The sequence below is a fragment of the Sparus aurata genome, chromosome 4 (genome assembly GCF_900880675.1).
Source record: "Sparus aurata chromosome 4, fSpaAur1.1, whole genome shotgun sequence".
Classification (NCBI taxonomy): Eukaryota; Metazoa; Chordata; class Actinopteri; order Spariformes; family Sparidae; genus Sparus; species Sparus aurata.
Window position 1 is genome coordinate 39,779,237 of NC_044190.1, and position 63,673 is coordinate 39,842,909.

General features: G+C 45.5%; 4 protein-coding genes and 1 pseudogene across 6 annotated transcripts in view; all 5 read right to left on the minus strand.

Annotated features, from left to right (window-relative positions):
- The window catches only part of LOC115580676 (para-nitrobenzyl esterase-like), a 12,744-nt gene extending 9,294 nt beyond the window's left edge, over nt 1-3,450 (minus strand). The window contains exons 1-4 of one of the 2 annotated variants that reach the window (XM_030415255.1): nt 3,344-3,450; nt 2,746-2,925; nt 1,840-2,110; nt 1,302-1,722 (exon numbers count right to left, since the gene is read on the minus strand). In XM_030415255.1, coding sequence (XP_030271115.1) covers nt 1,302-1,722; nt 1,840-2,103 — 685 coding nt within the window. In that variant the 5' untranslated portion in view covers nt 2,104-2,110; nt 2,746-2,925; nt 3,344-3,450. Of the gene's footprint in view, nt 1-1,301; nt 1,723-1,839; nt 2,111-2,745; nt 2,926-3,241; nt 3,276-3,343 lie in introns of those variants that run through there. The other variant, XM_030415256.1, reaches the window with a different exon arrangement.
- A 27,793-nt stretch (nt 3,451-31,243) lies between these two features.
- Nucleotides 31,244-32,964, minus strand: LOC115580614 (tripartite motif-containing protein 16-like). Its single transcript, XM_030415151.1, has one exon. It carries the CDS (start codon nt 32,962-32,964, stop codon nt 31,273-31,275), a length of 1,692 nt encoding a protein of 563 aa, XP_030271011.1. The 3' UTR covers nt 31,244-31,272.
- A 5,529-nt stretch (nt 32,965-38,493) lies between these two features.
- Nucleotides 38,494-39,908, minus strand: LOC115580742 (tripartite motif-containing protein 16-like protein; annotated as a pseudogene).
- A 6,206-nt stretch (nt 39,909-46,114) lies between these two features.
- LOC115579677 (tripartite motif-containing protein 16-like protein) lies at nt 46,115-50,527 on the minus strand. The gene is made up of 4 exons (XM_030413257.1): nt 50,471-50,527; nt 48,613-49,672; nt 46,469-46,572; nt 46,115-46,225 (listed from the first exon to the last, which is right to left on the minus strand). The coding sequence occupies exons 1-4, from the start codon at nt 50,525-50,527 to the stop codon at nt 46,115-46,117; spliced, it is 1,332 nt and encodes a 443-aa protein (XP_030269117.1).
- Nucleotides 50,528-51,317: 790 nt separating this feature from the next.
- LOC115580518 (tripartite motif-containing protein 16-like) lies at nt 51,318-53,664 on the minus strand. 2 transcript variants are annotated; one of them, XM_030414998.1, is made up of 2 exons: nt 52,006-53,662; nt 51,338-51,395 (listed from the first exon to the last, which is right to left on the minus strand). In XM_030414998.1, exons 1-2 carry the CDS (start codon nt 53,659-53,661, stop codon nt 51,351-51,353), a joined length of 1,701 nt encoding a protein of 566 aa, XP_030270858.1. In that variant the 5' UTR covers nt 53,662; the 3' UTR covers nt 51,338-51,350. The 2 variants fall into 2 exon arrangements, with proteins under 2 accessions (XP_030270859.1, XP_030270858.1); XM_030414999.1 differs by having other exon boundaries at nt 51,318-53,664.
- Between the last annotated feature and the right edge of the window lie 10,009 nt (nt 53,665-63,673).

The window sequence follows — 63,673 nt, forward strand, 5'->3', positions numbered from 1 at the left end:
TAGAAATGTGAGAGCGGGCCGAGCTGAGCCCGGAAGATGAGAATGGCCATCGTGTCGCGGGAGGCTCGCTCATTTAACGGGTCGCTTCACATCAAGGTCACAGCAGCAGATCTGGATTATATAACAGAAATGATGCAGCTTGACTCACATTTTGAGTTTCACAGTGAAGGAAAAAACAAACTTTAAGAGACGGACACATTTATCAGACTCACATTAACATTCATCAAGTATTCACATCCTAATGGAAACCTATGGACTCGTACAGTTGGACTGGGAGCGCGATGTTAACACCATCAATATTTCAACAGCCTGTTTAAGTAACGGCCTCTTCGTCCATAACGACTTCTTAACCACAACACAATGAACTGAAACAATCACATTTAAGCTCTTAAAAGTTTTCTGGAGCTCGACAACGACTGGAACGACTTCCTAAACGTCTTAATCCTAATTTGTATCTGACGTGTAAAGAACTGGACCGCCTTCAACACCAAAGTACAGAGGACTGAAACCAACAAAATAAAAAATACAAACTGAGAGAAATGCTTCAATAAATAAATGCGTTTGCCATTAAAATGCACCAAAAAGAACTCTTCCCCACTGTTCTTACATCCCCGCGAGTTCTCAGTTAATCTGTACGACGGCATGAATGAAAACATGTGATCTATTTTCAAATGCCAGGTGCGGAGTTCATGTGCTGTATCGAAGGCAACTGGACGTGTTTCAGTTTCTTTAAGATGTTTCACCTCTCATCAATGAGGCTTCTTCAGTTCTAACTAACTGGAGTGGAGTCACAGGGTTTTAAACTGTGTGTTAAACAGAGTTGTTAAGGACACGTGTGAGCTCTGAGCTCCAGAGTCATCAGGACTACTTGTGAAACGTCTTCAAGAAACTGAAACACGTCCAGTTGCCTGCGATACAGCACTTAGAATAAATGGTAAACAGACTTGGAAATGGAAAAGCTCCTGGCAGCAAACTGTAGCATGAAATAGCTGCTAGCTACTTTAGCTTAAAAAGACCTGAAGTTGGTCTGTTTGTGTAGGAGGGCAGGAGTGGAATGTTGTTGCAGTTGTTCGGTAGATGAAGACAAACGTAATTTGGCTGTTCAAGGTTTAAAAACAGGCCTCATCATGTTGTTTCTTCAGGTGTATTTTGGCTCAAACAGAGGGATGTTTGTGTCTCAGGCATCAGTTTGTGATGTTTGCTCACCTCACTTCAACTTCACCTCACAGCAGTGTTTACATCATCCGTCTCCAGTACAACTGACCTGAGATCAACCCCAGCAGAGCTCCTCTCTGACTGACCTGAGGTGTTTTTCGGAGAACCTTCCCTCAGCAGCTCCAGCGCCAGGAAGCCGAAGGCGTTGAGTCTGTAGTTGAAGCTGACGTAAACCACTCCTGTGTCAGCTGCGAGCTGCTCTGTGGGCGCGTAGCCCTGCTCTCCTCCACTGAGCATGTGCAGGTATCCTCCGTGGATCCAGACCATGACGGGCAGTTTGGCATCGGGCTGCAGCGTGGGCGTCCACACGTTGATGAAGAGGCAGTCCTCCTGGCCCATCACCCTCCCCGTGCTCAACAGCGGACGCACCTGAGGGCACATGCTGCGGAAGCGGCCCGCGTCCATCACCACGCTCCTGCACACCGGCTCGGCCGGAGGGGCCCAACGCAGGGTACCAACGGGCGGAGCGGCGTAGGGCATGCCTTTAAAGGAGTAGGCCCCATTATTCTGTAAGAGAAGGATTCAACAGTGACGTTGGAGCTCCATCAGCTCCCTGCAGAGAAAGACGAAGTGACAGACAGCTCATGAAATAAACCTGGAGTCACGTTAACAGTCTGAACTCACGTGTCTTCCTCTGAACTCGCCGCAGTGAGTCGTCACCTGGGCGACGCCCGGCGGCAGCGTCTGGGCCACGTAGCCCAGGTAGGTGGCGAGAGAGAGCAGAGCGAGCACGCTGAGGCAGATGAGGAAGATGCAGCGTCTGGAGAGCACCAGGAGGGGGTTGATGTAGTGCCTGTGACGGACGTACTGCAGCTCCTCCTCGCCCTCCTCCTGCACCAGGTAGCGGTACTCCGTCCTCTCTGGGACCTCGAACGCATCCTCATTCATCTTCTCTCTGACACACAGGAACAGAAAACTCAAGTTCAACATCTGATCTGATTTGAATGCAAGGAAATTTTTCAACCCAGTGTGCTGGTAGATTTTCTATACAAGTTAAAAATGGTTGCCATATTTTGTAAAAAGTCTTACTTCTTTTCTGCATCCAATAAGTTATTTTGAATTAGTAAAGTTCCCTAGTAAACAGATTTTAGGGTCCAGTGCAGGAGGTTTAATAGTATCAGCCTACCTCGCATTCAAAGTAGCAACAACCTGACAAACAGGCTGAAAACACGTGATTGTTCTCACGTCTGTTTATCAGAAGTCTCTTTATGTTGATGTTGTGTCAACGTACAAAGAGTGATCCCTACAACACTGTCACAACACTGATATCCACAATTATATTGCAATATTTGATTTTACTATCCAGTCCTCGCATTTCTGAAGCTTCAGGTGAGACTTCAAATGTTCTGTTAAATATCATGCATCATAATGGAGTCAGAAAACACTGTCAAATCATAATAATCATAACAATATTGTAATATCCAAGTAGGAGTAATATATACAATTAGATATGTATATGTGTAAAACACATGCATATCATCAACAAAAGTATTGCAGTTAGATGAAACTCGAGTGAAAACACTTGTTTACTTCAGTGCTTCAGTCCAGACTCAGTCCAAGGATGTGAGTACTTCCTCCACCACTGGACAGAGTTGTGTTCTCACTGTTGTGTTCTCACTGTTGTGTTCACAGAGTTGTGTTGTGTAATTCTGGGCCAGGACACGCGCGCGCACATGCACGTTTCCCCCCCAAAAAAGGAAGCAGGAAAATCTGTGTGGAACAATCAGAGGAAACGATCAGAGGAGAGTCCGACTGCAGTTAAAGTGAATATTAATATCATAATACACGATTCTTCTTTGCACACAACGTGTTGTTATTACTATTCGTGTTATAGAAGATAACATCAGTCTGTTGACAGTCACACGGCCGACAGCGTCACTAACTGAAAACTGTCCGAATAAACTCAACACACCAGACTCCGTTCATAAAACACTCATTTTTACTGCTTTAACGAGCGTCGAGCATCTTTCATGGTTTCAGCCCCAAACAAAAACTTCTCCTGCAATTTTCTTTAAAAATACTAAACCTTCGTCCAGCTCACTTCAGCCTGCTGCAGAACCACACACACACACACACACACACACGCACACACACACACACACACACACACACACAGTCAGTTACTCACCATGTCCTGTAAAAACAACACATGGAAGAAGAAAGTGCCCAAAACTAAAGTTGACGCATTTAGTTTGCAGTCTGGGCGGAGCGCAGTGCGCATGCCCTCAATCTGATCTGCCACAATTAAAGGGACAGTACACTAATCTGCCAGCTGAGGAGGAACAACTCAGACCCGTTACTTCCGATAAAGCACAAAACTCCTGCAGTGAAATGTTACTTGAGTAAAATTATGTAATTATAAGCAGAAAAACGTCCCCTGTAATTGTTCAGATATTTTATCTGATCTCATTTGATGATTGTGCCTCATGTATTTATGTAAATGATCAACCAATAAGACTCGTAACCTCAGTATCACCAGATTCCCTTTGCAAATTGCACAATTATGAAAGTTGTTGAGTTTAGACAAACTTTATACACATTGTGAAACGTTATCTAGACAGATTGTAAGTCATTGTGTCCTTGTTGTAAATTCAGCATTAAATCTTTCAGCTGAAGTTGTTTGTCTCCTTGTAAAAAGTGTCAGTTTGTGGCAGCATGTCTGTACCAGCCTGTCTGCTTCTGTGTCTAAAGTGCTAAAGTCTTACCTGCCAACATTGATCAGCTGTTTGAACACACTGTTTACACTGATTTCACCATTTACACTCCATTTATGAAAGAAGAAACATGTTATTGATCTAAACATGTCACATGTTACAAAGACACTAAACAGTAACAATATAGGCTACTTCTTTGTCCCCGTGGAGAAAGTCCCCAGACTTCCTTTAAAAAACACTCAAATTAGTGAGTTGTTGAGTTGGAGACACTTTATAAACTTTGTGAAACTCTGTCTTTGACCAATTCCTCATTATTCATTCCTTCTTGTTAATTCAGCAGATGTTCTACATGAACTTCCTTCTGTCTTAGTGTAGAAACACAGAGTCTGTTTGTCCCAGTGACCTGTATATTTTCATATAAAGTGGGGAAGTGAGATCAAAAGTGGTCACTCAAGATTCATATTTTCAGTCTAGATGTGATCAGGGAAGAGGATATATCGGCTCTGATGTCGACGCTGGTTTGGTTTGTAAATTACATTTGTTGACATAAAGTAACATACAGTAGAACAACGACTTCTAATTTGATGGATTGTTTTAAATCAACTCACTGATTAATAACGTCTTCAGTTGAAACTATATGAGCGACAACACAAACTCTGCTCCGTCTGCTTTTCTAACAGCTTGAGGTGTTTTCACGTCTCATTTAACGACGGAGCAGAAAGCCTCACCTGGCTCATTGCTCAATTATCTACCTTTAGTCTGTTGTTTACCACAATCAATGAAAGCATCCATAATGAGCTCTGAGACCTTGGAAGTGGCTCTGTCACCGCCGGCCTTACAGAAACCACATTAGTTAAAGTCAATGAGGGTCGATGGCGAGGACGGCCCGCTGCTCACAGTTAAATGTTTCCACTAATTGTTTGATCAAAACGATTGACTGAGAGTCCTGCGGGGCTCAGTTTGTGCCCCGTCAGCCATTTTCCTCTTCAACCTGCATCGAATGAGAACAGAAGCAGCGATGTCTGTAAATATTTTAATCACAAAGGGAATTATTCTTCTGAGTTTAACGGCTAAGACCTCAGAGTGAAGTCAGTTTTCTTTTTGGTAATCAGGTGTTATTATGGTTCCCACTGCGTCTCTTGGCATCACCTGCCAAACTCTGCTTCTGATTGACTTATCCTGCTGTTGTCATCTGAATCAATCACACTCCTGATGTCCAAACCTGTGTTCAGACTGCTGGACCAAATCTGTTATACACAGACTGTATTCAGATTGATTTGAGGAAGTCTGGACGGAGAGAAAACCACAAGAAATGCAATTTTGCTAATCAAATCCAAACTACATTTTGATTTGAAATCTGATATAAATCGTATTTCTACACGTGTCACAGTTAGAACACTCTGGCTACTTGCATTGGATTTCAAATCGACCTTAGTTTGGCACAAAGTCCAATCCAGAGAGACAGAATTGCATTAAAGCTACGACTGGAACAGTTTGGAAGAAAAAAAACAGACCAACAGTTCTGGAGTCACACTGAAATATACTTCTCTTCATGACTTGACGAGCGATTGTGAACGAAATGATCGATCTTTCTTCCTTGCTGGAAAGCCGCATCGTCAATGTGTAGTTACTGACACCTACGTCGTTACCATAGCAACCAAGATATGGAAATGATGCCTCGACCCCAAAAATATAAGCCGATTACCTGAGTCCAAAAAGAGTTCCGGACACAACACTATCCTTACAGCTGTGGGTGTGTGTGCTTTGTGCTAACATTAGCCGCAGTTGCTGCCGCGGCTCAGTTCTTCAGCTCAGGGGTTGTGTGCTTTGTGCTAACATTAGCCGCAGTTGCTGCCACGGCTCAGTTCTTCAGCTCAGGGGTTGTGTGCTTTGTGCTAACATTAGCCGCTGTTGCTGCTGCGGCTCTGTTCTTCAGCTCAGGGGTTGTGTGCTTTGTGCTAACATTAGCTGCTGTTGCTGCCGCGGTTCTGTTCTTCAGCTCAGGGGTTGTGTGCTTTGTGCTAACATTAGCCGCTGTTGCTGCCGCGGCGCTGTTCTTAAACTCAGGGGTTGTGTGCTTTGTGCTAACATTAGCCGCTGTTTCTGCCGCAGCTCAGTTCTTCAGCTCAGGGGTTGCTTTGTGCTACTGAGTTAGCGGCAATTAGCATCCCTAACCATATCCAGCAGGATACCTCATGTCTCCCTCACATGTCAGAAGACATGGAACATTATCATGATGAACGTAAACAACCATTTTATTACAAGCTAGCATGTTAGCATTGGGGAAATGTTGACTGCACTTTCTCTGCCATTCTTGTGTGACAAGCTTGTAATAGCTTTAGCAATGCATCTGCCAGAACACAGGCAGGTTGGCAGGTTGGCAGGTAAACAACAACATCATCTGTCATTTAATCATTTAATACATGTTGAACTAGATGATATGATTGGCTTGTTCCTGTGACACCCACCAATACTGTATGTTTTTCTTTTATTTGTCAGAGCATTTAATGTATTAATTGGTCAAATATTGAGATGGTTTCAATAAATATCACAAACAATGCTTCAGGTATAATTTACCAACCATAGCTTTAGTTCTCACAGAGAGAGACAGATAGTGATGATGGTTCAGTTATTTTCAGTCTTATTGTTTAACTTTATTCCAAGCAGTGTGATGAGAATACAGTTGGTAGAATAAAGTGCAGCAGCTGGTGGTGTGTGGTACGGGTTGTTAAGGGAAACATATTGTTTGAAAAAATGAACAATAAAAGAATAAATCCAGCCTCAGTGTGACGTGTCCACATTTGTTTCTCTAAATACATTTTTTGCCTGGTTGCGAGCTGCTGACGTGACTACACAATCACGCAGTCGTGTTTTTAAAATTTCCCCCATTCCTCTTAAAACATCCATTTAGCAGCAGCAGCACTTCCGTCCACAGTGTGATGAGACGGGATTGGTGTGGAAGAGAAAAGAAACAAAGGGATGATTGGTTTCAGTTTCACCCAGCTGGATAATATTAACACAGATTCACAATCTTGTTTACTCTCCGGGTAGAAACATTCATCTACAGCAGCCAGCCAGGAGGCCAGAATTACACTGTGACTTATGAACGGCAGACATGTGTGTGTGTGTGTGTGTGTGTGTGTGTGTGGATGATTGCAGGTTGCCTCCACATAAATGCAGCACAGTCAGACCTCGTTTTGGTTTTTCGGTCTAAATTTATGGAGTCATCTTAGAAAACATCACAAGCTTGTTTCTTCTCCAAATATTTTCCTTCACGCTTTGAAAGTAATTTGAGGCGAAACTGGAAGCAGAATTCATCGGAACCCAATATAACTGAACCAATGTTGAACTGTAATCAGGGAAAAAAATACTCAAATGGTCTTTTAAATATCTCTTTTGCTGCAGTAAAGGATGGCGTGGTGTTCTCCAGGCTGAAGGAGACGTGGAGGGAAGTTTTCTGTCATGTTTACATTCCTCTTCCTTTATTTAATCTTTCCTCGCTTGGCCCGGACCTGACCCGCCATCATGATGACGCTCCGGTCCACTTATTAAGGGTTCAGACTGGACCAGCACACCTCTTCATCAGAGATCTGTGTGTGATTGGACGCTGCAGCTGATCGTATTGATCTGAAACAACATCACAGCAGTTTCATGAACATTTACTCCAGAACTTTACTTATTCGTTCTTATTCTCATCTGTGGATAAATGTACAGATGTAGATAAAACCTGAAATAATCGTATAACATGAGACTCATTGTTTTACAGTAAATTAAACTGCCTGATGAGCAACATTTGATTCATCTCTCTTCGTGGCTGTAGCCAGATATGAGATTGTATTTCTGCTGGCGCTCTGTGACTCTACAGATCAAAAAGACTAAAGGAAAATACAAAAACTAAGAACAAACTAGAGAGCCACGACGATAACAAGTAGAAATGCAGACGGCACACATGGCGTAATGCAGGAGGGGGGAACACGCACAAGAAGACAAACAAGTTTATAATTTACAGAATAAAACTGGAGATGACGAAAAAATTTTGTCAGGCGCACGAAACTGACATCAAAGAACCAGCAGAGGTCACGTCGCCTGTGTCTCGGCCACTCGAACGCACCACAAACACTTCAGCTCAAACCATCTGAGATATAACTCTCCGTACCAGCAGGTGGCGACACTCTGTCAACGTTCATCATTCAAAAGGGGAAACTGGAAGACTCAAGATCGCAGATACAACAACAAAAACACTCCCATGTTCTCTGATTGACAGGTGGATATGGGGGATGTCAGTTTGTGTGTGACACCAGAGATGAGCCCTAAAAAAAGATGTTAAAAAAGAACTTTTCAGAAACAGAACTTGCAAACCTCTGATGCAAACCACTGCAATCACTCTCAAATCCAACAAACAAAGCGAGACACGTCGACGCGCCGACAACAAAGTCTCTCTATTTTAGTCCTCTGCTCTGTTGTGAGGCTGAAAGCTAAAATACCGCCGAGCTTTCAGATTCATTAAGTTGATTTTTAAGGACCAAAACTCTCTTAACGGCAGCTTCAAATGAATCTGAGACGGGACGCTGTGCCGGCTGGGAGGACAACAAAGAAGAAGACGGCTTGTTAATAAGTGACAGCAACAGGATCCGAGCTCTGTGATCTGCCACTGTTGTTTAAAAATGGAAATATTTGCGCAGTCATTCTCAATTATTCAGAGTTTCTCTTTAGAAACAACGGACAGAACCGAGTGCAGGACTGCAGTCTTCTGCTGCAACACCAGGAAATATCTCTCTTCACACCGGACGTGTCAGCAGGGCATGTCGAGGTAAAGCTCATTTTAATGACGTCATCTGTTGTGATCCTCACATTTTTATCTTGAATGCACAACATGTCCTTCCTTTCACGAGGGGTCCATCGATCAAACAAAAGAAGATGTTTAGGAGTGTTGTTTGACGACAGCTCAGAGCCGACAGCTCTGGAGGAATAAACACCCGTCAGAGTCTCACACATCGCCTCTTTAATGTTTGACGACATGTCATCAGTTATTTACTGGATTTATTTTGTGTTTGCTGGATCTAAAATGACAAATCTGAATTTTTATTTTGTGTTTTGTGAATATTTCTAGTTTTAAAAAATAATGAGACATATTTCTTTTGACTTTTATTTATTATCAATGCAGACATGAACACATGAACACACATCCCAACATCACTAACTTATAATGGGTAACGTATAAATGAGCAGAACATGGAAAAACAACAAGCAAAGAGAAAAAACATCAAAATTTCACTCAATTACTTTCCACTGCTGCCAGACGAGCGACTGGAAGCCTCAGAAACCCGACATGCATTCATTCGTCTGATAATTAGTAAATTCATCATTGTAGATTTTGCTATTTTTGTGCTATTATAATTCATAAACTGCGTCTATAAAGTAGGAGAGATTTAAAGTTTGTCAGAACTGAATATATTCACAACATGCAAGGTGATATACTGCTAACAGGAAAGCAGCGGAGGGACATTTTTTTGTAGAAATCGAGTTCTTCAGACAACAAGGCTGCAGAACGACCGACTGCAGTTGAGTCACACCACTGGATATTTTAAAGACACCTGGAGAAGTCGGATCATCTTCACCCGTTATCATGGCGACCAAAACAGGTATTTCAATCCAAACCATGATGTTTTCTAACTCTAACAATTGTTTTTGTGCCTGAACTGAAGCAGAGCATCAGCACAACGCTGTGACAAGAGAGAAATAAACAGACGTAAAGTTTCAACATGCAGAAACTTTCTGGTTGAACTTGTTTGTGGTTTTGCAGAAACGTACTGCAACATTTATTCTGCAGATTAGGTTTTTAAAACTGTATTTTGTCCTTCAGCTTCAGTGACTCGTTACATTACATATTCAGATTTTTGCACACAAACAATATGAAGAGTTCATAAAAATGTGATGATGTTTTTTTTTTTTCTTATAAATTCAGCTGCTCAACACTTGTTCAAGTTCAGATAAAGTGTTGGATTAGTAGATTTATTGAGTCTGAGGTCGCAGCTTCTCAGATTTTCTTCTCGTCCTTTGAATGATTCGATGGTTCTGGAGTTTGGACTGTTGGTCGGACTGAACAACTCTGGTTCTTTCTATCAATCAATGGATTAAAGGTGATTCTGCAGAAAGAGAGCTGATGGGTGAGTGTCAGTCCCAGGTCATAAAGTACCGATGCTTTGGGTCGGTGTTATCAAACTATCTGAGAACGTTTGATCAAGTATAAATTTACCGTTTATTGATGATGATTATTATAAAGCGTCAGGACTTTTGGCTGAAGATCTCTGATGTTCGTTTCGTCTCCTGAGATCTTGACGATAGTGAAAACAGTGAAGTGTGTGAAACCTCTTCTCTGGGATGTATTGACATTTTCTTTGGTGGCATTTTGTCTTTTTAAACCTCGTGTTCAGAAGTAATAAAAGGACTGTAATCCCCACAGAGTGTATAATGATTAAAGTGATTATCCTGCCACAGACTGAGCGCTGGCTGCACTTTGATGGACACTTTAAAGTATATAAATAATATTAAATAATGTCGTCCCTCCTCTTTGTTGCTGCTCCCAGCTGGTTTCATTCATGTCGGCCTAAAACAAACCTGTCGCCGGGCTAAACACCGGGGACGCGCTGGCATTTGCTCTGCGGGCTGAAAAATGATGCTTTTTTATCATTTGGAGCAGAAACGTGTTTGCTGGAGGCTCTGTTTAGCATTCGAACACCACAGGGCACCGAGGGTTCGTTCCAAAACAAAGTCCAGGACAGAAAGTGAGTTCAGAGCGCCAGAAATCAGCAACCAGCAAGGTCATCGCCGCGATGCAGCCGCTGCCTCAGAGGAATATTACAGTCGGTGTGCTGCAGGATCATAAAAACTCTCTTATCTTTACGGTCGACATCTAGATGCTAACAGAGAGTGTGTCTCTGCAGGGGGCTCAGTGTGGTTGTGTGTGTCACAGCTGCTGCTCTGTTTTCTGCAGCCAGCTGATCGCTAAAAGACACAAAACTACAAAGTGTGTTGTTGGCCCGAGGGTGCACAGCAGTGCTGCTGTCACCCAGAAGTCAGACTCAGTGAAGCAGCATCAGAACAGCGAGTCAGCAGGACGACGGCGACATCAGCAGCACGTTTAAGACTCTCTGTTGTCTCGTGTCTTCACTCAAAACACACATTCACCACTTTTTAGACCTTCAGAGTTCGTTTGTGTTTTTCTCTCTCTTTTCTACCTCAAGTTTCCACTGAGGTGAAGAGTTAAACACCCTCTCTGCCCAACAGACCAGTGCTGTCAAATATATGCTGAATATCTGAAATGGTTTCACACATAATGTTATATTTATCTTTTGGTGAACATCTAAATGTGACGCCCTTCACGTTGTATCCCTGTGTGGATCATTTTTCAAGTTATTGCATCAAAGGTCAGATATGAATTAACAACAGTGAGCAAAACATGAAACACAGCGAGTCTCTCACTCTGCACGACTCTGACACTGACTTATTTAACGCACCAAGGTAGTTTTTTGTAGATAACAAGGAGTCGACCATCATAGCATGACCACATGAGGTCATGTGAAACCTGGGATCGATATGTTGCTATCCTGATTCAGTCAGCGTAATAAAACGACTAAAATTAACGTAACAAAAGGGTAAAATTATTGTACATTACGGCCTTTTATTACATCACTGACAGACATCATGCATTATTGCAAAGATACAAAAATGATTGTGTATCCTGCATCGCTGAAATGGATATAAATCATTAGCAGTTACTTTGAATACAACTCATTTCTCATTATGTTGATAAAACAGTCACACCAGACCTTCACTAAAAAGAAGGTTTTTGAACAACTCACGTTAGCAGTAGCTTGTTCCGCTCGCCGCCGTCCTGCCAGTGGAGAAGTGTCGATCTCAGAATGTGACGTAACCTGGAGGACAGTTAAGGTGGAACTACTGTCTTCCAGCAACAACTATCCACGCCAGATCTCACGTGACTTTTCCGGCTTTTTATTTTAGTATTGTTTCTTATATGAGGCTCCTTTTTCAACTTCAAGGTCAATATTGTTTTTCACTAATGACAAAACAACAAATTATCCTGCATTAATATGAAACTAAGCTTTAGGAGCGTTCCACCTTAACTGTCCTCCAGGTTACGTCACATTCTGAGATCGACACTTCTCCACTGGCAGGACGGCGGCGAGCGGAACAAGCTACTGCTAACGTGAGTTGTTCAAAAACCTTCTTTTTAGTAAACTCTGTGTACACAAACAATGTTCTCAATGCTCGTGTTCATGTGTAGAGACCCTGGTGATGCTACCAGCAAAGTTTCATGTTGTGTCGAGACTTCTTTTTGATGCTATCGTATTGAAAATGAGTTTGACCCAAAAATGACAATACGATAAATCTTTAAAGTGCCTCTTTCGTCATAATTATACTTTTATATGAAGGTTTTCAGGTACATTCACAAAAAAAGTCTCGGTTGCATTTTGGTGAGAGTTTCACTTTAATCTGACTTCCTCCTTTGCTGCCATAATTATAACTACGACCACTAGAGGTCGCCACATAACAAGAAATCTGAGCTGCTGCTTTCCCAGCTGACCTGTATGCTCATTAATGTGATGAAGGCAGGCTGGTTGCACTACAGCGGTGAAATGTATAAAAGCTGCATTAGAGGGTCGATAATTTACACCAACACAAAGCAGTAACTGCACATTTTTCCAGAGAATGTGCTTCCTCAGCCTCTCCGTGTGTGGACCCCCTCACTCAGGCCTCTCTGACTTTATTACAGAAGATAAAGAAGACATCAGAGCTTCTAAAGTGGTTTAAGCGAGGAGCAGGAGACAGATTTATCCCTCAGAAGAAAACAATAAAGGCCTATCTCCCTGCAGCAGCGGACAGCGGCTGGCACATTTGGTCAATTACAGCAGAAGAAGAAGTGGAGAGCGATGCAGCACAAGAAGCACCGACGAGAGACGGGATGTTTGTGTCCGTCCACACAGTCCAGCAGAGACGAGGAGAGACGAGGGACGTGAACTGTCTCATGTGAGTCTCCGTGGTTTCACATAGAAGGATGAAACCCACTGTGAGTGTTTTTACCTTCAGATCCCCGGGTGGAGACAGACGGAGGTGTGCGCAGGACGCCACCTGAGAGTAAAGCTTGTTGTCAGGCCTGCTGGTCGTCCAATAGGAGAGAGCGTTTGTCTCACAGGCGAGTGTCATAAGAGGATTTAATGTGGAGACGGGACGACTGTAATCCTCACGTTACTGTCGAGAGAAACTGTTTATAGGAAACAATTTCACCCTTAATCTTTCTAAATCTTTTGCCGCAGATTAAACTACAGAGGGATTTAAAGGTGATCGACCCGTCTGTGTGTCATCTGGTTCCTGCAGACAGACTGAAGACACAATGCTGCAGCGTTAGCACTGATTCATAATGATGCTTCAGTTATTTTACACTCTCACAGAAATGTCAGAGATCATTTCTGTCCGATCGATCGGTTTGATTCTTGGACCCTCACAGACTCTCACTCCTGTCGGTGTTGACCAGCAGATGGCAGCAGCAGCTCTGTGGGGTCAGTGTGGAGCTGTAATCTGTACATGAGCAGGTTACAGCAGGTTATAACAACAGAGTGTAGGGATGATGTGTTTTTGAGGGCTTACCAGGAAATTAGCATCGCTCTGGCTCCATCGACGACAAAGCTTCAGGGATTTTTTCCATTTTGGAATTTGGATTACTGCACAAAATAAAACTGTGGTGAACGAGTTTCTGACATGTTTTATTCGCTGAGATGATCGTCACAGATGAACACCGCTTTTATGATTTTTGAAGCCTAAACAGAAGTCAAACACTGACGCTATAAACCAGCTACATCGTGAGTTAGTTAGTTCATGTTAGCAGCCACCTTTTAATTTAAACGTGGAGTATTTACTGATGTATTTAATGTATCCCGCGTTAACCACAGACCTTATAGAGAGGAGCAGTCTGCAGTCCTAAACACAGATCAGTTAGCATGTTAGCATGTTAGCACACCTGGTTGCCTTGTTTCAAAGTCTGTGACTGTGTTTTCAGTTAAATGTGTAAAATAACGTGTGTGGTTCCACAGGCTGAACATATTCATCATCATTAATGTCTCACAGTTTAACTCTGAAGCTCTTCATGTGTTAGAAACAGTTAGCGGTTGCTAACGAGTGTCTGAATGAGACTACAGAGGTTGTCGGGGACATTAAACGTCCTCACAGCGAACACGGAGACTCATCTACTCACTAGTCCGTCTTTACAGGCCACTTTAGTTACACACTGTTCTAACTCTGACTTTACAACTTGTACATTGATCAGTTTATAGACAACCTGGATAGTAATTGTGCAGTAAGACTCTTAGTGGTGGTGACGTTTAAGTCATGTGACCGTGATGTCATCTGTGTGTAGCCTAGCATTAGCTTCTTACTGCTACACAGTTAATTTAGCTTCGTGTGTGGAGATTATCTGGATCAACAGAACCTGGAAGGATCATGAAAAATAATAAGAAATCCCACAGAGGGAACCGGAGTGACGCTAACTTCTGTTAGCTACAAAAATACGTGAGCATGACATCGCTCTTATTTCAGACATCTAACCGATGACCCATTGACTTTAAGTTGAGGGAACTGGAAGGGCAACAATGCAAACTTACTTCCAGGTTTTAAATATAGTAAATTAAGTTAAATATGAAGTGTTTCCCACAGTTGTTGGAAAATATTATGCCTTTTTTAAACGTGTGATAGCCAACACTAACAGTTAGGTCGTGTCTGAAAGCAAAACATATATTTCATCATCATAGTATCTTAAAAGTTTTCTGTCAAAGATGTTTTTAGCTTGTAAATGTCCTGTCTTATCAGGAAAAAAGCTGGTGAACAACGAGATCAACACTGAATCCAACATGGAGTCTCCTCCTCTCTGCTGTACGTCACGTAAGCTGTGGTAGATTACAACAGTCTCTGTAACTGTAGAGTCAGTCCTGATATTTACCTTCAGGCTGTGACGCAGAGTCACTCTGAGGTCACTGAGGTCACAGACTGACTCCCTCTGGATCAGGACTGTTTCCTTCAGCTCAGACTTTCTGACTGATGTGAGTCTCTAACAAAGTGAAGCGTCGTCTTGGTTTGGAGCTGCAATCTGAATCAGATCTGCACCGTTCAGATGAAGCTCAGTGGGGCGCGGTGCGTTCAGGTTCCTCTCAGCGGTCTGGATGTTGATCTGATTGTTTTGGCTGTGAATGTGACGCCTGCTCGGCTCCCTGCTGCCGCGATGCTGCTCTGCTCCATTGTTGTGTGGATCAGCGCCCAGACTCTATTTAGTACATCTCATTTAGTACATGAGCTGTTTTACAGCACTATTAGATGGAATAATGGTTTTAAACCAGCTGTTTGGATCAGTCATGTAATGCACACGTCACACAGCAGCACACAAACAAAGACAGGATGAAGGTCTGAGCTGCACAAAGAGACTTTTATCATCTCAACTCATGTTTGTGACATGAGAAAGATTAATTACTTCTATTCTCTGTAACTTCTTAAAGTGATCATGAGAATGTTTGAAGCTTTATAGTCATTATAAGACAAGTAATAATGATGTAATAAAGAAGAACTCAACACATTTCTGTTTTAACTCCCATCCAGCTGCAGTAAGACGTCTTCTGTGCAAACAAAAAGCTTCTTAATGAATCATTTGCATGAATAAATCATTTTATTTCACTTACAAACATCAAGAAACTTTTCTTTTCCTATTTTCCTACACATCCATAAAACAAATATGTGTTACTTTAAACTGTAATCCTTCATTATTTCTCACTTTGCAGGTTTCAAAGACAAACAATCCTCTTAACTAAGGAAGTCTTTTGCTCATAACTCGAGTATTTTTTATGTTTTTAAATAACAATATCTGGAAATGTAAAGGTGCCTATGAAAAAATAACAGACAGATAATTCTCTGCAATTGAAATAATTAACGGTAATACGTTTTATTTACTCTGTTCTGAAGTTCTGAGGTTTAATGATCTGGTCTGTTTGTGTTTTAAATACTTTTCCCAACAAAATCCATGTTAGTGACAGCTTCTCTTCCATTCTATTCCACTAATTTTAATCTAAAGGTCCAATTTTTAAAGTGAAGAAGTTGAATTTTTAAGTACTCACTCGTCAGGATTGTAGGTCGGGTCAGCGGAGTGAGAAGCACAAATGAGCAAACTTACAAATCTGAGCTTTAATGACGTGATGAAGACGCTGAGTTGAAGAACATCTGGTGCAGCCGGGTCCAGATGTTGTTGTGAAGCAGAATTTGGCGTTGAAACTGAATTATTTTTAGCGTTTTTCACAGCAGTCAGCTCGTCGATGATTTGTGTATTTCAGCTCCATGAAACACTTGTCGTACAGATGTGTGTGTGTGTGTGTGTGACGCGGTCGTCAGGATCTGACCTGGAGTCTGTGTTCACGGCTGCAGGTTGTGATGACGTCACCGTCTGAATGTCCTGCGGTCAGCTGATGACAGTCGTCCTGGACAAACAGCAGGAAGCTGCACTTTCCTCTCGTCTTCTGTCCTTTCCAATTTCTGTTCTGCTGTCTCCTCTCTTTTTTTTCCATTTGCTCTTCTATCACTTCATCTGGCTCTGCGCAGTACTCTGCTCTCCCAGAGGGGTTGAGTGGGCAGATTTTCTCATCTCCATCTTTCTCCTCCCTCTGGAGGAGGCAGAGCGGCAGGAGGAGAATGAAGCAGACTAAATCTGAAATGCAGAAAAAGGTTTTTGATGTGCGGGACAGACATTAAAGGAAACTATCCGCCTATTTTCCACCGTTGTACATCGATGTCATGATGAGATTACTGCAGGTGGAGAGCAGCGGCCTGAAACCAGCCGATAGAATGAGAGTGTGAAGATCTGATTTAGCATCTCAGTCCTGATTGTTGGAGTCGTGACGGGCAGTTTTAAACAACAAAATAATCTAAAAAGAAGCGTATTCCTTCTTGTCAGAACCTCGTGCCTACATTACGCACAGTGCAACAGGATTGCGGACAGCTAAATCAAGTTCGTGTGATGCTAATGTGTCCTGCAGCAGACGAGGAGCAGCTACAGACGTCTGGACGATGACTCAAGTGACGCCAATCGAGGACATTTATCAAACGCCCGGTCGTCTCTGCAAGCAGTCGTACGACCTGTTTCACCCGACTAAACGCTGTGTTGTCTGACTGTTAAATCCAGTTTCCAGCCACTTTAGAAATGATGCATAGTAAAAAACAGTTCCTAACTCCTGCGGCGGAGCTCTGCGGCCCCGAGGAACGAGTAATAATAATAAAGAAGGTGATAAATGACTGTGCCTGGAACACATCTGTGCTGGACTCTGCGTCCTGCTGAAGGACGTTTCAGCGGTTCGTTTAAACCGTGATCCTGCGGGACAATCTTCCTGCTGCTGCTTCATTCTGCTTCCATATGCTTCCCACACACAGGCATCATATCTCAGAACAAATCTCTCTCCTCAGCCACCAGATGCGTGAATGTCTGCGGTCCTGGCGGATCCTCTCTCCCTCTCCTCTGCAGTCTGCCTGCAGATTCCCGGTGACGCCGGCGTCCCTCGGGGCTCCGCTGATTGGCAGGGATTTTAATTGCGACCACCTCTTTGTGAATAATAGATGCTCGTCTCACTAAGTGGAGTGATTAAATATTAAGAGGCCGAGAACATGCCACGCAAGTCTATTTTTGAACAGTACATGACCAGGAAACAAACCGGAGCAGGAACGGAAATCAAAGGTTGTCCTCGGTGTTCCAGCGGGGGGCTGCTGTTGTCTCAGCTCGGCTCGGGCTGTCAGGTTCACGCTCGTCTTCGCTCCAGAAATCCCTGCTGGAAAACTCTCTCCTGTCTTTATCTTGGTAGAGTCCTCGCCCGTCTCCCCTTCTCTGCCTGACAAAATCAAACTCACTTTAAGGCTGCTTCATCAGCTGAAGCTGCCAAAAAACAAACCAAAAGACCCCAAAATACACCAGAGGTTATAAAAGCAGCTTGAAGACGTCTGTTGTGTTTTTCTATTGATTTATTCCAGAGTCGTATCTGCAGTGAGGTTAACATCAGACCTCAACATGTTTGTCTGCTGCAGCTGCAGAATAATTCAGTTTAGATTTAACATAACAAAACCCACCTAATGTACGCCTGGTAACATGTGACCACCATGATGTGCAGGATGAGTCTCAGGTGACGGTGCCACCGTCTCCACGGTTCTGATTACCTGCTCAGTAATGTTAGCGTTGTTAGCACGACAACTGAAGAGCAGCTGACATGTTACGTCACCGTATGATGTCACTATGTCCTAATGATACGGTTTTTTGTTGAAATATCCCAACTTTTTTCAACATCAAATCAAAAAGCAACAGGTTTATATAACGGACATTTCTTTATTAAAGGTCCCATATCATAAAAAACACGTTTTCTCTGGTGTCTACATATATAAGCTGGTCCTCCCTGAGCCTGCCAACTCCCAGAATGAGGAAAACAAGTGATTCCTGCATGGTCTCTGCAGCCCACCCACTGGTAACAAGGCGCTCCTACAGGCTGTTCAGATTCTGCTCCTTTCGTTACGTAACGAAAGGAGTCATTATCATAGGCCAGCCTCCTCTGCGCGGTGATAGGAGATATCAGAGAGGGGGGCGTTCATCCCCGAGGTGAAGTTCAGTGTGTCCAGCGGAGAGACAGCAGTGTTACACAACGTTGTCGCTCAGAGCTAGACACGCAATTGCTCTGTTGTTGGTTGTAATAATAAACATAAGTGCATATATTCTGTCCCAGCTACAGAACAACAGAAGAGACCGTGGTAACGAGTGTCAGTACAAAGCTGTCTTTGCCTCGACACTGATCCTCGTAAAAGGATCAGTCTCAACCATACCGGACCCAGCACCTGCACCCGAGCCACCGATAAGTGTCGCCGCGGTTTGATAGTAACATTAGTTGCCGACCAGTATGGTGAAGTCAGCTGGAAACTGGCTAACTAGTTAGCTCCACTTTGGTCCACTATGCAATGGCGTTTGAAGCGAGTTTGATGTTAAAATATTACGATGGAGCTTGGTTGTCACAGTAAAAAGTCTTGAAACATGTGCAGACTGGAGACAGAAACTATGCGAACAGTGTCCAAGAGTTTGGAGACTGTGTTGGAGACAAACACAGCTTTCGCTAGCTGTTAGCCATTAGCTACATGGTAGAACTGTAACAACATACAAACAAACTCATTATTTAGGCCCACTAACCATTCTGAAACGTCGTGCTGCAGCCGCGCAGAGTCTGTATTTCTTCCGGAGCCTCTACTTCTGGGTCCGATTCTGGGTAAAACTGGTTCGGTTGAACGAAAAAATCTCCGCGAGCCATAGTGTTACATCCACCGTAAACATTAGCGCATGCTACCGTTAGCATAAGGGGCTTCCTCTCCCTGAGAGTGACGTAGCAGGAAGGGCTCCCCAAGTAGGCGTTGACAGACGGAGCTCATTAGCATTTAAGGTGCAGGCACAGAAACAGAGTGCTGTGAACAGAGCTCAGCAGAGTGACTTTTAAGACAGCTGGAGTTCAGGACCACGGATGTGTTTGGGGCAATACATATCGAATACAGAGTTGTTGGACCTCTGACAGCTGTGTGTAATTGATGAAAAACAGTATAATATGGGACCTTTAAAGGAGAACTACTAGAATTGTAATATTTACAACATTAATGAGATAATAAATCAAACTTTAAATGAACCAGCTGTTCTCAGAGGAGAATTAGGTCCCAGAACACTGTCTCAAGCTAGAAAGGTGGCAGGGTCCGCCACATGTAAACACAGTAACACAGTATAAACTGTGTTTTTGTTCTTTAAGGTCAGTTTGTTTATTCAGCTTGTTTGAAATCAGCCAATCAAGATCTTTCTCTGCTCATTAACATTTCTTCTGCACAGTGCTCCTTTAAAGAGAAAGATAACTTTATTCATTAAATGATAAAAAGTTAGCACAACGCAGTAAACATAGACATTAACCAATCAGAAGACAAGAAAAACAAAGAAATATACAGACGGAATATAAACACAAAATAATTGTAACAGCAGGAATTAAATATTAATTGTATGGTTGTTTAAATCTGATACTTACGAGTCTTCGACTTGCTGGAGTCGCTGGAACAAACGTCTGGATGTTTGGTTTGTTCAGAGCTGTTTGCAGTCTGCATGTTGCGGTTCTGGTTCTGGTCTGTTGGGTCTTTCCTCTGATGACGGTTTTGTCTCGTCTTGTTCAGGCCGGGCTCATTATTTGTGCACGACACGATAATGAAATAAATCAATTAATCAAATTCACTGATGTTGTGTAACAATGATGACATGAAGACTGAATCTGAACACACATGAGATTACGTGTCCCTGAGTGATGGTGCACGGTCATATGCATGGATGCACAAGTGTGTGTGTGTGTGTGTGTGTGTGTGTGTGTTTGTAAACCATTTCAAGGGTAATGAAAGTGAGGAGATTGTTCTCAGCTCTCACACACCTGGTACAGGACAGAAATAGACGCTACAGCGACAACTACACTGAGTGCATGTGACAGCCGCATTCAAACAAGCTCTGTGTGTGTGTGTGTGTGTGTGTGTGTGTGTGTGTGTGTGTGTGTGTGTGTGTGTGTGTGTTGTGGACTGTGGTGAGCTGGTGTATGTAGGCCACTGTAGCTCCGCAGACTCGACGGGCTCTGGAGGTTTCAGTTTGTGTTGTCAGAGTTTGTAATTATATTTTCCTCACCGCTCGTTGTTTTGTTCTCTTTCTGCTCCTCCTTCACATTCATTACAGCCACGTTGTGTCAGCTGGTCTGACTTATATTTCATCTTAATAAAAACTTGTTGGGAAGCCAGGAGCTCCGCAGAACCTGTTAGCTGATGGAAGAAAGGAAAAAAACAAAGAGTCTGCCGTCGTGTTTTGCATCCGTAATGAGTCCTGTTGCATGAGGAGCATTGATATTTGGGAAGAATAATGTTAACCCATTTACATTTTCTCCCGCAAATGCAGAAAGGGGAACATTTCTTACCCCTTGTGGGAGGGTGATTCTTACAAAAATAACTTGCTGTGCCTCAAGAAGTCAAAGTGAAACATTAGTATGCTGCAGACGAAGCCGGAGACCTTTGTGGTATTCACACAGACGTCCCATTAGAGCAGAACCTGCAGCGCAGAGAAGAAGAAAGACGCTGCTGGAGCCAAACGACTCGAGTCCGGCAGAACCTGGAACACTTAGTGTCGTGTTGATGGAGATGAAAAGCGGAAATCATAATGTCATTCAGTAACCTGAGGGACGAGAGGCCCTCTGCTGTCTCACTCTGCCTTTCTGTAGATTTAAAGCTGGAAATTATAATGAGAATTATGCAGATAAACTGCAAACATGAATTTTCATCTTTCATCATTCTCCTTTTTTCCTCAGCATTAAATTAGGCATCAGTACCACACGCCCACACATCCGATTATAGAGTAACAAGAGTTTCATTTGAGCTGTTCCCGTCTGGACGAGTGTTGTTTCATTACTGCAGCGACTGAAATATGCAAGAGCACATTTTTACCACCTGATGTTCACTTGTTCTTTGTAAAGTTCTGATTTTCTCTTGACTGGAAACTTCTTTAATTTAGAAAATAGTCACTCTGTACTAAACTCATGTCCTTATCTTTGGTAATGTTATTTCAAAACTAAAGAAAAATATGTTCAACCAGCTGTGGAGGCAGTGGCTTTTTGAAGGGCAGGGGCGAAAAGAAGGGCACTTTAGCGCACGTGTTGGCTCCCAAGAGAGCACTTTAGCGCGCATTTTGGCTCCCAAGAGGGCAATTTATCATGTTTTAACCAGCCAAGGGGTTAGTTTAGTGTGTTTTGCCAACCAAGAGGGCACTTTAGCGCATGTTTTGGCTCCCAAGAGGGCAGTTTATCATGTTTTAACCAGCCAAGGGGGCAGTTTAGTGTGTTTTGCCAACCAAGAGGGCACTTTAGCGCATGTTTTGGCTCCCAAGAGGGCAATTTATCATGTTTTAACCAGCCAAGGGGGCAGTTTAGACAGTGTTGCCAACCAAGAGGGCACTTTGGCATGCTCTTTTGGCTCTCAGGAGGGCACTTTAGCACGCGTTTTGGCTCTCAGGAGGGCACTTTAGCATGTGTTTTTCAACAATTGGGCCACGAGGAGGGGCGACTGCCCTCTCTGCCCCCCCCTTGTGCACATCACTGTGTGGAGGAGAGAGTCGCTGCAGATCCAGATGTTCTGGAGGAATAAACACCTGGAGTCTCATCAGGTTCTGATCTGATCCGAAGGGAGCAGAACTCAAAGAGGACTTTGTAACTTGTGGGATTAAAAGGTGATTTCTCTTCACTCCTGTTGATCGGAGTGATCCAGAGCGGACCTCCAGGTTCTGTTCTGCTGACTGCTGACTGGAGCTGGAGGGGAAATGGACTTTACTTCATGAACGTAATGTTACAGAGACGATACAGAGAACCAGAACCAGAACCAGAGTCTCTGCTGAGTGCTGACTTCACTCAGAGCTTCACCTGAATTCAAAAACCATCACACACCATCTGTGCGTGATGTTATTTGCTGCAGTAAAGGAATCTGGCTGTTCGCTCAGCTGGTGTTGAAGACGTCTTTGAACAACCGACATTACCGATGTGACATTTTAAAGTTTTCTTCTCATTGTGTTTCATCTTTCCGACTCTCTCCTGGAGGCAACAGCGACAGACAACCAGATGAAACTCAGCGCTGAGTAAACTTGCAGATTTCTCTGGTTTGTTGGAAACATTTGGGATGATGTAAGAACACAACCCACCTACGTATGAACACAGTGCAGCCGCCACTTTAATTAAGACATCTTATATTTAATAAGCTTCATGTTGATGCAACAGGTGGTGTTGGAGTGTGACCAGAACAGACTGTCGGGTCAACTCTCCTCCTCCAGAACTTTCTATTAAACCCGACCCGACAGCATCTTTAACATGATGTGCAGTAGCCTCTGCGGCGCTGGCTGGGTGGGGAGCTGCTGTAAACTGACAGGTGAAGGATGAAGGCCGTCGACAGCTCCTCCAGGTCTCGTTCTCCAGAGCAGATTTTAATCAACAGCAGCTGTAAAGGTTATGCTTTCCATGCTGAATGTGTTTGACGGGGTTTTGAATAATTATGTCTCCCACATGGCTGTAGTCGGTGGAATAATGGGCTGATAAATCATAAACAAGCTATTTCACACATTCGGCCTCCTGACACCGGCTGTTTTTTGGATTTCGGCTGACGGCGCGATTTCTCTCCACCAACACAGGAAACTAATGTGAGGACGTCTTTTCTGACACGACTGTGAACATGTGGGGAAAACTTTGTGGAAACAGAAGTGCTGCCTGACATGTGAAGCTCTAGGGCTTCTGGGAAACGGAGTCTGGCAGCTAAAAACAAACGAGAAAAATAAACAATGAAATTAGCCAATCAGCAGAAATATAAAAGCAAACTTTGCAGACTTTGTTTCCCTCAAAACTGAAAATCTGACGTTTCTTCAGTCAGCACACCGACTGCACGCTTCAAGGCACCGTCCAGGTCGCTCCTGCTCACTGATCATGCCGCTCCATCAGCATCTGATCCACCACACCTGTCAGGTGGATGGATCCTCTTGACAAAGTGCTCACTAATCAATTTCTGCTCAAAATGTGAGAGAAATTATGATTTTGTGTGCATGATAACAGCCTTAAATATTTCACTTCAACGTGTGAATAATCAGAGCGAAAACTAAAATTGTTGTGGTTATTTTTTTGTTCAGCGTGTGTTGAGTTTTGTTTGGCTCTGCTGGCAGTGAGGCTCTGTGATTGGCTCATTCACGACTTTAAGTGAAATCTGTTGATAACTTCTGGACCTTCATCTCCTCCTCAGGATGAACTCTAACGTTTCATCTGCTCCATCATCACATCACTACTTCAACTACTTTGTTTTATGACCAAATATCTGCAGACCCACCCGCCTCGCAGCTGCACGGCGTGTTTCATTATTATTAATATCATCTTTAAGTGTACTGGAGGCTTTGTGGAGTCATGAGCACTTTTATCATCTTGTCTAATATTAGTTGTGTTTCAGTGAAGCTTTTGTCAATATGGATGTCAAACGAAGCGACACATGTAAATAAAGGAACCTGAAACTGAATGTTAGCATGCTGATGTTAGCATGCTGATGTTAGCATGCTGATGTTAGCGTTGAGCTCGGAGCACCACCAGAACCTCTAACATGGCTGCAGACTCTTCATTGTGAACTGGACCTTGTGTTGCAGCCCGGCGACGCCCGATGAGCTCCACAGAGTTTAAAAGGCGCCCGACAGCGCGGCAGGGGAATCATGATTTCTAGGAAGTGAAGTCTGAGAACATCACAGCGCTCAGTAACAAAGACAAAGTCGAGACGAAGCGCCTCTCAAAGTGTTTTTGAGAGATTCAAATGTTCTTTGTCTCTAATAGAATAAAAGTGTTTTCCTAACAAACCAAATAATCAAATTAACGCTGGGTAGTCGTCTCTGAGAGCCACATGTCTGTCCTCTGGCTCGGGGAAAGCTTTCTGAGGGTACTTTAGGAGCAGCTCTCGCTGGTCTCTGCTTGCTCTCTAATTCAGTAATTATGTTGAGAGATCACACGGCTGCTTCATTATGAAGCCTCCACAGAGCAGCGAAGAAATGGAAAAGGACTGCAGCACTTTTAGATTAAAATTTCTGCTCCCCATCTATTATTCTAAAAGGATATCTCACCATTATCTCACTGTGCACATCGCCACATGTCTCTGAATAAAATGTTATCATTTAAATGTTCCTAATGTGGCTTTTTTAATTATCATTGGCCCGAAGCATAAAGACGAAATATATCAGTAGATAACTTTCGTTAAAATGTGTGTAATCACTGTTTTTATTGACATAGTTAAAATGTATATAGCTTGGAAACCACTTATATGGTTTCTCATTTGAATATTTTACTTGCTGGCAATTATTTACTACAAATAAAACATTTCTGCTTCATGTATTGAAGGTTTGTGTGTCTGTCGGATTGTTTTAGAGTTCGTCTGCCTCCCTGGAGCCCAGAACAATTATTCATAAAGCTTTAAAGATACTGAAAAAACTTTAAATTTAACCATAAAACCTTGATTTCTAACATGTGTCGACAGGACGTCCGTCTCCTTCAGGCTGCAGGTCTCTTCACACAGCTCCCTCTGCAGTGCTGAGAGCCCAGGGGAGCTGCAAAACGTCCTCTTGTGAAAATCAAAAAGCATGAATGTTAATATAATTGCTTAACGTTTAACCCCTCCGCTGTAGCGCATCAACAGCGTGGAGCTTGTATTTCATTTCTTTGCTGCTCCAGAGGAAGGAGAAGCGGAGAGAGCTCCCCGAGGAGCCTGGATGTAATCGGGTGATTTACTCTGATCCCCGGGGATTCAATCCATTAATCGATGAAATGGCAAAGGCTGTAAGACGCAGCAGAGAGCATCTGAAGGGAGTCATCAGTCACGAGCTGAGCGCTGTGAAGCATGTTTAAGGACGTGAGGGGGGCTTCAATGTTTGATTGTCCTTTTCTTGTAGCTTTGTCAATCATTTCTTTATTCTTCATAACAGTAACTCGACGTAAAATATGACAGTGTAGTGTGAAGATTAAACAACGAGTTTATCTGCTCCAACATTAGCTGCAATCGTTAGCATGTCAGGCTAAAAGCTCACTAATAACTGAGCCTTACTGTGAAAGAAAGGAGCCCGACAGGTATGTGGTGTGTGTGTGTGTGTGTGTGTGTGGGGTTACAAATAAATGGAGTTCATGCTAACGTTAGCAGCTCCAGTTCAGTCTGAACTTTAAGCATAACAGCGTCAGAAGTAGTCAGTCATCTTACAAGTTCTGTATCATGCTCATAATGCTAAGGCTAACAAGTATGTCACTCAAGGATAATTCGACTTGCAGCGAGGGAGCCTGGGAATCGAACCTGCAACCTTTAAATCACTGTACGACCCACTCTACCTCCTAAACCACAGCCACCCTTGAAACTTTCTCTATGTTCAGTTTTCAAATTAATGTCGAGCCAGTTCTGTGCTTATGGTCTGGTTAGGTCAAGGTTCTGGAAATTTTTTCAACGTCTCGTTAAATAAACATGTTTTTTTGGCTGCCCATTTTCATGGCAGACGTTTTGACTTGTCAAAGCAGGAAAAGCACAGGTGGAATGTCTAACACTAACGATGGCCGCATTCCATTCAGGTGAGCTGGTTCCAGGGTTCTGGTTTCGTGCAAGCTCCCTCACTGACACGTCTGACTGGGTCACTAATAGAATCGAGCCATGGTGAACGTTACTGGTCCAACCTGAGCTTCTCCTGCTGTGACACATCAAAATGTCTGCCGTGAAAATAGTCTACTGTCCAGAAGTGTCACTGTCGTGTTGTTGTCACTTAGATTATTGTTTGTGTGTTTTTTAGGTTCTTGTGGCATCTCTGGTCCAGTCTTTTGTTCGGTTATTGTCGAGCCTGTCTTTGTGTTTCCCAGATGTTTCTTGATGTTTGCCTGTTTGCCTGATCGAAATTAAAACTTCATCCAGTGCACTTCTGCCTGCAGTCTCTCTGCTCGTCAAAAATATCTGAAGCTCATGTAGAGTTAATGTAATCTGAACGTGATATGAAACATGGATCATATCTGTGGTTGAAAAGTGAAATGCCAACATGTTATCCTGGTAACTGGGCCGACTCGTCTTCATCTGACTGAAATCAGAATAAAAAAACTCAACAAGAATTAGAGTGGAGACCTTGGAGGGCATATCATTAGCAGCACAGGGACTTAACAAACAGCTAATTAACCAGAATTAGCCTTTAAAGCAGAAAGTGAAGCCCTCTCAGTCTGTGTGGTTTCCCTCCCTGCTCCTCTGCGACTCCTCCTGACATCCAGGCAGCTTCCAGCAGACGTGAGGAGGTGAAACGAGGCGAGCGATGTCTCTCGTCCGGGCCACCGGTTAATTATCTCGATGTTTTTTTAAAACATTGCACACACCGCCTCTTCCAGCGACAGCGTCAGGACCTGGTACGACATCTCCTCCTGACTCCTGCAGTAAGAATATTGGCAGTTTGTTGGAGGATCGCGCTGCTGAGGGCGGCTCGGGTGAAGTAAGTGAACGGTGAGATGCTCCTCTTAAACATTTTGTCTCCTCGCTGCACCTTCAGGAGGGAGAGATGAGCAGTACATCTTCCTGTGGAGGTGAGGAGGTGAGACTTCTGATTTATCCTGACACTCTGTCATCACGCTGCTCTCTTGTCAGGTTTGTCATCTCTGAACTGCCGAGCTGTATTTCAGGTGAGGGACTTCTCTAACAGCGTTGCCAGCGGCTCACTGCTCCGGACTAATGAGCCATCTGGGCCTGGCGATTCACTTTGGCACCAAAGTCACACATGTCCTCGCAGGGATGACACTCGCCTGCATGGCCTCAAACCCAATGAAATGCATGCTGGGTGAAACGGGGTTAATAAAGCATGCCTACATGTGAACTCTCCGCAGTGCAGGCTGGTAATAAATAAAGAGAACAGAGATGTGCTGCATAAAAACAGAAGCCGCCTGTGGAAGTTCATCCTGACCTGAGGGCAGACGCACCATCATGTCGACGCCTTTAATAAACCAAACAACCAGGAAATAACCTCATGAATAGCTCAGAGCTGCTGTATCAGAGCCGACATGTTGTTGTCCTCTTCACCTGAGCGTGGCTTCGTATTATACACCTTATTTCTCACAACTTAAACTAATTATACTGCCTGCGGAGAACCCAGTGACAGCTGCTATTCAGATGTGATGTGCATCTGGACACGTGATCAGATCTGCCTGAAGGTCGTCTATTAGTGTGAACACAATCCATACAACGTGCTGGCATCAACACACGACATGACACTGATGGATGGATGTTTTACAGCTTATATAACGTAGAAGTTGCTGCATATTTACAGAGCGAGTGAGAGAAATGGTTGAAAGAGACACGCCTGACGGATTATATGTTCATTCAGTGACATGTAAACACCAAAAGATCATTTGTAAGTTGTGTGATGGAAATAATAATATAGAGTAATAAATATGTGTGTGATGAGTTTCATGCAGCTGAGGGGAAAAATAATTAGTGATATGTCTGAGACAGTGATTCAGACATGTTTGGAGTCAACAGCTCAGAATCTGGAGCTTACCTCAAAAGAGGTTTTTATTGTTTATTAGCCGGATTATCTGATTATGATTATCAGAACCCAGATGAAAAAACACATCTGCCTTTCTTTATTTTTAATTTGTCAACATTACACACACAAACTCTGCACACTGAGTCGGTTTATAATTCTTCTTGTTTTAAAAATTCAAGATATGAGACAAAATAGGTTCGTTGGGCGGTGAAGATGATTTTGTGGTTCCTCCAGGAGAGTTTCACCTGCTGCAGAAGCATCCTGATCACTTCCAGGTGTGTTTTTCGGCGTGTCAGTCAGTCCAGTTGATCCACTGTTGGCTGAAATGGAAACACACAACAAAGAGAAGAAGAACAATTCCCGAGAACCAGCTAATCCTGAGCAGCAGCTGTCAGAGCGTCAAACCAGAATCCTTCCTCTAAACCAAACCACAGGAACGCCTGGGAACAGCGATATGTGACGCTGGCAATCGACCTATTCAGTTGTAAAGTATGAGGGCGTGTTGCTCTGTGTAATTATAGTTTGGACACGTTTGCAGCCCAACAAAGGTCCACATACTTTATAAAGTTGGTTTCATCCTGAGACGGATTTCAGGAAACAATCTCCGTTTTAGAGTGAAGTTGTCTGAACGTGCAAACACTCATGATTATTATTTGCTCTTCTCTGTGTGTTCGACTACATCAGGCTTTCAAATGTCTATTCAAGCATTCAGACTCCATCAGAAGATATGAATCTGTGTGCTGTGTGTGTAAACACTGAGACAGTATCAGGTGTGTTGACTCGTGCTGTATCCCTCCTCACTCTCTCTGTGTGTTTACCTAATAGAGCAGTGTATTACACCGGTTCATTCATGCAAACAACACGACCCTGCTGCGGTTTGTAACCTGATCATTAGCATAGTAATCTCAGTGGAAGTTGTTCTCAGCTCATATCTGGTGGGCGGCTGGCTCAGCCTCCCATTAGCTCCCGGAAATAGACCCATTTTTTTTTTCTACCTGGGCTCACACCGCTCTGTATGTAGATGTATGCTGCCGGCTGCAGCTGCTGGTTAATGTGCTCGGAGCTTTTCTTACACTTTGCCTCCATTCAACGTTTATGAGGTGTGTGTGTGTGTGTGTGCGTGTGTGTTCTGCATGATGAGATATATAAAGTGATGAAGTGATTGTCATTGTGCTGCACACGCTCAGTGCAGGTGAATATCTGAACAGGAGCAGCAGAGACATGAAGGGGAATAACCTCATCGTCCAATCAGAGCAGAGGACTGATGGGATCAATGTCAGCGTCCCTCACATGTTTATCACTTCACAGAGGAGGAGGAGCTCCAGTTCAGTGTGTGTGTTCGTTCTCCTCAAAACTGAGAAGCTGAAACTGAAGAACTTTGTGTTGATCATCAATAAGCTTTTACACTGAAACATCAGCGTACATGTTGGTTCATGTCTCGGTTTTGAGAGTTTATTTAATTAAGTTATGTGAATAACAAACTCAACTTCACAACACGGACACCACGCTGCACACAAGCAGGCAGTGTGGTCGGCTTGATTTGTTCAATTATTTGTTTTCTAATGTTTAGTATAATATTCCCTGATTAGTCAGATTACTTGTTTGTGAACACATAAAGCTGATTCTGATTCTGACAACAGAGAAAACAACAATCTGTGGAGTCAAACTGAAACAAACCGTCTGCTCCACGACCTGACGGTGTGACAGCTTGGACAGCGCCACGTCATCAGTGTGTTCGTACAGTAACTTTTAGTTTTGTCTCTTCTCTCAGCCCGCTAACAGATTCTGCATGAACAGACAAGCAGATCATTTTCTGTTGCTGGTGTTAAAACAAACCTGATGTCCAGTGACACCAACTGCACGTTCACACTTCACTGTCAGTGTTCAGAGACAGGAAATACATAATGGAGTCATTTCATGAAGCAGCAGATTTCTAGCTCACCCTCTTGAACCCCTAACAGGGACATTTTAATAAAGCCACATAATTGCAGGATGTCGTGGGGGGCTGGGGATGTTGGGGATCGTCCATGAGAAGAGCGGCTTTAATATGAACTGTGCCACAGCGGCACGGCTGATTCCAGGGCTCTGAATCACACGGCTGAGAGGTCGCCGTGCGCTGAATACCAGATAAAATCACTGTGAACTTCAAAGAATGACATTTAGCTGCAGCGGCGCCACGTGTGTCCTTGGCGAACAGAACCGGCCCTGACTGATGTGTGCTGTATCAGTCAGCTGCATGGATAATGCAGCAGATTCTTCCTCGAGCTCTTCTGTGTCTGAAAGCTGCTTCTGAATCACTAAATCAATATGTGACAGCAGTTACAATCACTGGAATACTGAAGTATGTTTTCAAGGCAGGCTGGTGTGTGTGAGACATAAAAACACATCATGACTTCAGACTCATGTGACTTGAATCTAAATATGTAATCCTTTAATTTTCACTTTGTTTTTTTTGGAGAAAACATAATTTTCTGTACAGAGAAGCCCCTTCACCTACAAACCCCACAAAATATAGTCACATATGAACAGTATTCTTTAAGGTTATTTCTTCTCTCCCTCCACCCACAGTCCTTTCTTTACGTTAGACTGCTGCAGTTTTCAACAAACAAAAATATGTTTAAATGTGTGTCCCAGCCAGTTGTCTCTGGTGAATGATGGCCACTGAGGCAATGACTGGAAAATCACAGAAGATTAGACCAGACTACCCACAAGTCCTGCGTCATCTGTGTTCGTCCTCATGTGAGACAAAGTACAAACATAAAGTAATAAAATATAGAATTGCTCCACAGTACAATCAAACATTCACCAGAGTGCCTTTAAGTCCATCATCCAGCGAGTGTTCTGACATTCACGCGTCCCGTCAGTAAAGTCTGTTCAACGACTTTTCAGTGATTTCATCAACAGATTCACTTCATCAGTTTGTTGGAGTAGAATCTCAGCTGTGTACGAGCAGATAACGACTGATCTCCTGATTGATGATGATCATGTGAACTGAACTCATCATGAGCAGTGACAGCCTCTGAGGCTGAACACACACAGGAAGGAGCGCCGCCTGAACACACTCAAACATTTACAGAACAACAAGGAGACGGCAAAGTACCGCCCACAATGTTTGATTGACAGGTGATCTGTGCGCAGTGAAGAAATGACACAACAATCAGCTCTCAGCAACAATGATGGAAACACAACAAGTCTGAAGAAATGAAACACACAATTTAACCCACTGAACTAACAGATCTCAGCAGAGGCTCCATCATAAACTTGAAGGCCAGCATAGAGCGGCTGAGTGAATGTGGTCTGGACTCTGTGGAGGAGAGTCATGGTGTCAGTGACGCTGTAGAAGGACAGAATACCTGCACTGTGATCCAGGTACACTCCAACTCTGGAGGACAGAGGACCTGAGACGAGAGTTTGGACTTTGTTGTGATTAAAGTTACAACGGCTTGTGGAACAATATAACATCCAAGATTTGTCATTTTGTCCAAATGCACATTCTTGTGACTTCCCTGCTCTGCTGATATTCTCGTATGTGACTGCTACAGAAACTCTTCCTCCTCCTCCTCCTCCTCCTCCTCCACTTTCTCGTCTCCGCTTCACCTCCCAGTAACAACGTCCAGTCAGACTCTCTGGACTCAGGACCTGAGGCCAGCAAGTAAATCTGTCTGGATGACTAGAATAAGACTGTGGTCGACTCACTCTTGTTGCTTTTCTGTTCCCCTCAGATAATAACAGCCATGGGTGTGCTGTGTTTGGATCCAGTGTGATTTCACATGAATATCTTAAGAAGTCAGCTCTGGTCTTGGGTTCTGGTTGTGGCAGTGAAACATCCACTTCAGTCTCTGTCAGTGAGACGTTTGTCTGTTTCTGTCTCAGGACATCCTGCAGTGTGTCTCTGAGCTCTGACACAGCTGCTGTCACATCCTCAAAGTACTTGAGAGGACGGATCTTGATGCTGGATGAGTGTGTAGACTCAGTGAGTGCTGACAGTGAGGGGTAGTTGTGTAGAAACTGGTTGTGATCCTCTGTGTGTGAGAGCTTCTTCAGCTCAGCGTCTTTCCTCTTCAGCTCAGTGATCTCCTGCTCCAGCTTCTCCTGAAGTTCTTTGACTCGACTCACTTCAGTTTCCTGCTGGGATCTGACCTGCTGCTTCACATCAGAGCGTCTTTCCTCCATGAGACGGATCAGCTGGGTGAAGATCTTCTCACTGTGCTCCACTGCTTTATCAGCAGAGCCATTGATGGCCTCCACCTCCTGTTGAAGCAGCTTCACATCTTCCTCTCTGTCCTGGATTCTCTGCTGGATGTTGTGTCGACTCTCCTCCAGCTCTCTCTGCCTCTCAGTCCTCTCCGTTGCAGCTGACACTGTGTCGTGGCCTTTATGTTCTTCCACAGGGCAGAGATAACAGATACACTGCTGATCAGTACGGCAGAACATATGCATCACCACATTGTGACGAGAGCAGATGTTCTCCTGGAGCTTCTCTGATGGCTCCACCAGCTTGTGTTTTTCATAGGCAGGAGATTCAAAGTGAGGCTGCAGGTGTTTCTCACAGAAAGAGACCAGACACTGCAGACAGGACGTGACTGCTCTCAGTTTCCTCCCAGTGCAGACATCACAGGCCACATCTTCAGGTCCAGCATAGCAGTGATCAGCAGGAGCAGCTTGGAGTCCAGTCTTCTTTAGCTCCTCCACTAAAGCTGCTAACATGGTATTTTTCACCAGGACAGGCCTCGGTGTGCAGATCTTCCTGCACTGAGGGCAGCTGTAGATCCGCCTCTCATCCTCTGTGTCCCAGTGGTATTTAATACAGTTCTTGCAGTAGCTGTGTCCACAGGGAGTAGTCACTGGATCCTTCAGTAGATCCAAACAGATTGAACAAGAAATGTTTTCTTCGTCCAGCTGAACTCCTTTCTGCGCCATTTCACCTCTCAGTGCATCGACTGTCTGAGTTTCTCTTCCTGATAACAGAAACTGGTCCGAGCTCTGATCTGAACAGAGTGTTTGTTCAGTGAACAAGGTCTGTCAGCTGAGTTACACTCATCCACAAAACTGAAGGGGAGGGAACAAGGAAATACACTGACAGAGTGGAGCTGCATCTTGAGAGGAGGAGGATGAGGGAGCGGTTATCAAGTTGTGCTTCATTCCAAGACAAGGAGCGACTCTGTGGATCTGAACTTACTGCATGGAAGTGTTTCATGTTATAAGTGTTTGAGTGTGTCTGCAGTCAAGTTTTCATCCAAATGTGTTTTGAATTTGATCCAAATTTAAGAAAATCATCCAAAGAAAATAAGCTTGTTTTCATCCACTAGGAGTTAAACAGCAGCTGGCACAGATTCCTGAGGGCACAAAATGACGTTATTAAAGGAGCAGTTTTAATGAAGAAATGTTAGTGAGCAGTGTTTTCTGCCTAAACAAACAAAATAATAAAACTCGCTTGTTTTCATGACTGAATAAACTGAATAAACAAACACTCTTTAAAGGACAACACAGTTTATACTGTTTGATTTTGGTTGTGGTGGACCCTGCCACCTTTCTAGCTTCAAATAGTGTTCTGGGACCTTATTTTCCTCTGTGAACAGCTGGATTATTCACTCAATGAAAAGATAAATATTCCTGAGTTCAGATGTAAATTTCTTTTGTGCAGAATTTGTCCATCATGTGTCCATCAACCTTTCTAAGGAGATACTTCAAAATGTTCAATGCTCAATGCTCAGCTTGTGCGTTACTCAAAATCAAATCTCAGTTTCAGCTCTAGTTGTTTGACTGTTGAAGTATTTTTTCAAAAATATTCATAAAAAGTTTGAAAAAATATATAATAACTCCCAGTCAACATCTTGTCACATCTCTGAGCTTTAGTAGAAATATTCAGTCTTCATTCAATAGTTTTTCAGTAGAGCTGCAATGATTCATTGATTAGTGAAATGAATCCACAATTATTTTTCTTTCTCAAGAAAGGCGTCCAGGGGGCATCCGATACAGATGCCCGAGCCACCTCAGCTGGCTCCTCTCGATGTGGAGGAGCAGCGGCTCTACTCCGAGCTCCACCCGGGTGACAGAGCTCCTCATCCTATCTCTAAGGGAGTGCCCTGCCACCCTGTGGAGGAAACTAATTTTGGCCGCTTGTATCCGGGATCTTATTTTTTCGGTCACGACCCAAAGTTCATGACCATAGGCGAGGGTAGGAACGTAGATTGACTGGTAAATCGGGAGCTTCGCCTTTCGGCTCAGCTCTCTCTTTACCACGACGGACCGATAAAACGACCGCATTACTGCGGCTGCTGCACCGATCCGCCTGTCAATCTCATGCTCCATCCTCCCCGGACTCATGAACAAGACCCCAAGATACTTGGACTCCTCCACTTGAGGCAAGAACTCTCCCCCAACCCGGAGGGAGCAGGCCACCTATTTCCGGTCGAGAACCATTGCCTCAGACTTGGAGGTGCTGATCTTCCTCCCTGCCTTACACTCGGCTGCAAACTGCCCCAGGACATGCTGGAGGTCCTGGCTCGATGGAGCCAACGAGACAACATCGCCCGCAAAAAGCAGAGATGGAATCCAGTGGCTCCCGAAGCAGACCCCCTCTGGCCCCAGACTGCGCCTAGAAATTCTGTCCATAAAAATAATGAACAGGACCGGTGACAAAGGGCAACCCTGCCGGAGTCCAACATGCACTGGGAACAGGTCTGACTTACTGCCGACAATGCGAACCAGGCTCCTGCTCCGGTCGTACAGGGACCATACAGCCCTGAGCAGAGGGCCTCCTACCCTGTACTCCCGGAGCATCTCCCACAGAATGCCACGAGGGACACGGTCGAATAGCTTCTCCAAGTCCACAAAACACATGTGGACTGGTTGGACAAACTCCCATGAACCCTCGAGCACCCTGCGGAGGGTATAAAGCTGGTCCAGTGTTCCACGGCCAGGACGAAAACCGCATTGTTCCTCCTGAATCCGAGGTTCGACTATCTGCCGAATTCTCCTCTCCAGTACCCTGGAGTAGACTTTCCCAGGGAGGCTGAGGAGTGTGATCCCCCGACTGCCACGCGATGCTGATGAGACTTGTCAGCCAAGACAGCCCCACAACATCAAGAGACTTGAGGTACTCAGGGCGGATCTCATCTGACCCTGGTGCTTTGCCACTGAGGAGCTTCCCAACTACCTCAGTGACTTCGGCTTGGGTGATGAATGAATCAACCTTTGTATGTCCCCAGTCCCCAGCCTCTGCTTCCTCTATGAAAGGTGTGTCAGTGGGATTGAGGCGATCCTCAAAGTATTCCTTGCACCCCTCAACAATAACCCCAGTCGAGGTCAACAGCCCCCCACCTCCACTGTGAACAGTGTTGGTGGAGGAGTGCTTCCCCCTCCTGAGGCGTCGGATGGTTTGCCGGAATTTCCTCGAGGCTGACCGGTAGTCCTCGTCCATGGCCTCCCCGAACTTTTCCCAGACCCGAGTTTTTGCTTCCTCGACCGCACGTGCTGCCGCACGCTTGGCCTGCCGGTACCCATCAGCTGCCCCCCCTGAGCCAACCAGGCTTGATAGGACTCCTTCTTCAGCTTGACAGCATCCCTTATTTCCGGTGTCCACCATCAGGTTTGGGGATTGCCGCTGCGACAGGCACCAGAGACCTTACGGCCACAGCTCCGAACAGCCGCATCAACAATGGAAGTGGAGAACATGGTCCATTCGGACTCAATGTCCCCAGCCTCCCTCGGGATCTGGACAAAGCTCTCCCAGAGGTGGGAGTTGAAGACCTCCCTGATGGAGGATTCCTCCAGGCGTTCCCACCAGACGCTCACAATACATTTGGGTCTGCCAGGTCTGTCCAGCATCCTCCCCCGCCAGCGAATCCAACTGACCACCAGGTGGTGATCAGTTGACAACTCAGCCCCTCTCTTCACCCGAGTGTCCAAGACATACGGCTGGAAGTCAGATGACACGACCACAAAGACGATCATTGACCTCCGGCCTCGGGTGTCCTGATGTCACGTGCACTGATGGACATCCTTATGCTTGAACATGGTGTTTGTTATGGACAAACTGTGACTAGCACAGAAGTCCAACAACAAAACACCACTGGAGTTCAGATCGGGGAGGCCGTTCCTCCCAATCACACCCTTCCAGGTAACACTGTCGCTACCCACGTGAGTGTTGAAGTCCCCCAGTAGAACGATGGAGTCCCAGGTTGGAGCACTCCCCAGTACCCCTCCCAGGGCCTCCAAGAAGTTAGGGTACTCTACACCGCTGTTCGGCCCATAAGCCGAAACAACAGTGAGACAACCCTCTCATTCACCGGGAAAAACTCCAACACATGGCGGCTGAGCTGGGGAGCTATAAGCAAGCCCACACCAGCTCGCTGCCTCTCACCGTGGGCAACTCCAGAGTGGAAGAGAGTCCAGCCTCTCTCAAGGAGTTGGGTTCCAGAGCCCAGACTGTAAGTGGCGGTGAGCCCAACTATCTCTTGCCAGTACCGCTCAACCTCCCGCACTAGCTCAGACTCTTTCCCCCTCAGTGAGGTGACAATCCATGTCCTTATGGCCAGAGTCACCATCCGAGGATTAGGTTGTCGGGGCCCACGACCGCCACCCAAATCACATAGCACCGGCCCCTTCTGAACCCTCCTTCGAGTGGTGAACCTACTGGAGGGCGGGCCCATGTCACTCTTTCGGGCTGAGCCTGGCCAGGTCCCGCGGGCAAAGACCCGGCCACCAGGCGCTCGCCTTTGAACAAAATAAGACATTTAAGGACGAAACACTGATCGATATTTTCCACAATTTTGAGGTAAGGGGAAGGGGGTTACTCTCGACTGTATTCATTTGAAGTTGATCTGACTGATCTGATCTGATTAACTTAACCACAGATGGTCTTCTTTGGGTAAAAGGTAAAGACAGGAACACACATCTGTATTTATTTGTAATGAAACGTCTCCTGAGTAATTCGACAGTCGAGAGCAACCCCCTTCCCCTTCATCAACCTACCTCAACCATCTTCCCCTTCATCCATCTACCTCGACCCCCTTCCCTTTCATCCACCTACCTTGACCCCCTTCCGCTTCATCTACCCACCTCGACCACCTTCCTTATCATCCACCTACATGGACCCCTATTTCCTTCATCCACCTACCCCGACCCCCTTCCCCTTCAGCCACCTACCTCAACCATTTTCCCCTTCATCAACCTACCTTGACACCCTTTCCTTTCATCAACCTACCTCGACTACTCTCTCTGTCATCCACCTTACTTGATCCCCTTCCCTCTCATCCACCTACCTCGACCCCCTACTCTACCTTTATCAAGCTTTTTGTCAATTCAAATGACATTAACTTTAGGCTAAACGATGGCGTTGTCTTTGTTAGTGAAAACATACACACTTCATAAATACACACCATAACTGCTTCAAAACTACTATTATTCCTTCTTTCTGCTGTAATGTAACAAAATATTCAAGCTAACGTGTGCATTTAATTAGTCACACTCATTGGTGAAGCCTGATGAAAAGAGAAGCACAAACTACAAACACTGATGTGTTGTTTCAACCACTGAGGGTCTTCAGGTAAAAGTGACTTCTTGAAGTTAGATGAGTCGTCTGATATGAGACATTTTCAGACAGATAACAGACTGATGTATCCACGTCTCTAATCTGACTTTGTTCATGTGATTGGACGGACCAGATGTTGGGGGTCAAACTAGGACTTGGGACATCTGTACTGGACTCATCAAAGTTTAAGGACACTAACATGTCACTTTCTCTTTATATTCAATTTCTGCCATAACAGACATGCTGTATTACACACCTACACACACTTTGCTAATTCATTTTGAGGACCATAATCTCAGAGACAACAAGTGTAATGATGATGTCATATTTTGTTCACACTTGAGACATACAAACTGTGAGTACTGTCCTGGTGTATATGTGTCATTTCATCCAATCAGGAGACGTTTCATTACAAATATACAGACGTGTGTTCATGTATTCACCTTTTACCCAAAGAAGACCATCTGTGGTTGAATTAATGACATCAGTCAGATCCACTTCAAATAAAGACAGTCGAGAGCTTGATGTGTTTTTATTTCCATTATTTTATTTCTGAAGTTACTCAACACTCAAGTTGTTCTCTTCAATTAGTACTTTCAAGCTTACTTCATGCTTTTTTTCACAATAATGATAAAAAGCTAACAATGATAAAGGTTCATGATGAATTTATTCCTCAAAGTTTGTTGGAGCAGAATCTCAGTTGTGTACGAGCAGATAACGACTGATCTCCTGATTGATGATGATCATGTGAACTGAACTCATCATGAGCAGTGACAGCCTCTGAGGCTGAACACACACAGGAAGGAGCGCCGCCTGAACACACTCAAACATTTACAGAACAACAAGGAGACGGCAAAGTACCGCCCACAATGTTTGATTGACAGGTGATCTGTGTGCAGTGAAGTGACCCTGAAATGACTTCAGTCTATCTGAGTCTGCAGAACTCAGCAGAGGCTCCATCATCAACATAAAGTCCAGCATAGAGCGGCTGAGTGAATGTGGTCTGGACTCTGTGGAGGAGAGTCATGGTGTCAGAGATGCTGTAGAAGGACAGAATACCTGCACTGTGATCCAGGTACACTCCAACTCTGGAGGACAGAGGACCTGAGACAGGGGTGCAGACTTTGTTGTGATAAAAGTCATAACCGTTTGTGTCCCAATATAACATCCAAGATTCGTTATTGTGTCCAAATAAACATTCCTCTGACCTCCCTGCTCTGCTGATATTCTTGTATGCGACTGCTACACAAACTCCTCCTTCTCCTCCAGTTTCTCCTCTCCTCTCCACCTCCCAGTAACAAAGTCCAGTCAGACTCTCTCTGCTCAGGACCGGACCCCAGTCAGTGAATCTGTCTGGATGACTAGAATAAGACTGTGGTTGACCCATGTGTGTCACTTTTCTGTTCCCCTCAGATAATAACAGCCATCTATATACTGTGTTGGGATCCAGTGTGATTTCACGCCAATATCTTAAGATGTCAGCTCTGGTCTCGGGTTCTGGTTGTGTCAGTGAAACATCCACTTGAGTCTCTGTCAGTGAGATGTTGGTCCATGTCTCTCTCAGGATGTCCTGTAGTTTGTCTCTGAGCTCTGACACAGCTGCTGTCACATCCTCAAAGTACTTCTGAGGACGGATCTTGATGCTGGATGAGTGTGTAGACTCACTGAGTGCTGACAGTGAGGGGTAGTTGTGTAGAAACTGGTTGTGATCCTCTGTGTGTGAGAGCTTCTTCAGCTCAGCGTCTTTCCTCTTCAGCTCAGTGATCTCCTGCTCCAGCTTCTCCTGAAGCTCTTTGACTCGACTCACTTCAGTTTCCTGCTGGGATCTGACCTGCTGCTTCACATCAGAGCGTCTTTTCTCCGTGAGACGGATCAGCTGGGTGAAGATCTTCTCACTGTGCTCCACTGCTTTATCAGTAGAGCCATTGATGGCCTCCACCTCCTGTTGAAGCAGCTTCACATCTTCCTCTCTGTCCTGGATTCTCTGCTGGATGTTGTGTCGACTCCCGTCCAGCTCTCTCTGCCTCTCAGTCCTCTCTGCTGCAGCATAGCAGTGATCAGCAGGCGCAGCTTGGAGTCCAGTCTTCTTCAGCTCCTCCACTAAAGCTGCTAACATGGTGTTTTTCAGCAGCTCAGGCCTCGGTGTGAAGCTCTTCCTGCACTGAGGGCAGCTGTAGATCCTCTTCTCATCCTCTGTGTCCTAGTGGTCTTTAATACAGTTCTTGCAGTAGCTGTGTCCACAGGGAGTAGTCACTGGATCCTTCAGTAGATCCAAACAGATCGGACAAGAGAAAGTCTCTCGGTCCAGCTGAACTCCTTTCTGCGCCATTTCACCTCTCAGTACATCGACTGTGTGAGTTTCAGCTCAGTTACTTTCATCTACAAAACTGAAGGGGAGGGAACAAGGAAATACACTGACATAATGGAGCTGCTGTGTGAGAGGAGGAGGAGGAGGAGGAGGAGGAGGAGGAGGAGGAGGAGGAGGGAGCAGTTATCAAGTTTTGCTTCATTCCAGTACGGGGAGCAACTCTAAAAATAACTCCATATCCATATTTCTGGAGTTGTGTACTGACATCATCCCTAATGTCTCCAACAACTTTCAAACCAGAAAAAGTTCAATCAAAGTAATGCTGCATTTCATTAGTTTATCTGTTGTTATAACTTTAAGGGGAGTCAGAGAATGAGGATGCAGGGAGGACGAGAGGAAAAATAACCTGAAGAAAACTTTAAAACACTTTGTCTTTTGAAGAGGGAGTGGTTATCGACCTTTGATTCATTTCAGAACGAGGAGCGACTCTGTGGATCTGAACTCTGTTTCCTCATTTACTGCATGTTTCATGTTGTAAATGTTCGAGTGTGTCTGCAGTCAAGTTTTCACCCAAACGTGTTTTGAATTTGAACCAAACTTTGAGAAAATCATTCAAAGAAAATGAGCTTGTTTTCATCCACTACGAGTTAAACAGCAGCTGGCACAGATTCCTGAGGGCACAAGATGATGTCATTAAAGGAGCAGTCTGTAGTTTTAGTGAAGAAATGTTAATTAGCAGAGAAAGATCTTGATTGCCGGATTTATTTTCTTCTAATTGTTTTCATGACTGAATAAACTGAATTAACAAACTGACCTTAAAGGAGAACACAATTTATACTATGTTACTGTGTTTATATGTGGCGGACCCTGCTACCTTTTTACCTTCAAACAGTGTTCTGGTACCTTATTTTCCTCTGAGAACAGCTGGATTATTCACTCATGGAAAAGATAGATATACCTGAGTTTAGACGTAAATTGCTTGTGCCAAATTTGTTGTGTCCATCAACCTTTCTAAAAAGATACTTCAGTGTTCAGAAAAACACACTAATTACAACAAAAAAAAGTATTTTTTTCAAAATATTTATAATCAGCATAAAAGATAACTAATAACACCCAGTCAACATCTTGTCACATCTCTCACCTTTAGTAGAAACATTCAACCTTCATTCAATAGTTTCTCAGTAGAGCTGCAATGATCGATTGATTAGTTGTCAACAGTGAAATGAATCCACAATTATATTCGTGATCAATTATCCAAATTGATTTGAGTGATTCCTAAAGAAGTCCAAATATCTCTGATTTCAGCTTGTTAAATGTGAATATGCTCTGGTTTCTTTCCTCCTCTGTGGCAGCAAACTGAATATTTTTGAGTTTTGGACAAAATTAGACATTTGAGGACGAAACACTGATCGACATTTTTCACCAATTTCTGACATTTTATTGACCAAACTGCTCAGTTAAAATGTGAACTTTTACCAGACATAAACAATAATGCAGATGTGTCTTATTTTACATTAAACCTATATATTTTCTAACATACAAGATTAGAATAGAACGACTGTCTCTATATAACTGTACAATCAGGAATTAAAATGTCTGGTCAATCAGTCAGAAGTCATCAGAGCACCGGACTGACAAAGAGCAGTAATTGTGTCTGGCCTTTAGGCGGGCCTAAACATATTTCTTCCGTTCATCTCAAGTTGTCACAATCTTCTTCCCCAGACCCATTACCTCTCCTGTATTCTCCCTGACAGGACCACTAAGCAGGTCAGCTTTCGAAATCGCCCCCTTGCACCAAGAAGAATGTCAAGAATTAGATCCAGACCATCCCAGCACAGGAACCAATGGGGATAATGAAGACAATATGCGTGCTCATCAAGATGTACCCCCACTTTGAGTCTCAACCTCCGAGGTTCCTACATGGACCACAAACTCTACAACCTTATAAAATCCCTTCCCCTTCATCCACCTACCTCAACGCCCCTTCCCTTCATCCACCTACACTGATCCCCTTCCCCTTCATCCACCTACCTCGACCTCCTTCCCCTTCATCCACCTACCTCGACCCTATTCCCCTTCATCCACCTACACCTACCCCCTTCCCCTTCATCCACCTACACCGAACCCCTTCCCCTTGATCCACCCCAAACTGACCCCCTTCCCCTTCATCAACCTACCTCGACCCCCTTCCCCTTCATTCACCTACCTCAATGCCCCTTCCTTTCATCCACCTACACCAACCCCCTTCCCCTTCATCCACCTAGACCAACCCCCTTCCCCTTCATCCACCTACACTGACCCCCTTCCCCTTCATCCACCTACACTGATCCCCTTCCTCTCATCCACCTACCTCGACCTCCTTCCCCTTCATCCACCTACCTCAACGCCCCTTCCTTTCATCCACCTACCTCGACCCTATTCCCCTTCATCCACCTACACCGACCCTCTTCCCCTTGATCCTTCCACAGCGACCCCCTTCTCCTTCATCCACCTACAGCGACCCCCTTCCCCTTCATCTACCGACCCCCTTCCCCTTCATCCACCTACACCGACCCCTTTCCTTTCATCCACCTACCTTGACCCTCTTCCCCTTCATCCACCTACCTCGACCCCCTTTCCTTTATACACCTACACTGATCCCCTTCCCCTTCATTCACCTACTTCAACGTCCCTTCCTTTCATCCACCTACCTCGACCCCCCTTCCCCTTCATCCACCTACACAGACCCCCTTCCCCTTGATCCACCTACACTGACCCCATTCCCCTTCATCAACCTACCTCGACCCGCTTCCCCTTCATTCACCTACCTCAACGCCCCTTCCTTTCATCCACCTACACTGACCCCCTTCCCCTTCATCCATCTACACCGACCCCCCTTCCCCTTCATCCACCTACACCGACCCCCTTCCCCTTGATCCACCTACACTGACCCCCTTCCCCTTCATCAACCTACTTCGACCCCCTTCCCCTTTATTCACATACCTCAACGCCCCTTCCTTTAATCCACCTACACCGAGCCCCTTCCCCTTCATCCACCTACACTGACCCCCTTCCCCTTCATTCACCTACCTCAACGCCCCTTCCTTTCATCCACCTACCTCGACCCCCTTCCCCTTCATCCACCTACACAGACCCCCTTCCCCTTCATCCACCTACACTGACCCCCTTCCCCTTCATCCACCTACACTGACCCCCTTCCCCTTCATCAACCTACCTCGACCCCCTTCCCCTTCATTCACCAACGTCAACGCCCCTTCCTTTCATCCACCTACACCGACCCCCTTCCCCTTCATCAACCTACCTCGACCCCCTTCCCCTTTATTCACCTACCTCAACGTCCCTTCCTTTCATCCACCTACACCGACCCCCTTCCACTTCATCCACCTACACTGACCCCCTTCCCCTTCATCCACCTACACTGACCCGCTTCCCCTTCATTCACCTACCTCAACGCCCCTTCCTTTCATCCACCTACCTCGACCCCCTTCCCCTTCATCCACCTACACTGACCCCTTCCCCTTCATTCACCTACCTCAACGCCCCTTCCTTTCATCCACCTACACTGACCCCCTTCCCCTTGATCCACCTACACTGACCCCCTTCCCCTTGATCCACCTACACTGACCCCCTTCCCCTTCATCCACCTACACTGACCCACTTTCTCTTCATTCACCTACCTCAACGCCCCTTCCTTTCATCCACCTACCTCGACCCCCTTCCCCTTCATCAACCTACCTCGACCCCCTTCCCCTTCATTCACCTACACCGACCCCTTCCCCTTGATCCACCTACACCAACCCCCTTCCCCTTGATCCACCTACACTGACCCCCTTCCCCTTCATCAACCTACCTCGACCCCCTTCCCCTTCATTCACCAACGTCAACGCCCCTTCCCCTTCATCAACCTACCTCGACCCCCTTCCCCTTTATTCACCTACCTCAACGCCCCTTCCTTTCATCCACCTACACCGACCCCCTTCCACTTCATCCACCTACACTGACCCCCTTCCCCTTCATCCACCTACACTGACCCGCTTCCCCTTCATTCACCTACCTCAACGCCCCTTCCTTTCATCCACCTACCTCGACCCCCTTCCCCTTCATCCACCCACACCAACCCCCTTCCCCTTCATCCACCTACCTCAACGCCCCTTCCTTTCATCCACCTACACCGACCCCCTTCCCCTTGATCCACCTACACTGACCCCCTTCCCCTTCATTCACCTACCTCAACGCCCCTTCCTTTCATCCACCTACACCGACCCCCTTCCCCTTGATCCACCTACACTGACCCCATTCCCCTTCATCAACCTACCTCGACCCCCTTCCCCTTCATTCACCTACCTCAACGCCCCTTCCTTTCATCCACCTACACCGACCCCCTTCCCCTTGATCCACCTACACTGTCCCCCTTCCCCTTCATCAACCTACCTCGACCCCTTTCCCCTTCATTCACCTACACTGACCCCCTTCCCCTTCATCCACCTACACCGACCCCCTTCCCCTTTCATCCACCTACACTGACCCCCTTCCCCTTCATCCACCTACACTGATCCCCCTTCCCCTTCATCCACCTACACTGATCCCCTTCTCCCTTCATCCACCTACCTTGACCCTATTCCCCTTCATCCACCTACACCGACCCCCTTCCCCTTCATCCACCTACACCGACCCCCTTCTCCTTGATCCACCTAAACTGACCCCCTTCCCCTTCATTAACCTACCTCGACCACCTTCCCCTTCATTCACCTACCTCAATGCCCCTTCCTTTCATCCACCTACACCGACCCCCTTCCCCTTCATCCACCTACACCGACCCCCCTTCTCCTTGATCCACCTAAACTGACCCCCTTCCCCTTCATCAACCTACCTCGACCCCCTTCCCCTTCATCCACCTACACTGACCCCCCTTCCCCTTCATCACCCACCTACACTGATCCCCTTCCCCTTCATCCACCTACACTGACCCCCTTCCCCTTCACCCACCTACACCAACCCCCTTCCCCTTCATCAACCTACCTCGACCCCCTTCCCCTTCATCCACCTACACCAACCCCCTTCCCCTTCATCAACCTACCTCGACCCCCTTCCCCTTCACCCACCTACACTGATCCCCTTCCCCTCATCCACCTACCTCAACGCCCCTTCCTTTCATCCACCTACCTCGACCCTATTCCCCTTCATCCACCTACACCGACCCCCTTCCCCTTCATCCACCTACACCGACCCTCTTCCCCTTGATCCACCTACAAGGACCCCCCTTCCTTTCATCCACCTACACCGACCCCCTTCCCCTTCATCCACCTACACCGACCCCCTTCCTTTCATCCACCTACCTTGACCCTCTTCCCTTTCATCCACCTACCTCAACCCCCTTTCCCTTCATCCACCTACACCGACCCCCTTTCCCCTTCATCCACCTACCTCGACCCCATTTCCTTTATACACCTACACTGACCCCCTTCCTTTTCGTCCACCTACCTCAACCCTACTTCCTTCATACACCTACATCAGGGATGGGCAAATTTAATGATAGAGAGGGCCACAAAAATGTTATCTCACTACCAGACGGCCAGATTTTAATCGCGTACTTCCACCAGTAGGATACTGTATCCCCATCATTCAATCAGCCAATTTAACACAGAGACAAAACATCCACATTCATGAGTGATATACAATTACTTAAGTGCAATGATGTCTGAAAAATCATCATTCAATAAAAATAACAGGCACAAAGTGCAACAGTAATAAAAAAACAAAACAATATTCATGTTTGATGTGCATTTCTACTCTCTGCCTTCCCATTCCATGACATGCTTCATATTCATGCCGTGATATTTGTGCCACATTCGTGAAGGAGTAATGGGAGATTTTGAGCACAGAAAAATATATTTTGCTTGAACATAAATTACATTTTGAAGATGATTTTCCCCGGGTAAAACATAAATTTCATTTGCGGAAACAGAAATATATTCTGTGCTCAATAAATGTGTTTGTATGTTTGCTTTTATGCATTTTAAGATGCCATTATAACCTCTGCGCTCTCACAAACTCTTGCTGGCTGTGCTGCAGACCGCTCGCTCTTGCTCTCAATCTCTCCTTCTGTGCGCTCAACTTCGCCTGCACACTAGCTTAAGTTAGCACTGCGTTAACAAACAGCTAATCACGGCCTCTCCATGGATAACACCGGAGCGCATTACACGGATGCGCTCCGACTCTGACTGCCCTTACACCTGGACACCGCACACCTCGATCACGTGCACGGCCACAGTTTGCCATACACACGGCTCTCCTATTTCCCCTTTGACGGACTCCTCGGCGTGTGCACTCCTACGAGCCTGCGTTCAACCACAAAAGGAGGGGCACCGAGTGTGCTGCGTAAATCATGGCCACGCATGGCTCAGAAAGCACCTGCCACGGGAGCTAGAAGACAAACGACTCAGCAAGGTGGAGACACTGCGGGCGGCTATTTACTATATCAAACACCTGCGGAGCCTGCTGGACTTGAACGCATCCGGGATGGAGGTGTCACTCGGAGACGCGCATAACTGCGCCGTCTCCGAGTGACACCTCCATCCCACCTGCAGTGTCTCCACCTTGCTGAGTTGTTCGTCTTTCAGCTCCTGCGACAGGTGCTTCCTGAGCCACGCTGGCCTTCGTTTACGCAGCGCACTCGGTGCCGCTCCTTGTGCGGATGAACGCAGGCTCGAAGGAGTAATCACACATGCTGAGAAGTCCGTGAAAGAGGAAACCGGAGAGCCGTGTGTAGGGTAAACTCTGGCCGTGCACGTGATCAAGGAATGCGGCGTCCAGGTGGAAGGGCAGTCAGAGTCGGAGCTCATCCTTGTAGTGTGCTCCGGTGTTATCCATGGAGAGGCCGTGGAGAGCACACGTGGACATATAAAACAGGCTCCACTAACACCCTGAATTAAAAAGGATAGGACATGTTTGTTCTTTGTGTTTTTGAGGCTGGAGGTATGGGGGTGTGATCCGGGCGGAGAAGTAGCCCTATCCCTCTCATCAACGTAAATTGTTTACATAATGTTCCTTCCGTCGACACTGTGAATTATTGATATTTGGAAATTGACTCGCGACATCCCTGACCTACATTGACCCCATCATCCATCTACCTTGACCCACTCCCCCTTCATCCACCTACCTCGACCCCCTTCCTTACCTTCATCAAGCCTCCTGTCAATTCAAATAAAATTACCTTTACGCTAAATGATGGCATTGCCTTTGTTAGGGAAAACATATACGTTTAATAAATACACACTGCACATGATTCAAAATTACTATTACTCCTGCTTTCTGCTGTAATGTAAGTAAATATTCAAGCTAACGTGTGCATTTAATTAGTCACACTCGTTGGTGTTGCCTGATTAAAAGAGAAGCACAAACTACAAACACTGATGTGATGTTTCAACCACTGACGGTCTTCAGGTAAAAGTGAAGTCATGAAGTCAGATGAGTCGTCTGATATGAGATATTTTCCAAGAGATCACAGACTGATGTGTCCAAGTCTCTAACCTGACTTTATTCATGTGATTGTACAGACCAGATGTGGGGGTCAAACTGGGACTTGTTACATCTGTACTGGACTCATCTAAGTTTAAGGACACTAACATGTCAACACTCTTTATATTTACTTGTAAAGTGTAATGATGATGTCACATTTTGAGACATAAGAACTGTGAGTATTGTCCTGGTGTATATGTGTCATTTCATCCAATCAGGAGACATTTCATTACAAATAAATACAGATGTGTTTTCATGTTTTTACCTTTTACCCAAAGAAGACTATCTGTGGTTGAATTAATCAGATCAGTCAGATCCACTTCAAATAAAGACAGTCGAGAGCTTGATGTGTTTTTATTTTCTTTATTTTATTTCTGAAGTTACTCAACACTCAAGAAGTTCTTTCAATAAGTACTTTCACATTCTGATTTAAGTAGTTATTCTGATCACAACTTTTAAGTCATTGCACAATTTAGTGGAATCAACATAACTTTTAAAATCAATTTAACGTAAATATACAAGTTTTATTCATTTCATATTGATTAAACTGTAAATTTGTAGTTTTCATCTCAGATTTAATGTTCTAACTTGAAGTGTCTCCACTTGAAATGATGAGTAGGTTGAATGTGCTGTACAGAGTTTAATCAACAAATTAAATAAGTTTCTACAGGAACATCTTTAGCACACTGGCAGACTTCCCAGCATGCACTGCTTGAGAGTTCAAACTCTCCTGAGACTCTTTTTCATTCTTTGACAAAAACATAAATGATGGAAATTTTCAGATTTTTAAACTGTTTTTGACACATTTTGAGATGAATCAGGGTTTCTTCTTCACAATAATGATAAAAAGCTAACAATGATAAAGGTTCATATTGAATTTATTCCTAACTTCATCAGTTTGTCAGAGCAGAATCTCAGCTGTGTACGAGCAGATAACGACTGATCTCCTGATTGATGATGATCATGTGAACTGAACTCATCATGAGCAGTGACAGCCTCTGAGGCTGAACACACACAGGAAGGAGCGCCGCCTGAACACACTCAAACATTTACAGAACAACAAGGAGACGTCAAAGTACCGCCCACAATGTTTGATTGACAGGTGATCTCTGTGCAGTGAAGAAATGACACAACAATCAGCTCTCAGCAACAATGATGGAAACACAACAAGTCTGAAGAAATGAAACAGAGAATTTAACCCACTGACCCTGAAATGACTTCAGTCTACAGAACTCAGCAGAGGCTCCATCAAAAACATTAAGTCCAGCATAGAGAGGCTGAGTGAATGTGGTCTGGACTCTGTGGAGGAGAGTCATGGTGTCAGTGACGCTGTAGAAGGACAGAATACCTGCACTGTGATCCAGGTACACTCCAACTCTGGAGGACAGAGGACCTGAGACGAGAGTGGAGACACTGTTGTGAAAAAACTCATAACTGTCTGAGTCACAATCTAACGCCCAAGATTTGTCATTGAATCCAAACACACATTCCCGTGACCTCCCTGCTCTCCTGATGTTCTTGTATGTGACTGCTACATAAATTCGTCCACCTCTTCCTCTCCGCTTCACCTCCCAGTAACAACGTCCAGTCAGACTCTTTTTACTCAGGACCTGAATCCAGTAAGTGAATCTGTCTGGATGACGAGAATAAGTCTGTGATTGATTCATGTATGTTGCTTTTCTGTTCCCCTCAGATAATAACAGCTGTGTGTGTGCTGTGTTTGAATCCAGTGTAATGTCACGTGAATATCTGCAGAAGTCAGTTCTGGTCTTGGGTTCTGGTTGTGGCAGTAAAACATCCACTTCAGTCTCTGTCAGTGAGATGTTTGTCTGTTTCTCTCTCAGGACGTCCTGTAGTTTGTCTCTGAGCTCTGACACAGCTGCTGTCACATCCTCAAAGTACTTGAGAGGACGGATCTTGATGCTGGATGAGTGTGTAGACTCACTGAGTGCTGACAGTGAGGGGTAGTTGTGTAGAAACTGGTTGTGATCCTCTGTGTGTGAGAGCTTCTTCAGCTCAGCGTCTTTCCTCTTCAGCTCAGTGATCTCCTGCTCCAGCTTCTCCTGAAGCTCTTTGACTCGACTCACTTCAGTTTCCTGCTGGGATCTGACCTGCTGCTTCACATCAGAGCATCTTTTCTCCATGAGACGGATCAGCTGGGTGAAGATCTTCTCACTGTGCTCCACTGCTTTATCAGCAGAGCCATTGATGGCCTCCACCTCCTGTTGAAGCAGCTTCACATCTTCCTCTCTGTCCTGGATTCTCTGCTGGATGTTGTGTCGACTCTCCCTCCAGCTCTCTCTGCCTCTCAGTCCTCTCTGCTGCAGCTGACACTGTGTCGTGGCCTTTATGTTCGTCCACAGAGCAGAGATAACAGATACACTGCTGATCAGTACGGCAGAACATCTTCATCCACCTCATCATGACGAGAGCAGATGTTCTCCTGGAGATTCTCTGACGGCTCCACCAGCTTGTGTTTCTTCATAGGCAGCTGAATTCATAATGAGGCTGCAGGTGTTTCTCACAATAAGAGATCCAGACAGACCAGACAGGACTTAACTGCTCTCAGTTTCCTCCCAGTGCAGACATCACAGGCCACATCTTCAGGTCCAGCATAGCAGTGATCAGCAGGAGCAGCTTGGAGTCCAGTCTTCTTCAGCTGCTCCACTAAAGCTGCTAACATGGTGTTTTTCAGCAGCTCAGGCCTCGGTGTGAAGCTCTTCCTGCACTGAGGGCAGCTGTAGATCCTCTTCTCATCCTCTGTGTCCCAGTGGTCTTTAATACAGTTCTTGCAGTAGCTGTGTCCACAGGGAGTAGTCACCGGATCCTTCAGTAGATCCAAACAGATCGGACAAGAGAAAGTCTCTCGGTCCAGCTGAACAGCTTTCTGTGCCATTTCAGCTCTCAGTACATCGACTGTGTGAGTTTCACTTCCCGATAACAGAAACTGTGTGGAGCTCTGATTTGAACAGAGTGTTTGTGCAGTGAATGAGGGAGGGAACAAGGAAATACACTGACAGACTCGAGCTGCTGTGTGAGAGGAGGAGGAGGGAGCAGTAATCGACCTTTGGTTCATTCCAGGACGAGGAGCGACTCTGTGGATCTGAACTCTGTTTCCTCATTTACTGCATGTTTCATGTTGTAAATGTTCGAGTGTGTCTGCAGTCAATTTTTCATCCAAATCCATTTTGAATTTTAAGCAACTTTGGGAAAATCATCCAGAGAAAATAAGCTTGTTTTCATCCACTACGAGTTAAACAGTAGCTGGCACAGATTCCTGAAGGCACAAGATGACGTCATTAAAGGAGCAGTCTATAGTTTTGATGTAGAAATGTTAATGAGCAGAGAAAGATCTTGACAAACTAAATAAATGTTTTCATGACTGATTAAACAAACTGATTTCAAAGGACAACTTATTATACTGTTTGATTTTGTTTTTTAAGTGGCGGACCCTGCCACCTTTCTAACTTCAAACAATGTGCTGGGACCTTATTTTCCTTTGAGAACAGCTGGTTTATTCACTAATGGAAAAAAAACATATTTCTGAGTTTAGACGTGAAATTGTTTTTGCAGAATTTGTTGTGTTCATCAAACTTTTCTAATTAGATACTTCAAATGCTCTTAAAAACACTGTTGAAAACTCAGCTCACAGTTTCCTAATTCATTTTCAGCATCATAATATCTGAGATAACAAGTGTAATGATGGTGTCATATTTTGTTCACACTTGTGATGTACAACTGTGAGTATTGTCCTGGTGTATATGTGTCATTTCATCCAATCAGGAGACGTTTCATTACAAATAAATACAGATGTGTGTTCATGTCTTTACCTTTTACCCAAAGAAGACCATCTGTGGTTGAATTAATCAGATCAGTCAGATCCACTTCAAATAAAGACAGTCGAGAGCTTGATGTGAGTTTATTTCCTTTATTTTATTTCTGAAGTTACTCAACACTCAAGTTGTTCTCTTCAATAAGTACTTTCACACTCTACTTTTAGTAGTTATTCTGATCATAACCTTTAAGTCATTACACATTTTAGTGGAATCAACTTAACTTTTAAAATCAATTTAACGTGAGTACACAAGTTTTATTCATTTCATGTCGAATAAACGTTAAATTTGTCATTTTCATTTTAAGACAGATTTAACACATTTTAAGATGAATCAGGTTTTTTTCACAATAATGATAAAAAGCTAACAATGATAAAGGTTCATAATGAAATTATTCCTCACTTCATCAGTTTGTTGGAGCAGAATCTCAGCTGTGTACGAGCAGATAACGACTGATCTCCTGATTGATGGTGATCATGTGAAGTGAACTCATCATGAGCAGTGACAGCCTCTGAGGCTGAACACACACAGGAAGGAGCGCCGCCTGAACACACTCAAACATTTACAGAACAACAAGGAGACGGCAAAGTACCGCCCACAATGTTTGATTGACAGGTGATCTGTGTGCAGTGAAGAAATGACACAACAATCAGCTCTCAGCAACAATGATGGAAACACAACAAGTCTGAAGACAAAAAACACAGAATTTAACCCACTGACCTGGAAATGACTTCAGTCTATCTGAGTCTACAGAACTCAGCAGTGACTCCATCAAAAACATTAAGTCCAGCATAGAGAGGCTGAGTGAATGTGGTCTGGACTCTGTGGAGGAGAGTCATGGTGTCAGAGACGCTGTAAAAGGACAGAATACCTGCACTGTGATCCAGGTACACTCCAACTCTGGAGGACTGAGGACCTGAGACAGGAGTTTGGACTTTGTTGTAATAGAACTCATAACTGTTTGTGTCCCAATATAACATCCAAGATTTGTTATTGTGTCCAAATAAACTTTCCTCTGACCTCCCTGCTCTGCTGATATTCTTGTATGCGACTGCTACATAAACTCCTCCTTCTCCTCCACTTTCTCCTCTCCACTCCACCTCCCAGTAACAACGTCCAGTCAGACTCTCTCTGCTCAGGACCTGACCCCAGTATATGAATCTGTCTGGATGATCAGAGTAAGACTGATTTTGATTCATGAATGTAACTTTTCTGTTCCCCTCAGATAATAACAGCCATGTCTGTACTGTGTTTGGATCCAGTGTGAGTTCACGTGAATATCTTAAGAAGTCAGCTCTGGTCTTGGGTTCTGGTTGTGGCAGTAAAACATCCACTTCAGTCTCTGTCAGTGAGATGTTTGTCTGTTTCTCTCTCAGGACATCCTGTAGTTTGTCTCTGAGCTCTGACACAGCTGCTGTCACATCCTCAAAGTACTTCTGAGGACGGATCTTGATGCTGGATGAGTGTGTAGACTCACTGAGTGCTGACAGTGAGGGGCAGTTGTGTAGAAACTGGGTGTGATCCTCTGTGTGTGAGAGCTTCTTCAGCTCAGCGTCTTTCCTCTTCAGCTCAGTGATCTCCTGCTCCAGCTTCTCCTGAAGCTCTTTGACTCGACTCACTTCAGTTTCCTGCTGGGATCTGACCTGCTGCTTCACATCAGAGCGTCTTTTCTCCATGAGACGGAACAGCTGGGTGAAGATCTTCTCACTGTGCTCCACTGCTTTATCAGCAGAGCCATTGATGGCCTCCATCTCCTGTTGAAGCAGCTTCACATCTTTCTCTCTGTCCTGGATTCTCTGCTGGATGTTGTGTCGACTCCCCTCCAGCTCTCTCTGCCTCTCAGTCCTCTCTGCTGCAGCTGACACTGTGTCGTGGCCTTTATGTTCCTCCACAGAGCAGAGATAACAGATACACTGCTGATCGGTACGGCAGAACATCTTCATCACCTCATCGTGACGAGAGCAGATGTTCTCCTGGAGCTTCTCTGATGGCTCCACCAGCTTGTGTTTCTTCAAAGGAGCTGATTCATAATGAGGCTGCAGGTGTTTCTCACAGTAAGAGATCAGACAGACCAGACAGGACTTAGCTGCTCTCAGTTTCCTCCCAGTGCAGACATCACAGGCCATATCTTCAGGTCCAGCATAGCAGTGATCAGCAGGCGCAGCTTGGAGTCCAGTCTTCTTCAGCTGCTCCACTAAAGCTGCTAACATGGTGTTTTTCAGCAGCTCAGGCCTCGGTGTGAAGCACCTCCTGCACTCAGGGCAGGTGTGGATCCTCTTCTCATCCTCTGTGTCCCAGTGGTCTTTAATACAGTTCTTGCAGTAGCTGTGTCCACAGGGAGTAGTCACTGGATCCTTCAGTAGATCCAAACAGATCGAACAAGAGAAAGTCTCTTGGTCCAGCTGAACTCCTTTCTGCGCCATTTCACCTCTGAATACTTCGACTGTTTGAGTTAAACTTCCTGATAACTGAAATTAAATTAAGGCAACAAGATAAGAGATCAGAGATAAGAAGGATCAGTTCTTAACCTTTGCTTCATACCAGGACGAGGAGCGGCTCTGTGGATCTGAACTCTGTTTCCTCATTTACTGCATGTTTTATGTTGTAAATGATCGAGTGTGTCTGCAGTCAAGTTTTCATCCAAATGTATTTTGAATATGAACCAAACTTTGAGAAAATAATCCAAAGAAGATGAGCTCGTTTTCACCCACTATGAGTTAAACAGCAGTTAGCACAGATTCCTGAGGGCACAAGATGATGTCATTAAAGGAGCAGTCTGTAGTTTTGATGAAGAAATGATAATGAGCAGAGAAAGATCTTGATTGGCTGATTTTCTTTCTGCCTAAACAAACAAAAACAAATAAACTTTCTTATTTTTCTCCCTGCTGAATAGACAAAATGACCTTATAGGACAACACAAGTTATAACGTGTTACTGAGTTTTGTCAGACTTTGGCAGAGAAAGGGGACTCAGATGCAGGGTTGGCAATGGTAAAGACAGGTTTTATTTTCTGATCAGTATTTTCTGCAGACAGAGTGACAAAACACAAAATCTTTTTGTCCAAAGGACAAAACACCTAACAACCAAAGCACAACAAAAGAACAGAAAACCCTCCTGCAGGAGGAAAAGGAGATATAATTACTCTACATTAGCATCAACAAGTTCTATGAAAATTATCCAACCAAAAATCACTCAATGAGGAAAAGCACACAGGCCATAAACTTAATTACACTATCTATGCTGAAAAAGGTATAAACCAAATACGTTCCAAACGGAGGACAAACAAAACGCTATGAAATTAAACTGACTTGAAACAAACAAAAGTCTGACAAAAAAATTATTAAATCAAAACCGCTCTTCTTCAGAGGAATACTATGAACAGAAAAAAAAAGCTTGTCAATACTTAACTCGATCAAGACAAGGCTGTGAAATAAGGCTGGATGTTCTTGACGGGACGAATGAAAGATTCTGGCATCAAGGACAGGGGAAGACAAAGACTTTATACACATGAGGAGGCGAACACAGTTGAAAACAGTCAGGGATCAGGGGTGACGTCAGACCGTTGACACAAGAGGAAGGGCAAGTGACCTGAAACGAGAGGAGAGTTAACTTTTAAAATAAAACACAAAATCACGAGACCAAAACTCCAGACAGGACATCCCTCACCGCGGTATGACAGTAACCCCCCCTCTAGGGCCGACTCCTGACGGCCCAGGCTGTTCAGGGTGGTCCTAATAGAAGTCTGCGATGAGGCTAGGGTCCATGATGTGTCGAGACGGTACCCATTGTCACTCCTCGGGTCCTTAACCCTCCCAGTCAACTAAGAACAGCCTGCCCCGGCCCCGGTTGCGTACTGCCAATAGTCGCTTGACCTTGTAGACCCCCTTCAATGACCTTGGGTGGTGGTGGGGATCGTACTTTCCTTTGCAGGTTTTACCTGGCTTACATGAAAAGTCAGATGCACTCTTGGGGACCGGGGCAGACGAAGCCGGACTGCTGCAGGACCGACAAGCCTGGTTATGGGAAAGGGACCCACGAACCGTGGAGCCACTTTCTTCGATGAGACTTTGAGATGTAAATCCTTGGCAGCTCCTCCTTGAACCGGCACCTTATCGTGGTGGAGGGGTTTGAGCACCCGAATGATCCTAGGAGCTATGTTGTCCGGGGCTTAACTGCCCCTGATAGGGTCTCCCAAGGCAAACAGGTCCTAGGTGACGGGTCAGACTAAGATCGGTTCACAAGCCCCTGATGAAAGACAAAACACAGAGGACATTCACGTCGCCCGGATTGGCGTCACCGGGGCCCCACCCTGGAGCCAGGCCTGGGGTTGGGGCCGACGGGTACCGGCAGGCCAAGCGTGTGGCAGCACGGGCAGTCGCGGAAGCAAAACTCGGGTCTGAGTTCGGGGAGGCCATGGAGGAGGACTACCGGTCGGCCTCGAAGAAATTCTGGCAAACATCCGGCGCCTCAGGAGGGGGAAGCAGTCCTCCACCAACACTGTGGAGGTGGGGAGCTGTTGACCTCGATTGGGGACATCGTCGGGCAGTGGAGGGAATACTTCGAGGATCTCCTCAATCCCACTGACACACCTTCCATAGAGGAAGCAGAGGCTGGGGACTCAGAGGTTGACCCATTCAGCACCCAAGCCGAAGTCACTGAGGTAGTCCGGAAGCTCCTCAGTGGCAAAGCACCGGGGGTGGATGAGATCCGCCCTGAGTACCTCAAATCTCTGGATGTTGTGGGGCTGTCTTGGCTGACACGTCTCTGCAGCGTCGCGTGGCAGTCGGGGACAGTGCCTCTGGACTGGCAGACCGGGGTGGTGGTCCCCCTATTTAAAAAGGGGGACCGGAGGGTGTGTTCCAACTATCGGGGGATCACACTCCTCAGCCTCCCTGGGAAAGTCTATTACAGGGTACTGGAGAGGAGAATTGGGCCGATAGTCGAACCTCGGATTCAGGAGGAACAATGCGGTTTTCGTCCTGGCCGTGGAACACTGGACCAGCTCTATACCCTCCGCAGGGTGCTCGAGAGTTCATAGGAGTTTGCCCAACCAGTCCACATGTGTTTTGTGGACTTGGAGAAAGCATTCAACCGTGTCCCTCGTGGCATTCTGTGGGAGGTGCTCTGGGAGTACGGGGTTGGAGGCCCTCTGTTAAGGGCTGTACGGTCCCTGTACTGCCGGAGCAGGAGCTTGGTTCGCATTGCCGGCAGTAAGTCAGACCTGTTCCCAGTGCATGTTGGACTCCGGCAGGGCTACCCTTGGTCACTGGTTCTGTTCATTATTTTTATGGACAGAATTTCTAGGCGCAGCCACAGGCCGGAGGGGATCTGGTTCGGGAGCCACTGGATTTCATCTCTGCTTTTCGCGAATGATGTGGTCTTGTTGGCTCCTTCAAGCCAGGACCTCCAGCATGTCCTGGGGCGGTTTGCAGGCGAGTGTGAAGCGGCTGGAATGAGAATCAGCACCTCCAAATCCGAGGCCATGGTTCTCGACCGGAAAAAGGTGGCTTGCTCCCTCCGGGTTGGGGGAGAGTTCCTGCCTCAAGTGGAGGAGTTTAAGTATCTTGGGGTCTTGTTCACGAGTGAGGGAAGGATGGAGCATGAGATTGACAGGCGGATCGGTGCAGCGGCCGCAGTAATGCGGTTGTTGTATCGGTCTGTCGTGGTGAAGAGAGAGCTGAGTTGAAAGGCGAAGCTCTCGATTTACCAGTCAATCTACGTTCCTACCCTCACCTATGGCCATGAACTTTGGGTCATGACCGAAAGAATAACATCCCGGATACAAGCGGCTGAAATGAGTTTCCTTGGCAGGGTGGCAGGGCGCTCCCTTAGAGATAGGGTGAAGAGCTCTGTCACCCGGGAGGAGCTCGGAGTAGAGCCGCTGCTCCTCCACATCGAGAGGAGCCAGCTGAGGTGGCTCGGGCATCTGTTTCGGATGCCCCCAGGACGCCTCCCTCGGGAGTTGTTCCTGGCATGTCCCGCCGGGAGGAGACCCCGAGGAAGACCCAGGACACGCTGGTGTGACTATGTCACTCAGCTGGCCTGGGAACGCCTTGGGATCCTCCCGGAAGAGCTGGAGGAAGTGTCCGGGGAGAGGGAAGTCTGGATGTCCCTGCTCAGGCCGCTGCCCTCTCGACCCGGCCCCGGAGAAGCGGACGAAAATGGATGGATGGATGGATGGATCCTTGGCGGACAGCCACACTCTCTGACCAGGGATTCTGGTACACCACGCACTAGAGGCCGGTTTCCAGTTGCTGATTAAGGCATTCGGTCTGGCCATTGGCTTCCGGGTGGTATCCTGACATCAGGCTGGCTCTGGCTCCGATGAGTTGACAAAACTCCCTCCAGAGTCCGGAGACGATGTCTCTGGGAATCCCATGTACTCGAAACACAACGTTCATCATAACCTCCGCCGTTTCCTTGGCAGATGGTAGTTTCGGTAGAGCAATGAATTTGACCATCTTGGAGAAACGGTCGACTAGGGTGAGAACCATGGTGTTACCTTGTGAGACCGGGAGCCCCGTGACCAAGTCAATGGAGATGTCCGACCACGGTCTGGAAGTAATAGGAAGTGGCTGGAGAAGATTCATGCGTGAACCGGAAGACGTCTTATTTCGTGCGCAGACTGAACATGCTTCAATGTACTCCCGGACCTCTGGCTCCATGGCTGGCCACCAGAACTGCTGGGATATGACGAACATAGTTCTCTTGACTCCAGGATGGCATGAAAGCAGCAAGGTGTGAGCCCAATGAATTACCTGTGGGCGTTAGGTGACGGGGCTGCACCGTTAGCTTGCTTTACCTCTTTCTCTATAGGCCAAGTCACCGCTCCAACCACACAGTTCAGTGGAAGGATAGTTTCTGGTTGCTTGGTCTCTGGCTCGGGATCGAATTGGCATGACAAGAGGTCTGGTTTGATGTTTCGAGGCCCCAGCCTGTCAGAGAGAGTGAAGGAGAAGCGATTAAAGAACAGCGTCCACCTGGCCTGGCGAGAGTTAAGCCTTTTTGCCTTTCTGATAAATTCTAAATTCTTATGATCTGTCCAGACAATAAACAGATGGTCGGCCCCCTCCAACCAATGTCTCCACTCCTCTAAGGCAAGTTTGACCGCCAGCAATTCTCGGTTGCCGACATCATAGTTTCGTTCCGCTCTGGACAGCCGTCTTGACAGGAAGGCGCAGGGATGCATCTTGCTGTCTCGCTCCAAATGCTGTGATAATACTGCTCCTACTCCTTCGTTTGAGGCGTCCACCTCCACCATGAATTGGCGATGTGGGTCTGGCAGGGTGAGAATAGGAGCTGTGGTAAAACAGTGCTTTGAGGGTCTGGAACGCCTTCTCTGCCTCTGGAGACCAGGGGAACGGCACCTGAGTGGAGGTAAGAGCATGGAGAGGAGCAGCTATTGCGCTGACGCCTCTGACAAACTGCCTATAAAAGTTAGCAAATCCCAAGAATTGCTGAACCTTTTTGCGGCTTTCTGGTGTAGGCCACTCTGCCACAACGCTAACGTTAGCCGGGTCCATCTGTACTTTTCCAGGGGCTACAATGAGGCTCAGGAAAGAGAAAAAAAGACAAAAAGACACTCTTTTCTGCTTTGACGTACAGATGGTTATCTAACAGTCTCTTAAGAACCTGATTAACATGGTCTTGGTGTGTAGCAAGGTCGGGAGAATATATAAGAATGTCGTCCAAGTAAACGTACACAAAATGATCAAGAAAGTCTCTCAAAACATCATTTATCATGGCCTGAAAGATTGCAGGGGCGTTGGTGAGACCAAACAGCTTCACTCGGTCTTGTAGTGACCATTGGGTGTATTAAATCCCGTTTTCCACTCATCCCCCTCTTTGATACGAATCAAATGGTAAGTATTGTGGAGATCTAACTTCGTGAACAACTTGGCTTGTTGCAGTTGGTCGAACACTGATGTCATAAGAGGGAGAGGATACCGGTTCTTTATGGTGATGTCGTTCAGAGGACTGTAGTCAATACAGGGTCTAAGAGACCCATCCTTCTTTCCCACGAAGAAGAATCCCGCTCTGGCGGGTGAAGACGAGGGACGGATCAGGCCCGCTTCCAACGAAACAGAGATTTATTCGTAAATGGCCTTTCTTTCAGGTCCAGAGATGGAGTACAGGCAGCCCTTGGGAATAGTGGATCCTGGAATTAGGTAAATGGCACAATCGTAAGGGCGATGAGGAGGAGGAGACAGGGCTTTAGTTTTGCTGAACGCTTCTTTTAGGTGGTGATAGCAGAATGGAACAGAAGTCAGGTCCGGAAATTCAGAGTCTGTAGCAGGGTTGGTAGAGAACAAGTTAATTTCTGCGTTACGTTCCTTCTGATTAGCTGACACAAAACAGTTCTTGGAACAGTCTTCTCCCCACTCTCTTATATTTCCAGTCTTCCAATCAATATGTGGATTATGCAAAAAAAAGCCATGGTTGTCCCAAGATCAGAGAGTGAGAAGATGATGTGAACAGATGGAATTAAATGTTTTCATGATGTTGACCAATGAGCATTTGTAAAGGTTTACTGGTGTGTGTGATGGCAAATAGCTCTTTTCCATTGAGAGACCTGGCCCTGATGGGTTTAGCTAGCAGTTCAGAATCAATTTCCAGTCTTTTGGCTAGCCCCCAGCCCATTAAACTCTCGTCAGCACCTGAATCTATTAGCGCTTCCAGGTCATAAGCAGTGTTTAAGGTGACCTTCGTGAGTGTGCGAGGTACCAGGCTTGAAGCCTGGACATGACTCACCGCCTGTGATTTCTTGACCGGACACACGAGATGACGAGATGACCAACCCCGCCGCAGTAGAAGCACCTTCCCTCCTGTTGCCGCTTCTGACGTTCCTCCGGCATCAACCAGGCTCTTCCCAGTTGCATGGGTTCATCTTCCTGGACTGCAAGGAGGTGGGGATGCAACTCTGGCGGTGATCGTTGTGTGGTCGGCCATCTTGAAGCAGATGTACTCGCTGGTCTCTCCGGGAGCTTTGGTCTCGCTCCTTGCTGTTTTTGGAGCTGAAGCAGCCTGTTGTTTGTCCAAATGGCCAGTGCTATGAGCAAGTCCAAGTCGGTCGGTAAATCCAGGGGAACAAGGAGATCTTGAATTGAGGGTGCCAAATCTTTCAGAAAAACATTGTAAAATGCTGCATTGTTCCAACCACTCTCTGCCGCCAGAGTGCAGAAGTGAATGGGGTAATCACACACACAGTCCTTGCCTTGTTTCAGGTTGGTCAGTTCTTGGGCTTTTTCTCTGTTTGAGCTTACTGGATCGAAAGTCTTGGTTAGTGCCCCCTGGAATCCAGTGAGGGTGTCACAAACAGAGGAGCCCCTTCCCCATTTGGCAGATGCCCATGCTTTGGCCCTGCCGGTTAGGTGGGAAATCATGAAAGCAACCTTAGATTGGTCAGTGGGAAATGCATGGGGCAGCAGCTCGAAGTGAATCAAACAGTCAATCATGAAAGTCTTACATAACCCGGGTTCCCCAGTATATGGGGTCGGAGGTGCCAATTTACATGCGGCTCCGCCGGCATGTCTGGAAGTCACTGGGGTGGTGGTAGTGGTCGGAGTTTGAGCTGCTGCACCCGGTCAAATGGGCTGTCCCAGCAGGTCTTGAAGTTGGGAGGAAAGATGGCCCATGTTGGCTGCCATGACTGTTTGAAACTCCTCCTGGCGAACAAGACGTGTTTCCTGGGTACACAGGATCTCCGACAGCCGTTCTGCCTCTGCTGAGTCCATCCCTGGCCAGAGTATTCTGTCTGACTTTGGCAGAAAAAGGGGACGCAGATGCAGGTTGGCAACAGTAAAGGAAGGTTTTATTTTCTGATCAGTATTTTCTGCAGACAGAGTAACAAAACAAGAGGCTATGGAATTCTTTTTGTCCAAAGGACAAAACACCTAACAAACAACGCACAACAAAAGAACAGAAAATGCTCCCGCAGGAGGAAAAGGAGATATAACTACTCTACTCTAGCATCAACAAGTTCTATGAAAATTATCCAACCAAAAATCACTCAAGGAGGAAAAGCACACAGGCTATAAAGGTACGAACCAAAAGCGCTCCAAACGGAGGAAAAACAAAACGCTATGAAATTAAATTGACTTGAAACAAACGGATTGTCCGGGCTCAGTGCTGCAGAATATTTGCGCTGGTCTTCAGGTGAGATTGGGGGGTGGTGTGTCGTTCTGTCCTTCCCTGCCTTTCTTATCTCTTTGACGACTCCTTTGAAGACATTGTTAGCTGGTATAAACTCTGGGTCCTGCATTAAGTTCCATGAACGGCTCACCGGAGGTTCGTTGATGTAACGTTTAATCCAGCCCGAAGTCCCAGGTAGCTGCCAATGCTGTACAGCTCTCCTTTAGTTGTCCGGATTGATCCATAAAACTGCCTCAACACTGTGTTCAGCTCGCTCTGACTAACTGACTGAGAGTTGACTTGGATATTTTTCAGATTCAGCCAAGTCTGAAGGCAGTTCAGAGCCCAGGTTGTCTGCTTTACAGTGTTGGCTTCATTTTTGCTCTTCTCTAATTTGTCGAGGTCGGCTGATGTCATATCAACACATCTGGTTTGCGCTGATGTATCCTGGCCTCTCTCCTCCCCTTTGTCCTCCTCTGAGTCTGACCATTCGTAATTTAAATCAAATGTAATTTGTGGAAACATGTCCATCTTTGCGGTGCAAAGTTTGCCACAATCCAAGACAAGTTGGCAAGTTGGTAACGTTAATTAACGGTAATTGGAACGTCTGCGCAGCGGAGTGATATGTATATGTCTACATATATATATACATATGTATATATATATATATATATATATATATATATACACACATTCATTGATTCATTGATTAGTTATCCTAATTGATTTGAATGATTCCTAAAGAAGTCCAAGTATCTCTGATTTCAGCTTGTTTAATGTGAATATGTTCTGGTAGTCTCACATGTTATATGACATGTTATAGACCAAACCGCTCAGTTAAAATCTGAACTTTTACCAGATAAAATAAATAATGCATATGTGTCTAATTTTAATGAGCTCTGGATACGTTTTGATCATTTTCTGAAATTTGCATATCATTGTTATCATCCCTGCACTTATAATTTTTGCCTACCAAAGGTACAAAAATTTAAAAACAGAAACATGTTTGTTGTTGTTTTGATTATTGTGATCAGAAATAATAAACTCACCCAACATCACACACACACACACACACACACACACACACACACTATATAGCGTCTCGAGGCCTCGTGGGACCGAGTGAAGCTGAGTAAGTCCATCTCGGTGCGAGATGATCCGTCCTCCGTGTGTCTTCATGAGCGTCGGCCGGCTGATGGAGCTGCTGGTTGGAGGAGTGTGATGGAATGAGAAGAGACAGGGAGGAGATTGGTTTGTCCGGTGCTGCCACAGTGATGGATGCAGGGGAGACCTGGAAGACCACACACACACGCATACAAACACAACCTGCGGCCCGTAGCATCTATATTTAACCATAATAAAACAGGATGAGGTGATACATTTCAATTCACATGAAACCATAACCACATCACAACCTCGTCTCGTCTCGTGTTTGGAGGAAGTTTGTGGCAGTGGAGCCGCTACAGTGAGGAGAAAGAAACTCTTTTCCACCCACTGATGTCTTTTTCTCTGCACATTGTTGTGATGTAATAAACTCTTAAGAATCCGGTCACACAAATGGAGCACAACATTTGTTTACTTCACTCAACAGGATGCTGACGTTCCAGCACTCTTGGTCTCGGCCTGATCTGGGACATACATGTGTCTGGATGGACGTCAATAGTTCAGTGGTTGTTTGGTCGTAAGAATCAGAGCACAGGATTTTCTCTGGACACAGACGGTGATGTTTGGCATCCACCAGTGGCAGCACTGAGCGAGCACTGCGTGGTGTTTTTCCATTACACCAGCCAGCCAGGTTTGGTGTTCACCAGCAGTTAGTTATGATGGGTGCGGTCACAAAGATGTTACCGCAGGTGAACTTTGGCCCCAGGTCCAACCCTGTAAAACTGCTGTAAAACCGGTGCTGGCAGTGTGAATCAGTGCAGCTTGATTTGACTCTACACGGCCAAAAGTGCTGATGGAAAACCCTCAACGTTGGTGAGTGAGGTAAAGACCTTTTATGATTTTTATGATCAGGGAAACTTTATTGTTGTTGTGAAAAAACTTGATGAAATCCCAAGGTGGTTAATATTTAGTAACATTTCTGAGTCGCACTAAGAGACTGAAATATTTTAAGCTGAGTCTGATGGACAGCTCTGTTACAAGTCATTTAACCCGTTGTTATTATCCAACAGATGACAATTGTCACAAGCATAACATTACAGAGGTGAACATGTTGGAATAGTTGGAATAAAAGCCACCGCATGTTCTTCAAGTCGTGAAAAACAGCAAAATCCTGAAGATTAACCATAGATGAAGTCTTTC

What these genes read in the sequence shown, in the direction of transcription:
- LOC115580614 (XM_030415151.1), bottom strand. Translation starts at nt 32,964, where the DNA reads ATGGCGCAGAAAGGAGTTCAGCTGGACGAAGAAAACATTTCTTGTTCA.
- LOC115579677 (XM_030413257.1), bottom strand. Translation starts at nt 50,527, where the DNA reads ATGAGGAAACAGAGTTCAGATCCACAGAGTCGCTCCTCGTCCTGGAAT. An exon ending in TAGACTGAAGTCATTTCAGG is followed by an intron (nt 46,573 to 48,612) that starts GTCAGTGGGTTA and finishes CATCCGCACAAG; the next exon opens with GAGCGGCACCGAGTGCGCTG. An exon ending in GCAAGGTGGAGACACTGCAG is followed by an intron (nt 46,226 to 46,468) that starts GTGGGATGGAGG and finishes GGTTGAACGCAG; the next exon opens with GCTCGTAGGAGTGCACACGC.
- LOC115580518 (XM_030414998.1), bottom strand. Translation starts at nt 53,661, where the DNA reads ATGGCGCAGAAAGGAGTTCAGCTGGACCAAGAGACTTTCTCTTGTTCG. An exon ending in GACTTAATGTTTTTGATGGA is followed by an intron (nt 51,396 to 52,005) that starts GTCACTGCTGAG and finishes TACTAAAAGTAG; the next exon opens with AGTGTGAAAGTACTTATTGA.